General features: G+C 33.0%; 6 protein-coding genes and 2 long non-coding RNA genes across 12 annotated transcripts; 6 read left to right on the top strand and 2 right to left on the bottom strand.

The window, feature by feature from the left end:
* The first annotated feature begins 3,504 nt into the window (after positions 1 to 3,504).
* LOC146931311 (putative disease resistance RPP13-like protein 3) lies at positions 3,505 to 6,740 on the top strand. Its single transcript, XM_085702792.1, has one exon. The coding sequence runs from the start codon at positions 3,677 to 3,679 to the stop codon at positions 6,485 to 6,487; it is 2,811 nt and encodes a 936-aa protein (XP_085558918.1). The 5' UTR covers positions 3,505 to 3,676; the 3' UTR covers positions 6,488 to 6,740.
* Positions 6,741 to 8,071: 1,331 nt separating this feature from the next.
* LOC146931310 (uncharacterized) lies at positions 8,072 to 10,555 on the top strand. Its single transcript, XM_085702790.1, has one exon. It carries the CDS (start codon positions 8,437 to 8,439, stop codon positions 10,396 to 10,398), a length of 1,962 nt encoding a protein of 653 aa, XP_085558916.1. The 5' UTR covers positions 8,072 to 8,436; the 3' UTR covers positions 10,399 to 10,555.
* Positions 10,556 to 14,517: 3,962 nt separating this feature from the next.
* On the top strand, positions 14,518 to 15,666 carry LOC146931309 (uncharacterized). Its single transcript, XR_015008368.1, has 2 exons — positions 14,518 to 14,805; positions 15,207 to 15,666. It is a non-coding gene; the product is annotated as an uncharacterized LOC146931309 (long non-coding RNA).
* A 6,492-nt stretch (positions 15,667 to 22,158) lies between these two features.
* On the top strand, positions 22,159 to 25,816 carry LOC146931308 (V-type proton ATPase subunit E2-like). Of its 2 annotated transcripts, none has more exons than XM_085702789.1 (7): positions 22,159 to 22,315; positions 22,407 to 22,538; positions 22,811 to 22,911; positions 23,072 to 23,228; positions 24,293 to 24,495; positions 25,308 to 25,407; positions 25,524 to 25,816. In XM_085702789.1, exons 2-7 carry the CDS (start codon positions 22,437 to 22,439, stop codon positions 25,545 to 25,547), a joined length of 687 nt encoding a protein of 228 aa, XP_085558915.1. In that variant the 5' UTR covers positions 22,159 to 22,315; positions 22,407 to 22,436; the 3' UTR covers positions 25,548 to 25,816. The 2 variants fall into 2 exon arrangements, with proteins under 2 accessions (XP_085558915.1, XP_085558914.1); XM_085702788.1 differs by having other exon boundaries at positions 22,168 to 22,311.
* A 4,136-nt stretch (positions 25,817 to 29,952) lies between these two features.
* On the bottom strand, positions 29,953 to 36,063 carry LOC146931306 (uncharacterized). Its single transcript, XR_015006635.1, has 3 exons — positions 35,835 to 36,063; positions 35,674 to 35,720; positions 29,953 to 30,370 (listed from the first exon to the last, which is right to left on the bottom strand). It is a non-coding gene; the product is annotated as an uncharacterized LOC146931306 (long non-coding RNA).
* On the top strand, positions 31,666 to 32,852 carry GRP2B (glycine-rich protein 2B). Its single transcript, XM_085702794.1, has one exon. It carries the CDS (start codon positions 32,068 to 32,070, stop codon positions 32,677 to 32,679), a length of 612 nt encoding a protein of 203 aa, XP_085558920.1. The 5' UTR covers positions 31,666 to 32,067; the 3' UTR covers positions 32,680 to 32,852.
* Positions 36,064 to 41,458: 5,395 nt separating the features above from the next.
* Positions 41,459 to 45,793, bottom strand: LOC146931305 (auxin transporter-like protein 5). Its single transcript, XM_085702778.1, has 8 exons — positions 45,429 to 45,793; positions 45,109 to 45,294; positions 44,814 to 44,926; positions 44,382 to 44,565; positions 44,150 to 44,247; positions 42,864 to 43,071; positions 42,501 to 42,758; positions 41,459 to 42,012 (listed from the first exon to the last, which is right to left on the bottom strand). The coding sequence occupies exons 1-8, from the start codon at positions 45,591 to 45,593 to the stop codon at positions 41,752 to 41,754; spliced, it is 1,473 nt and encodes a 490-aa protein (XP_085558904.1). The 5' UTR covers positions 45,594 to 45,793; the 3' UTR covers positions 41,459 to 41,751.
* Positions 45,794 to 56,964: 11,171 nt separating this feature from the next.
* LOC146931304 (Pathogenesis-related thaumatin superfamily protein) lies at positions 56,965 to 61,004 on the top strand. Of its 4 annotated transcripts, XM_085702786.1 has the most exons (6): positions 56,965 to 57,220; positions 57,317 to 57,658; positions 58,184 to 58,538; positions 59,997 to 60,100; positions 60,209 to 60,251; positions 60,664 to 61,004. In XM_085702786.1, exons 1-5 carry the CDS (start codon positions 57,157 to 57,159, stop codon positions 60,217 to 60,219), a joined length of 876 nt encoding a protein of 291 aa, XP_085558912.1. In that variant the 5' UTR covers positions 56,965 to 57,156; the 3' UTR covers positions 60,220 to 60,251; positions 60,664 to 61,004. The 4 variants fall into 4 exon arrangements, with proteins under 4 accessions (XP_085558912.1, XP_085558910.1, XP_085558911.1 ...); XM_085702784.1 differs by having other exon boundaries at positions 59,997 to 60,251; XM_085702785.1 differs by lacking the exon at positions 60,209 to 60,251 and having other exon boundaries at positions 60,664 to 60,885.
* The last annotated feature ends 11,085 nt before the right edge of the window (positions 61,005 to 72,089 follow it).

Raw genomic sequence — 72,089 nt, 5'->3', positions numbered from 1 at the left:
AAGCTGAAGATCAACTGGATTTGCAAAACATTCAAAGATTGAAGGATCTACATTGCAAAAGCTGTCTATTGGTCTCGAAAACACAGCAGAAAATCAGTGGAACATTGCAACGGCCATTTCAAAGGTGTTTGAAGGCATGTGCTTGCAATTTGGACGAAAGCGTTGACATTGTACTATTGTACGAATTGTACAGCCACGTTCTCCACTACTCTGTTTTGTGTCCACGCTTCAAGACAAGAAAACAGCTCCAGAATACGGTCTCGCCTGCATATATATTCCTTTGGATAAGGAATGGATTTCAAATTGGTTCTTCATAGGACAACAACCAAATCAGGCAAAAGATCATTGGTGAAAGATCAAGCTTCAACAACGACTCTTTGGTGTGCTGGCAATTTCACAACGTCTCTTTCACACCTCTATATAAAGGAGTGAAGACCTAGAAATTTGGTAATGCAAGAACGCTAAACGAAAGACTCATAACATTTTTACAAGTGTCAAATCTCTGCTGAAATTGTTCTGCATTCACTTAGAATTTCTGTGTCTAAAAGTCATATCTTAGAAATTCATAAGTCCATTGAGTCTGTATCTGATTTGTATTGAGAGCACCTCTGATTGTATATCAAGTGTTCAACCTTAAACAATTTTCTGTGTAATTTTGTTTAGTTATGAAGTCTCTTGCAGTTGTGCTTGAGCAGGAAGTCTCTTGATTGTGTTCTTGAGCAAAGGAAGTCTCTAGCTTGTGTGCTTGAGCAAAGGAAGTCTCTTGCTTGTGTGCTTGAGCATTTGTAATCAGATATTACTCATAGTGAAATCTCCTTGGAAGTGCAAGGGGGACTGGACTACTTCCGGATTGTGGAAGGAACCAGTATAATTGCTTTGTGTCGTTCTTCTTCTCTCTCTCTCTGTTTTATTCCGCTGCATTTAGATTCTGATTATCACTTCAGAAGCTGTCTCACTTAGCTTCTGATCAGTGTGTTCAGTTTTTAGGAGAAACGAAGAATTTTTTAAAAACACAATTCAACCCCCCTTCTTGTGTTTTTCTCACCTTCATACTTGAGTTCCTTATTATATGGCAGCCTCAATCTTCTGCTGCAAATAGGTGGATACTTTGGGGTTCAGATCACCAAAGAAATTCCTAAGTATGCATATTAGGTGGATGAAGATTTCATGTTATGGTTCACACAGGATCATCCTTTTTTTAGGGCCTCACTCTAAAGCGCTCATGTAAATAAGGTAGGGGACAATTTCATGATTTTAATATGCAAGCCTTAATTAGTAATTGAGCCGGATTCATTATAAGATAATTATGTCCCCCCTTATAGATATTGTGGCTTACTTGCATCAAATCATTGTCTCTGTATTATGCATATTTGTATCATGTTAATTAGGAAAAACATTTTTCTTCATTAAGTAGCGTGTGCTTTTTTCTTGGTGAGTTGATATTATCCAAAGATGATATATATTTTTCTGCAAGACTCTTCATTAGTCAGTGCTTCTCTAAAGGGAGTGGTGATAGATTGCAGATTTTTTTAACGGATTTTATAGACTTGGATTTTGTTGATGCATGTGTTGGACTCACCCATGCAAGGCTTGAGGGTATAGCCTCTAGAAATTGTTCTCTTTCTCAAATTGTTGTTTTGAATTTCTATTTCTATTTGTTTTTGTTTTTAAGTGATGGAGTATATATATGAGCAACAGTTTGTGATTTGGTGTCATATTTATGCTTATTTATCCTTGCCTGCATGCATTAGTTGGAAATAGAAGATACTATAAAGCAGGCAATTGAACATCTTTGCATGCATTTTGAGAGATCAAGAATAAAAGATCAATTAAATATTCAATAACAAAACTAGCCACACTATTTATGCGTAGAAGAAAGCAACATAAAATCTTAGTAGACTAGATATCTATCGAGAACCTCATTTTGTAGTGAACAATACCACATTACAGAAAAATTTATGATAAGTAAGTTTTGTATACCTATGAAATCAGGGTAAAAAATTAATGAATACAATATATTCAACTGTAAATTTTTCACACCACTTATTTTTGTTGTTTCGCAAGTTCCCTCCGCGGGATGTTTTCTTGTTTGAGGCCCTATCAAAATTTTCCGGGTCAGAATTTGAACCTTGTTCCTCATGTTGTAAAAGACTAGCCCTAATTTTGGTTGGTTTTTTCTAATATAATTTTAAAGTAATAACAAACTAACTATTGTTCTAAATGTTCAAAGGAGTTCCAAATTGATAATGTAAATATATATCCAAATCCAGTAGAGACAACTATAAATCTAATGTGATGCTGCAAAACTCCGGTCTCCAGCCCAAACGCATATGAAGTCAGTTTCATTTCAGTTTATATTTGGAATCCCCTCACATTAGTTCTTCTGGTTGAATCCATATCTATGATGACATCAGATAAAAAAATTGCTTCCATCAAACGGATTTAATTAGACTTGATGGATGCAGGGGGCAGAGCTGTACACGAGGAATCGAATATTCTGATTCATCTGATAGACATTAATTCAAAATTGTCCAAAACCAAAACTGAGTTACACTTAAGTTGTAATTATCAACTCTTCCAGAAACAAGGCATTAACACACTAGTTCCATGAATAAGGCTTTGCTAGGGGTTTGAAATTTATCTCATGAAATAAAAGTTTATATCAATATTCAAAAGTAGTTATAAATTTCTTCAAAAAAAAAAAAAAGTAGTTATAAATATAATTTAATTTGTATGCACTTAATTGAGGAGGGGGGAATATTTGAGAGAAGAATAATCTCTATTACTTGAGAGAATGTTTCTGCTTATTACTTGCTCTTTTATAGGCTTCAAGGAAGAGATTTATATACATTAAAAGACAATTGTACAGACTTCTAGAGAGAGTACTACACAATTCTCCCAACTATTAGCATTTTCCTAACTTATATACTAACTTATACACCTTTTTAGAACTTTCTTTGTACTAACTACATATATTAGCTAATTGGGTCTAACACTTGATTAGTCCACCGAACCAATCAAGTTTATAATCCATTAGTAATGTAATCTGCGCAATCATCTCAATCTCGTACACTTTAACATGCTGTGTCTCCTTTCATGAGTCTTCTCTGCCTAAACCACTGTTTAATTAATATTTATGAGAAGCATTTGATCATGATTCTACTGAATCAACATATGCCAATTGAAGTGACTGGTTCTGTTCCTGAACATTTAATGCATTTTAGGATTGTCATGTACTTTGCTTTGCAAGGGCTTGTTCTATTTGTTTGGTTTACTTTTGCACTGAATTGTCCTGAAAGTTGAAACTTAGCTTTACTTTTGGACTGCAGTGTCATCATGTCCAAGAAAAACAAAGGAAACTTCACTAATAAAGACAAATTAATTTAAAAACTAAAAAGTATTGACAAGGAAATTAAGTGGATGGTGCAATTGAACTTTATTGTTGTTTTTGTTTCCTAGTAGCCAGAAAACAACATGTCTCGACTTTAACATAAGTCTTTGTGAATTATAGAGGCGCAATTTCCTTCACACTTTCCTTACTATTTCCTGATTTCACAGTATTCTACAAAACACACACTCATAGGATATTAAATAACAACTATGTTTTCCTTAATAAGACATAACAAAATTCTAAGTAACAATCACAAAGAAAAAACATCATTTTCCTCTTACACATATGGCTGATAGCGTGGTAACCTTCCTTTTGGAACATTTATCCCAACTGCTGCAACGCGAAGCTAATTTGCTGTGTGGAGTGGAAGATAGAATCATATCCCTCCGCAACGAGCTCGAAATCATAAATGTCTACCTCAAAACTTCCACTAGAGGCAACAAGAACAACAAAGAAATAGAACAAAAGGTTCTAAGTCAGATCAGAGATGTCGCCCATGTAGCCGAGGATGTCATCGACACATTCATCGCCAATGTTGCCATGTACAAGAAGAGAAACCTGCTGGGAAGAATGCTTCACAGTGTCGACCACGCAAAGTTGCTGCATGACGTAGCAGAGAAAATTGACAAGATCAAAACAACATTCAACGAGATACACGAAAACAAGATCAAGTACTGTGAAGAAAGTATTGATCAATCAACATCTGCAAGAGAAAGGGAAGAGAGGACACAATCACTGCACAGATTAAGAAGAAACGTGGAGGAGCAAAATGTAGTTGGTTTTGTCCATGAATCTGAGGTAGTCATCAATAGACTCATAGTGGATGATTCCTCTTTGCCTCATCTCAACGTCGTTTCAATCATTGGTATGGGTGGATTGGGCAAAACAACTCTTGCAAGAAAGGTCTATAACAGTGAGAAGGTGAAGAAACACTTCAATTGCCGCGCATGGGTTTATGTCTCAAACGAGTGTAGAATCCAAGAATTTTTGCTTGTTCTTCTTCAAAATTTGATGCCAAACCATAATTATGGATGTAGAAGCAGCAGAAACATCAAAAAGAAGGGTAAGAAGAAAGATGTGAATAATTCTCAATGTCAAGACATCTCTAGCTTAAGTGAGGATGAGCTGAAGAAAAAAGTGTGGGAATGCTTGAAGTGGAAAAAGTATCTGCTGGTTCTTGATGACCTGTGGAAAATACAGGATTGGGATGAGCTAAAAGATGCTTTTCCTGATGGAAACAGAGGAAGCAGAATATTGATAACTAGTCGTTTGAAAGAAGTTGCATCTCATACTGTACGAGATCCTCCTTATTGTCTTCAATTTCTCACTGAAGAACACAGTTGGGATCTCTTCTCCAAAAAAGTGTTTAGAGGAGAAGAGTACCCTTGTGATCTTCAACCTCTTGGTAAACAAATCATTAAAAGTTGTGGCGGTTTACCACTCTCCATCGTGGTGCTGGCAGGACTTCTGGCAAACAAGGAAAAGTCATGTAGAGAATGGTCCAAAGTGTTGGGCCATGTCAATTGGTATCTTACTCGAGACGAGACTCAAGTCAAGGATGTAGTACTTAAACTCAGTTTCGACAACTTGCCTTCAAGATTGAAACCATGTTTTCTGTATCTAGGGATATTTCCTGAAGATTCTGAAATACGTGTAAGGCAATTGTTACAACTATGGGTTGCTGAGGGATTTATTCAAGAAACAGGAAGTAGAGATCCAAATGATGTTGCTGAAGACTACTTGTATGAGCTCATTGATCGTAGTTTGATCCAAGTAGCACAACTGAAGGATAGTGGAGGAGTAAAAACATGTCGCATCCATGACATTCTAAGAGATCTCTGCATATTAGAGAGCAAAGAGGACAAGATCTTCCAAATTTGTACAGATGGCAATATTTTAATCCCTACAAAACCTCGCAGATTGTCGGTCCATTCCACCATGTCTCATTATGTTTCTTCAAGCACCAACGATCATTCATGTGTTCGTTCTTTGTTTTGCTCTGACCCGAATTGCTTTGTGTATAACGACGAGTGGAAATGGCTTACCAAAGGCTTCAAATTGGTTCGTGTGTTGGATCTCGAGGGAAAGTGTTGTTTTAAGATTCCTTCAAACTTGGGAAATTTTGTCCACTTGAGGTACTTAAGAATAGACTCGCAATATATTAGAAGTGTTCCGGATTCTATTTGCAACCTTCAAAATCTACAAACATTATACTTAGGACCTTCGATCAAAGTCACCACAATTTCTTTCCCCTGTGGAATAACAAAGCTCAAGCATCTAAGACATTTGTATACTTGTGGTCCTATCAAGCTACGTGGTGATTGTTCGGAATCAAATGGTGATGCTATGTGGAATCTTCAAACCATCTCTTCCATTGTACTCGATAAAAAAACAACATATCTCATAGAGAAAGGAAGTTTCCCCAAACTAAGAAAATTACGCTTGCAAATCTCCTCAAACTTTAAGGGCGATGTGCCCAAAATGTTGCTAAGCCTACAACATTTGAGGCATTTGAATAAGCTAGAAATCTACTTCCAACTGAAAGATTGGCCACACTCCTGCTGGAATATCAATTGTAAGGCCGAGGAAATGTTACAAAGTCTGAAACATTTGAGACATCTAAGTATACTAAAAATTGGGAATGCCCTCGACCTTGATAATTGTGTGGCCATGTTTCCTCCCAACATCACCAAGTTAACATTGTCATGTATTAGTTGCTTGAATGATGACGGGGTAAATGGTATTAGAAATCTTACCAAACTCCAAATTTTGATCTTAACAGGAGACAATATGTTTTCAGATTTTTGGTCTTCAGATTCATTGTTTGATATTAATTGTATTGAAGATGGGTTCCCACAATTGCAGGAGTTTCAGATGGGAAATTTGCCTATTCGAAACTGGAAATTAGCCAATGGTTCGATGTCACGCCTTCAAATCCTTGTTATTCACAACTGTGGTAAGTTGGATAGCTTGCCAAGTGAATTGTGGTCTTTGACTACCTTAAGAAAAGTCTGTGTTCGGAAACCCTCCGATGCAATGGCTGCAATGCTGCAAAATTTGGAAGTTAAGAATGGATGTGAGCTCATTGTAGAATAATTAGAACTACTGCTTGTTTCATTCAAGTTTATAAGTTGTTAGCACAAACTTTCACAATTTTTTATGTGTCTCTCTCGTAGTCAATGGTACAGCAGGTGTTGGTAAACTTTTCTAACAAATTTTTCCATGCATTGGTTTCACAAATGTCCAATTATTCCAAACTCATTGAAAATTCATTCATGTATATTAACATATCCATATTATATTATCATCATCAAAATTTATGCTGAATAAGCAAGAACATGTGACCGTATATTTGTTGTAGTTGAAGTTTCACTTTAACAGAAACCCATTTGATTCATTTCAAATTGGTAAAAATTTCACTATTTCCTATTAAGTGTATGTTTGGATTGAATGTGAGTTTGATGAAATTGGTAAAAAACATAGTCATATAATTCTATTGACTTGCTGTGAACGGTGTATTGGTACGTGCTTATTGGTTCGCAGTAATTCTGTGAATTGGTTTGCACAAATTCCATTATAATTCGTGGAAATCGGCGAATCGATGAACCAATACAAATGTGTAGAGATTGAAGAAAGAGGAAGAAGAGGTTGAGTAGAAGAAAAAAGATAAAAGAAAATCTCTGGTGGAGGCGGCGAATTTTGCAAGAAAACGTTGTGAAGTTTGGAGAAAAAGAATTTCTCTTGCAAAATAACACTTAAAAAAAAAGTTAAAATTAAAAAGTGTTTTCTATAAAAATTTATTGATAGCTTACTATTTTTTTTTTTTTTTACTAATACTCCGTTAACTTTTTTTTTTAAGAAACTTCGTAACTTTTCAAATTCACCATAATTTTTTTTTTATTATTACAAAGAGGTCTTGCAAGGCAACCACAAAATCAATAAATTAATAACAATTTTCTTGTATACTATATTAATAACCTTTAGTGCACATTATTTTAGAAATTGTTCCAATTTATTTCTCAAAAAGTTGAAACTTAATTTTTCTCAATAAATATTTGCTATTTGTGGAAACCTTAACATATGTCTTTAGGGTATACTCCCTTCCAATCACGTTTATAAGGAAAAAATAATTGTTTAGATCTTTAAATAACTAATGTATGTAGTCTATGTTAGCATGACCCGTAACCTTTTACTGTCCATTTTTTGTGTCATATGTTACATGATCCCACTTATTTTACAATTTTTATGCATTGTCTCTCTACTCAACTCCTTAATTTCACCTAGTCATCAACATCTTTTAATTCCTAATAAACTTATTTTTCCCCTAAAAGAAAATTCCTAAATTTATATTATTCATTCCCCCTTATCTATCAAATTATAATGTTGCTCCCACTCTTATATTTTTATCCGTTAACAAAAGGAGAATTTATCCATTCGATTGACACCAATCAAAATTATTGTCTTTCACTAAAAAAGATGAATGATATTTAAATAATAAAGATGAATGATATTTTTTTTTCTTTTATTAAAGTAACCCTCAAGCTTTTAGTTTTAAATAATAAAAATGAATGATATTTTTGTCCAAATAAAAATATGCATTATATTTGTTTATTTGTCTTTTTAATCTTCAATCAAAGAAATAATTAAAAACTATATCCATGATACGCGAGTCTCCTCCGAAGGTACGTGCGTGAATTGCTTTCACCAACGTTTTTGGACCAACCAATTCTACCTCCTCTATACATAACCAAAACAACTCTATGACTCATTTTTTTCAACACAAAACTTGGAGAAAATTCCGTTACACCATTCCCTCATAATTTCCTTTCACTCTCCCCCGCCGCCGCCGCCACCACCACCCTGCTCCTCACCACCACCATCACCACCACTCCCATGTAGAATGCATACACATTCCCACCACCGCCCACAGCCAGAACCTCCTTGGCCCCACATACAACAAAACATTTACACATTACATTGCTTCCCTCAATACTAAAAGTTTGCATAACAAAAAACAACAACAATAACAACGTATCACCGCCACCATGTCGAGCATCGTGAAGGAGATCCTGGCTCGGCCGATACAAATGGCGGACCAGGTATCTAAATCAGCGGACGAGGCACAAAATTTCAAACAAGAATGTCTAGAATTAAAAACCAAAACAGAAAAACTCGCGGGTCTTCTCCGACAAGCCGCAAGGAATAGCAATGACCTATATGAACGTCCCACAAGACGAATCATCGATGACACAGAACAAGTCCTTGACAAAGCCCTTGGATTAGTCATGAAATGTCGTGTCAACGGCATAAAACGTCTCTTCACCATCATCCCCGCCACAGCCTTTCGCAAAACCTCAATGCAGTTAGAAAATTCCCTTGGAGATGTTCAATGGTTGTTAAGAGTCTCGGCTTCTGCAGAAGAACGCGATGATGAATATCTTGGTCTTCCTCCTATAGCAGCTAATGAACCAATTCTGTGTCTCATTTGGGAACAAGTTGCAATTTTGCTTTCTGGTTGTTCAATAGAAGAACGTTCTGATGCTGCAGCTTCATTGGTTTCATTGGCACGTGACAATGATCGTTACGGAAAACTAATTCTAGAAGAAGGTGGTGTTCCACCTCTTCTTAAACTTCTTAAAGAAGGAAGACTTGATGGACAAGAAAACGCTGCAAGAGCAATTGGATTACTTGGTAGAGATCCAGAAAGTGTTGAACATATTGTGAATTGTGGTGTTTGTTCGGTTTTTGCGAAAGTACTCAAAGATGGTCACATGAAGGTTCAAATAGTTGTTGCTTGGGCTATTTCAGAACTTGCAGCACATCATCCAAAATGTCAAGATCATTTTGCTCAGAATAATGCTATTCGTTTGCTTGTTAGTCATCTTGCTTTTGAAACCATTCAAGAACATAGCAAGTATTCTATTACCAACAAACAAAACATGTCCTCCTTACATTCTCTTGTTATGGCTAGCAACACCAACACCAATGTCCCTAACAGAAGTGATAATAGCAAAGGTGCTCATGAAGATTATAAGCTTGTTGCTCACCCAGGTACTAATCAAACATCTAACCAAATGCATAATGTCATCTCTAACACAATAGCCATAAAGGGAAATAATAGTAAGGATTCTAAAGAAGATAATGCCAACGATGTTGTAAAGCATAACATCAACATCAACAGCCACAGCCACAATAACCACAATGTATCTATAGCGGGGACGAGTATCAAAGGGAGAGAATTTGAAGATCCTGAAACAAAGGCACAAATGAAAGCAATGGCAGCTAGAGCTTTATGGCAATTGTGTAGAAGAAATGTTACTATTTGTCATACAATAACAGAATCAAGAGCTCTTTTGTGTTTCGCGGTTTTGTTGGAAAAGGGTACTGATGATGTGCAACATTATTCAGCAATGGCTTTGATGGAAATAACATCTGTGGCAGCAGAACATGCAGAATTGAGACGTTCTGCTTTCAAACCAACTGCCCCTGCTGCAAAAGCTGTGGTGGAACAGTTTCTCAAAGTTGTCGAAAAAGGTGACTCCGAGGATTTGCTCATACCTTGTGTTAAAGCTATTGGTAACTTAGCAAGGACTTTTAGAGCAACTGAAACAAGATTCATTGCACCATTGGTGAAGTTGCTTGACGAAACAGAACCGGTGATTTCTACGGAAGCAGCAAAAGCTCTCATCAAATTTGCTGAGACTGATAACTATCTACATGAGACTCATTGCAATGCTATTATAGAAGCAGGTGGTGCTAAGCATCTCATTCAACTAGTTTACTTTGGGGAACAAATGGTGCAAATTCCTTCGTTGCTTCTTTTGTGTTTCGTTGCGCTACATGTTCCTAAAAATGAGACTCTTGGACAAGAGGAGGTTTTAATAGTACTTGAGTGGTGCACAAAGCAAACACATATAATGGCAGAAAAAAAAATTGAAGCAATTTTGCCAGAAGCCAAAAGTAGGTTGGAACTTTATCAATCAAGAGGTACCAGAGGATTCCATTGATTTAATATATATTGGGGGGGAAATCCATAGCACCCCTTTTTTTTCTTTTATGGGGGGTTTTGTACTTTTATTTTTTTTACAGTGTTGCATGAGTGTAGTTTGTATAGATTAAGCATAACATACTGAATCAACAAATGTTTTACTTGTTACATTCCAACGTTTTTTCCAAAGGAATTTTACTGTCTTTTTGTATTATAATGTTTGCTTGTATGCCTAGAGTGAAACAGTACCAGTCTTTGCTGGTGTTAAAAAAAAAAAAAAAATTAACTTACATGTTAGAATCAAATTAATCAAATCGTAGAATAAAAACATAGAAGTAAACGTAGTGATGTTAATGTGGGAATTATTATATCAGCACCAAACCCATCTTCCCATGTTAGAATTCATAGCATTTTTGGCTAAGCAGCCTAATCAAATTATCTTGTAATGCTTTATTATTGCAATCAATAAATGATACAAGTTGGCCTTCCTCCATAAAAACTTTGCTGCTTCTATATTTCACAAATACTTTCGAGGTGCGACATTTGTTTGCAAGCACTATGGACTATGGTATACTATAGGCAGCGTATGTCTACCGAGAAGACTCATTCTTATACCCTATTAGTGGAGTTGAGGTCATCTCCATTCCTAGATAAATACCCAAGTCATTAGTAAGACCAATGTTATCTAGGTGTGACTATGCTTCACCAATGAATTTACAACCACTCTCTCTCTCTTTTATCTTGGATAAGTGAGAAGTAAACTTACCGCTTGGAAAGCTAACGTTCTGTCTTTGCTGGGAGAGCTACGCTAGCTCAAGCTTCATTGATCAACATGTTGGGTCATGAGGGGAGTCAGGGGGACCATCCACATCCAGGCCAGAGCAACCGCACAAGTGAGAGAGACGCCACACTCTTACGCAAAACCTTAAGGCAATGAGTTTACGGGTCCTCTCACTTAAGTTTACGGGTCCTCTCACTTATAAAGTGTTCAACCTCCACTTTTCTATTCGATGTTGGACATATAACTCACACTTGCACACAACAATCTCCCCTTCAAGTGTGAGTCCATCAAAATTCATCATGCTCACCCCTCAAGCGGAAGCTCTTTCATCCACATACACGTATACTTGTACCGCCGTTGCCGCACTCAACGGAACCCGCCGCCTGAACACCCTTGGTCAGGAGGACTTTCGACACAAGGAGCCGGTTGAACCCTTCGTTAAACCACGACTCTGATACTCTTTCATCCACATACACGTATACTTGTACCGCCGTTGCCGCACTCAACGGAACCCGCCGCACTCAACGGAACCCGCTGCCTGAACACCCTTGGTCAGGAGGACTTTCGACACAAGGAGCCGGTTGAGCCGCACTCAACGGAACCCGCCGCCTGAACACCCTTGGTCAGGAGGACTTTCGACACAAGGAGCCGGTTGAACCCTTCGTTAAACCACGACTCTGATACTCTTTCATCCACATACACGTATACTTGTACCGCCGTTGCCGCACTCAACGGAACCCGCCGCCTGAACACCCTTGGTCAGGAGGACTTTCGACACAAGGAGCCGGTTGAGCCGCACTCAACGGAACCCGCCGCCTGAACACCCTTGGTCAGGAGGACTTTCGACACAAGGAGCCGGTTGAACCCTTCGTTAAACCACGACTCTGATACCACTTGGGTCATGAGGGGAGCCAGGGGGACCGTCCACATCCAGGCCAGAGCAACCGCACAAGTGAGAGAGACGCCACACTCTTACCCAAAACCTTAAGGCAATGAGTTTATGGGTCCTCTCACTTATAAAGTGTTCAACCTCCACTTTTCTATCCGATGTGGGACATATAACTCACACTTGCACACAACACAACATTCCAGTGTATGTTTTCCAATCTTCCTTGATTCATGTTTCAATGTGTGATGAAGCATAAAAAGTTTATCGTGATTTCATTTGGGGATCCAATGCTTATAAGCATAAATGTCATTTGATTTCTTAGAAAAAGTTGTGTACGTGTCTTGAAGGATAATGACGGGCTTCATTTTAAGAACCTTCATATGCTTAAAAAGGCTCATATGATGAAGCTTGCGTAAAGTGTTCTTGATCCGGTTGGACTGAGGAATATGGTTTGTTGGGGACATCTACTGTGTAGAGAGCTTTACGTCGTCCTCCGCGAGTCCTTCTTTACAGAGGGGTGGTGTATTTGCATGTGCTTCGATGCTTAAGTAGGGTTCAAGAGATAATGTGGCTAAAATGTGGGTAAGGTGGAGTCTCTTCGATCCATATGCAATCTAAATTATAAAGAGCGCATTTAGCTAAATAATGAGCAACCTTAGCTTCGCGCGCTAACAATTTTAATTACGAAAACAAACATTAAAAATAATACAATATTCAATAAGAGAGCTGACATAAGTGGGAGATTGTTGATGAGCATTACGTCAAGACAACATAGAAGCATCTGATTCTGATATAAGATTTAGAAAAGACATGTCTTTTCTAAATCGTTTCGCATAGCTAAAGCTTCTCCAACTTCTGAAACTTTTAATGAAAAGATTTGTCAGCAACTAGCATCAACGACAACACCTTCATTATCTCTCACCATACATATACATTAAACTTATAAAACCACTAAAAGGAGAAAAGGAGGTGTTCAATTAACACTACAAATTAAATTAGAGTTTTGTATATAAAATTAAGTTTAGATTATTTTTAATTTATTAAATTATTCCTTTTCTATACGGTCTAAATGAAGTTTTCTTAATATCTTCTATCGGAGAGAAAAAAATAGTTCGTCTCTCCGGACGACCCGCTTTAACCTCTCAAAAAACGTAGTTTTCTTATCTTTTTTTGAGAAAAAAATCTTATGCAGTAGATTACATTTTTATTTCCTTTTATTAAATTTTTATTTCCTTTTATTAAAATTTGTTATATTCACTATCAGTTTCTTTTTTTAGAGAAATTTCCTTTTATTAAAATTTGTTATATTCACTATTAGTTTCCTTTTTTAGGGAATATTCACTATTAGTTTCATTACCATCTACCCCCAAAACAAAAAAGTTTCATTGCCATCTTTATCTCATATCACTGGATTTTATAAACTTTTTAGAATGATTTTTTCAGATACTTCTTTTTTTGGCAGTGGTCTATGTTTGAACCCCGGACCTTGTATATTTTATGCATTGTCCTAACCAACTGAGCTAAGCTCACGAGGACTTTTCAGATACATCTTAATTATACTATAGCCTCACTGGCTCGCTCAAATATTACTAATATTTTATAATACATACAGATAAATAAATTGAATTAAGTTCCTCAAAAAAATAAATTGAATTAAGTTTTTTATACGTTCAATTGTTTTTATATTTTATTTTATAAGAAAAAACTTAATACATTTTATTTAAAATAAAAGTAGAGATATAAGATGAAATTTGAATGAAAATACGACGAAAACTAGCATGACATGGAGTTATCCTAGCTAAACTATGATCAACTTCATTGGTTTGTCACTTAATAAACATACCATCAGAGGTTGCTAAATCAGAATAAAGTAAGCGCTAACAATTATTAATAATTGACGCAAAATCCAAGACATCAAGTGTACGACCATAGATATTGTCTACCAACACCTTTGAGTCCATCTCAAAATCTACATTGTTCGGGTGAAGGTCACGTACCCACTGAAGAGCAGACAACAATCCAAGCGCCTCTCCCAAATCGACATACGATGATGGCAATTCCATTTTAACCAACACAAAATGACCCTCATCATTCCGAATACACATACCAAGGTCGACTTTGTTTAACGCATGAGAGAAAGAGGCATCCACATTATATTTATAGTCTGTCCACTCTACTTGCCAGACAACCGTCTCAGGGTGATGAGTATGATTAAGGACAAGGGACTCGATGAGTTGGGCATTGACCTAACCATTAAAAAGAGTGTCCGTCCCTTTGAAAATCATCGAAACATAGTCAATGGTGTATGTATGGTTATTTGTTTACCAAAGATTTAGATATATTTCAATTACCGACGTTGAATTTAGGTATATCATATACAAAAGGATAAACCAAAAAAATAAGAAGATAAATATTTTTCCTTTAAAATCCTTCAAAAAAAAATTCCTTAATAAAAAGGATTATGTATCTATATTTAGTCACATGAAAATAGATAAATTTGTTACAGTGTCATCGTGGTTCAGTCACAAAGAAGATAGTGCCATAGTAGTAGTTATCCATAAGGCTAAGAGAGCAATATATACGGATGAATAGGTCTCAATGCTAAACGGATAATTAGAAAAATAAGGAATCCTAGTTTTACTGAAATCCTTAACAAATTGGATTATCATAAACGTTCAGATATAACCTAAGTGAGTGACTGTTCTTCTCTCCACTCTACTCGCTAACCAATTCTCTTCATTCTCAAAATTACTCAGGTGAACCATTTAGGTCTCTTTCTTCCATTCCTTCTTCTCTACGTATGTTACAATGGCAAATTGGGGTTGTGTATCTTTCACAATTATCATGCTACTCATTCCTGTGTCATTGTTGCCGCAAGGCTCGCATGCATTTATTTATTTGATTTGTATATTGGCTTTGATCTTCTTGTTAATATGTGTACAGTTCTTTAGAGAATATGGAAAAATGGATAATAGTTTTGTGGATACGGTCCAAATACTACAGTTACATGAAAGGGGAGAATTTCTTGAATCTCTTGCACAAAATAATAATGCATTGTCTATGAGGGAAAATAGAAATAATGCATGGTTTATGAGGGAAAGGGGACATTACATAATAGATTTACAGCAGATCAATATGTCTTTTGGCACGATTGCAGAGATTGCTAGGTGTGCAATAAGAGCGTTGCCGCCGGTTAAAAGTTTTGATGGTGAGAAAAACACAGATTGTCCTATTTGCATGGATGAATTCACAAAAGGCGAGCTGATTCAATCTTTTGGAGTGTGTGGCCATGAATTTCATACTGCGTGTCTCAACTCGTGGTTACTTGGAGGAAAAACTACTTGTCCGGTTTGTCGCCATGATTTGTTGTCTAACTGTTAGGCATGTAAAAGTTAAGATCTCATTTTCTGTCCTTTTTTAATGTTTAAATAGATCTGTACATAGCGAACAGCTGAAAGATTAGTTTTAAACATGTCTTTTGGTTTGTGTTTTGTTGTTTATTTTCTATTTGATTAATGAAATCCCTCTGTCGAGAATTTTCTTTTAAGATTTATTGTTGTACATATTCTGATAGACCTAACTTGCATGGTCTTATGGACTTTCACGTTTCAACTTTACTCCATATTTATTTATCGGTATAATATTATATTTTATGTATGTATAGTAGTTTTACGATGAATTGATAAACGAAAATAGTATTAAGATGAAAAATCTATTTAACACGTATACCTGATTCTTGTAGAAATATTGAACAAGTTCGATTTTAAACCTAAATGTATGTATGAAATGAGATGAATGCGATTATCAATAAGTCTCTAGAGAATGCTCTCCTTGAGATTTATTGTTGTACATAATCTGATAGACTAACTTGCATGGACTTTTACATTTCAATTTCACTCCATATTTATTTATCAGTACAATATTATACTTTGTGTATGTATTGTAGTATTATGATGAATTGATTCAAACAATGAAAAATTCGTTTAACACATTCTACCTCCGTCCGTGTAGTTATAAGACTTTTGAGATTTTTTTTTTGTCCAATTTTTTTTCCTTTTCAAGTAGCCTAGTGGCTAGATTCACACAGTGTGGAGAAGTGGGGAATCCGGAGTTCGAACCCCGACCCCTGCACAAATTATCCCTGGTAGCTACCAACTGAGCTATGTTTACAGGACTTTATATCCAATTTTATAAGACTCTTTTGTTATTTCCAACTATATTAATTATTTGTTTACCTACATACACATATTTATTATATCTTTTTCTCGAATCAGTAATAAATAAATAGTAGGTCGAAAACATAAACTTACCCTCTCTATTAAAACAATAGTGATTACAAATAACTTTCTTAATTCCTGTAATTTTAGCAAAAGAGTCTTATATATAAGGACAGAGGTAGTATATTTAATCCTCGTAGTAACCAAAAAAAAAATCTAATCCTTGTAGAAAATATAGAACATTATGAATCAATTTTAAATCTAAATGTATCTATGAAATGAAATGAATGTGATTGATCCATAAGTCTCTTTAATTCATGTATCCTTATTTATTAATTTTGTTAAGTCTGCAGCAACTTAACCTAATTTTTTTCCCGCTTATTTTGTTTGCTGTATTAGGTTAGCTCTAATTTAACCTAACAAATTCCATCTAAAAACTGCATCGCACCAATTTCATTCATATCCGCTTGCCTTTTTTTTTTGTTATCCTCTTGCCTTTTTTTTGACAATATTTTGTACACAATACTAGAAAAATTCATCGCACTAATTTCATGCCTTTTTTTTACAATATTTTGTACACTCTTTTTTTAACCAATTTCATGTCTATCATGTTGCCTTTTTTTTTTGACAATATTTTCTACACTTATTCTTATTTATTAATTTTGTTAAGTCTGCAGCAACTTAAAATAATTTTTTCCCAAAACATATTTGTCAAAAATATTCTCAAAACTCATGAATTAAGCTCATGAACCATATTGCGTAAAAAAAAACTATGAACCATATTTGTTTTAAACTATTAATCAATTTGTGATTGCGTAGTTTATATTTCTCTCAATTTGAAATTATTCAGTTTTTTATAAGTGTGATTGTTGCTGCCTATTCATAATATTTGAAATTGCCTCTTTAGATTTATTGTGTGAAATATTATTGATTTTATGATTGTATTTGCTTTTGGTGTATGTGAAAAGATATACATGGATTAAAACCCCGAGCTTAAGGTTGTTGCGAGATTAAAGCCTATAAAGTTAGGACAGAATCATATATGCATGAAATCAAAGCCTGTGAGTTAGCAGCATAGAAAAACAAGTTATTTTAGGCATTTTTGGATTGTCTTATTTTCGAACTTATGAAAATAGGTAATGCAGGTAAAAAGATTTTTTGTTAATTCATAAGTACTCACTAACAAAAATTGAATCTTCATAAGTTACGTTGCATTTTTTCATAAACTACCTCTACACAAAAAAAGTGTGCCATCACTTTGAATTGAAGACTCTATTTCTAGACTTTAGCCCATGGGTCTTATCGTTTGTGATTGACACCAATATAACTAATATTACATATTCCTTTTTATTTTGGTCAAATAGTCTCATGACTTTCTAGCCACTAGACTGTTTGGCTAATATATATCACTTATTGATGTCTTTTAAAGTCGATAGGACCAGTGCGTCGCACGGGTAAAAAGTCTAGTTCTTATTTATTAATTTTGTTAAGTCTGCAGTAACTAAACCTAATATTTTCCCTCCTAATACTAAACCTAATTTTTTTAGGTTTTGTTATTTTTAGGTTTTGTTACATCCCTCAAATATATCCTTATTTATTAATTTTGCTAAGTCTGCAGCAACTAAACCTAATATTTTCCCTCCTACTAATAACCCTAATTTTTTTATGTTTTGTTATTTTTACATTTTGTTACATCCCTCAAATATTTTAACATGCAACAAATTTTACTACTAGGAAGGGATTTACAATTTATGCAAATTTGTTTCTGTCATATCTAATTGTTTTGGATTTTTTCGTTCTTCTATTCTTATATAGTTTATGTATAAGTTATTCAACTTACCATCAATCTAATTTATTCGGGCATAATTATGTTAGTTGTTTTGGGAGTTAAACATATTACTGTAACAAGCAGTGGTAGGATGATTTATAGTAGGATAGTTGACGTATGATAATTTACAAGGAAAATTATCATTAAAACTAAGTGCACAATATAAATGACATAAATATAGAATCATGACAGATATTTTAAACTTACATACAGAACTGATAGGAATCAGAATACATTTGCTTTGTTTCAGTAATTTATAATTTGTGTGGTGTTTTTGCCAAAATCTCTTTCGTTAAAAAATTATGGATTGCTGCTCAATGTCGCTAAAAATATTTTGAATCAATTGCACAATCTGCTTTTATAGTTCTATTTAAAATTATGACATTAAAATTATAAGTTGGGATTGTACTATAAAATTTTGTTTTTGTCTACTACATTTGTAATGTCCTTAAAATATTATTTCCTAAAAATATTATTAACAGATGACAATGAGGACTGTATTAACACCACTTCAAATGTAGTGTATAAGGAGATTTTCTAAAATGTGTGAACAACCATTGTATGTTCTTAATTCTTTTATTATCTATGTAATGGATCATATCACAATATATTAGCTTCTCCATTTTTTATGACCCGGGCGGTAGCACGGGTAAAAGCTCCAGTGAAGTAAATAAGCCAATTAAGTTGTTTATGTATTTTAACCTGATTTGCGCCTGCTAAAGGCATACGGAAACTTGTTGCTAGATGTTAATATGTTAATGTGATCAAGGTTTTTTCTACATTACTTTTTGGTGAATCGGGGATAATTATTTACCCCTATAAAAAATGTTTTTCTTCATCTTTGTTTTTATAATCAGTTATCATTTTCATCTTAAAAATATCAAACTTCTACATCTCTTTTATTTAACATGTGATCCATTTACCGGAGAAACAATACTCAAACTACTGCATGCAATACCGAATCTATAGTATTAGTTTAATAGACTCGGGAGGGTTTAACGTCATGAGAACTTTTGTAACGACTATAATGTTTCGATGGATAATCATGAAAACTGATATAATAACGAAAACTTAACCAAGAAATCAGAGTTTTTCTAATTACCCCCTGTTTAATCCCGGTTACACCCCAAAAGGAAAAAATTACCCTTTCATAAAATTTAATTTTCAAAAACCCTCTTCCTTCTTTCTTGGTTACACCCGAAAACCCCTCTTCAGTTTAAGTAGGTCATGTAAATTGAGTTTAAGTGTACATACTTAAACTCAGTTTAAGTATGTCATGTAAACTCAGTTTAAGTAGGTCATGTGAACTGAGTTTAAGTGTACATCTAAAAATTCACCATTGTTCAATGATTCTACGTAATCTCAGTTTAAGTATGTACATGTAAACTTAGTTTAAGTAGGTCATGTAAACTGAGTTTAAGTGTACATACTTAAACTCAGTTTAAGTAGATCATGTAAACTCAGTTTAAGTAAGTTATGTAAACTAAGTTTACATGAACCTACTTAAATTGAATTTAAGATAACCTCAACAATGTAAAATTGAAACCGTAGTACAGTGCAGTTGAACAAGAAGAAGAAAATTGAAACTAGCATTATTGAAAAAGAATAAGAAATTCACTTAATTATATGCAATCGAGTATGAATCAAAGATGTTTTTATTCACTCTTTAATTTTCCATAGAGATTGATTGAACATTAGGATTGTTTGATCGTTTGTGGGTGAAAGAAAGTGGAATTTTAGAGTGACAATGAATGAAATCAAGATTTTAAGAAAATTTATATAAAAAGGTAATTTTGATATTATAAAAAACTTTTAATAATCAACACACTAGTACACTTTCTAGTCTTTTTGTTCATCACCGACTTTCTTTGACAATATCACCAAACACGGGCATAAGTAACAATTCATGCATTCTCGTACTTGAAATTACGACTAGCTCCAACTCTTATTATTATTATTTCAAGATTCAACAATATAGGATAGTGATCAATGCAGGTGTTACTAAATTTTTCAATTGTTCATTTGGAAACACATCATGCCACCCGTCTTTCACAAGCGCCCGATCTGAAAGTTCTTCAATTGCTCAGGAAGTGTCAATACTCATAAACCACGTGTATTGGTAACCAATCATGGGAAAATTTGTTAATACAAAATTGGACATTGCTTGGCAAAACCCATTAATTAACCACTCTTCTCGTTCAACTCCTCCACTCATTTCATAATCAAATACAATATCATTGAAATCACCACTAATACACCAATAAAAATATCATTGAAATCACCACTAATACACCGAGATATTGACACATCTCTCTCGAGACTTTGGATAAAGTTCCAAGAGTCTTTATGTCGTCCCTCTTCCAAGAAGCCCTAATAACCCATGAATTTCAATGAGCCTTTATGTGGATCATCAATACAGACATTGGTATAATTAGACGAGTAGTTGAGAATAGAATAGTTGAAAGAGTTTCTCCAAAATAGAGTTATACCACCACTTCTTTCATTACCACTAATTGCCAGACAACTATCAAAACCCAACACATAACAAAAATCTTCAGTTTTATTAGCATGGACAAGAGTCTCATTTAGAAATAAGGCACCCGCCTTATAATAACAGACTATGTATTCTAATTTTGGAACTACACTCAGGTTCTCCAAACCTCGGCAGTTCTAACTTATCAAACTTGTTGTTACGGCAGACCTAAAATATTTCATTGATCTATAGCAGACCCTTCAAAATCTCATCCTAACAAATCAGTGACAACATCATATTAGAGAGCAAGACTTGAAACCAATATACCAAAATTACCAAATCACCAAATTGGCATGTAACAACACATGAAAGATATATAGGTAGGGTGATCATTAGGATCTCGTTGCAATTGCGAAGTAAGACCCAACAATAACACATATGATAGAGGAACATAATCAAGAGATATCTATATCAAAATTAACATAAAATTCAATCAAACAGTGTCGGAGCCAGGATTATTATAAAGCCTGGGCAAAAAAAATTGCAACACATTTAAAAAAAATTATAGGCGTTTACATAAAAAATTGCAAGCAAATAATCAAAAATTTAAAGAAATTGCTCAATTTATAGGGGTTTATATAAGAAATTCAGGGAGATTTACATAAGAAATTGTTAAAAAATTGGGCCGATGCCCGGGCAAGTGTCCGAGCTCGTCGAGCCTTAGAACTGCCACTGCAATCAAATGTCCAGAGAAGAATAAGCACCTTACCAAAAGAATACGACACACTCAGATAATTTTGGACAGGGTGGCAAAACTAAACCTTATGAGAACAACTTTCCGATATAATTTTGTAAAGCTTACATTGGTTTGTAAAGTGACATATAATAAAACAGATTTTTTTTTTCTTCCAAAAGTGACATATAAAGTATGAAAGAAGTATTCTCCCAACCACCAATTAAATAAAAAAAAATGCGATGTGGAAACTTTTGTAGTCTTTTATTTTATTTTTTTTAAGAAAGAAATCTATGTTTTTTGTGGACTTAAAAAAAATAAAAAATAAAGCTTTAGTTAATATGCAAAAAAAATTGCATTGTCAAACAATCATAATTGTTTGATTTTTTTTAGAAGAATCATAATTGTTTGATTGTCGAGCATATTTTACTTCGATTGTATTTACTTTAAAAGTCATAAAAGTAATGGTTTTTTATTGATTAACAAAGTAATTTTTTTCAAGGAAGGTGTGTCTTATTTTCGGGTTAGAGTTAGAATAATTGTAATAAGTACTAGCACGTATACAGACACCTTATAAAAACACGTTCAATTTAAGCGTTGAAGATTTGATTGCAAGTTAGAGAAAAATTAATAGAAAAAAAAAACGTATAAATACAGTGTCAAATATGAACTTAAATAAATTATTTGTAATTCATTTCTTTTGTCCTTGATTTGCTTGTTCAATATTCCTAGAATAGGATATATTTGTTCAAGATCCAATCTCTCAACAGGCCGTAACTAATGCACAAATGATGTATGCATGGTTGTTGACTAAACAAGTGGATGAAGGCTAATAATTATCTCTATATTTCATTATTTTCTCATTTAAATTTACCATTTTTGTTAATTATTACACAACACATATATCAATTTGAAACATAGTATCGCACATAAGTTAGTTGTGCCATTGTCTTAGAATCAAAATAGTAACACTTTTGTTGCAAGTAGCAAGTTTCGAGAAGGAAATTGATCGTAGGTGAAAATATACTGGTTTTTCTTTTTGTCTTTACATGTTTGAGAAATTGATAATAAAATGGATAATGGGTTGTGTTTACATGTTTTCCTAGGTTCTTTGAAAATCCAAGAGGAAAGAAAAGATGAAGGATGCAGATGTCTCAAAGCAAATTCAGCAGATGATTAGGTTCATCCGCCAAGAAGCTGAGGAGAAAGCTAATGAAATATCTGTTGCCGCAGAGGAAGTATGTTTAATTGATAAGTTTTTTCTCATGAAAAATAATTAGACAAGTTAGGTCTTGGTCGAAAGCTCACATCGGCAACAAGATTCAAATTCAGGTTCTTATGGGATCTGAGTTGAATCTTTATCAATCCGACCAGCATTGATTTTTAATTGACAACTTACAAACCTATCGTCATTAATGTTATGTTTTGTAAAATGTTTAATAATTTGAATATCAATGGATTGGTGATTTCTTTATCTTGTTGAATTTTCAATTGTCGTGATTCACTTTAGGAATTCAATATTGAGAAACTACAATTACTTGAAGCTGAAAAAAGGAAGATCAGACAAGAGTACGAGCGAAAGGCCAAACAGATTGATGTTCGTCGAAAAATGTGAGTGAATTAGTACTTCTTTTTTATTTTATTTTCAAAAGACTAATTAGTAAAAATTTTAAAGATTAAACTTGCTATAGAAACATTAGAAATTACTACAATTTATTTCAATTAAAAATTAGGAAACCTTTGACGAAACTTTGTTTGTTTGCATGAGTAGTGAATACTCGATGCAGCTGAATGCATCTCGTATAAAGGTACTCCAAGCACAGGATGAGGTGGTGAGTTCTATGAAAGATGATGCTAAAAAGGCACTTCTACACATCTCAAATGATGAGCAAGTATACAAGAAACTCATCAAAGAAATAATTGTTCAGGTATTTGCGTCATTTTTTTAGACAATGATATCATTTATACATCCAAATTTTATCATTTTCATTAAACACAAATTGCCAACAACAATATAAAAAACACAGTTTTTAATACTTTTTTTTTGAACAAGCAGTTTTTAATACTTAGTTAGGGTTAAGTAATTTGTGGAATTGTGTGAATCTTTGACACCTTGTCTGATCGTCACCTTCATTTCTCCTAATTTTTTATAGGGTCTTGCTAACCAGTATCCTCAGAGCATTGGTTAAGGATTCTACAAATAAAAATTTTATTTTGGAAATATATGATGTTACTTTTAACCAAGTAATGATTACATAACTTTTTTATGAAAACTTACTTATTTTGGATGTTTAACGTCCAATACCCTTTGGACATTGGTTAGCATTCACTTTTTTATAAGGTCAATACTTAATTTTAAATAGAACAAAAATAAAATTATTGAATAAATTAGTTGTGTCACTTGCCTCCGATGTAGTATACATAGATCCTTGCATTCTTGGAATGTCCTAATAGTGTGGGGTTTTTGAAAGGTATTTATGGTAATGGGTTCAAATCTTGAGTTTGACCAATTTAAAACTGAGTTGAACAAAACATCGTGCCCATGTGTAGTCTGTCTTGCCACTAGAGCATTGTAATTCGTTTGTATAATTATTAGCATTGTTATCCATATGTATAATTTTTAATTTTCAATTTATATAATTGTTCGATTTTTGCCTTATATTATAAATAGAAATATTTTCGGGTCCCAAAAATGTTGATTCCATGTGCCATAGCCCGGCCTCAATGGTTATGGGTTGACGCTGATTGTCAAGTGACCTCTCAAAGCTTCACATAATTGTTTTTGTTTTTTAAAATGAGTTTATTAATTGTTTTTGGGTGGTTTTTGGGTGTAAACTCATTATTAATAAACTCATTTTAATTATGTGAAGAAGTTTATTAAGAACGTTTTCGCTCCACAGATGGTCCGGGTGGTTTTTGGGTGTAAAAAATTATTTTCCAATTGTTAATAATGCTAGCTGAGACATGGTTAATTTATTGCATGTGTTTGTAGGGTTTACTACGCCTGAGGGAACCATCTGTGCTACTACGATGTAGAGAGGGTGATCGTAAGCTTGTTGAATCGTTGCTAGAGGATGTCAAAAAAGAATACTCAGAGAAAGCAAATGTGCAACCCCCTAAGATTGCCCTTGATGATCGTGTTTATCTCCCACCTCAACCAAAAAATGACGATGTGGATACGCATGAACCTTTTTGGTATATCCTTCTATTTATCTTTGATTAAATTACCATGAACCCTTTGTACTTTCTAATTGTTTGATTTGTCTAAGTTTGTGTTAAGTTTTATTTAAACCCTTTGTACTTTCTATTGCTTTTTTTATTAGAATCAGATACTTCCATACATCTTAATCGAACAATTATAAATTTAGTCTCTAAATCTAAACTATCATTATGTTCAATTTAGTGGATAAACTATAGAAATATACCAAGTAGTCCTTAACCTATACAAAATCCATCAATTTCAGTCTCTACTATTAAGAAGTAAGGGACTAAATTGACAGATTTTAATTTTAATATACTTTAGGGACTAAATTGGTGAAATTTACATAGCTTAGGGGCTGGTTGGTTTATTTATATAGTTTTTTTTTTTTGGTAGACGTTTATTTATATAGTTTAAGGACGGGTTTATTTCATCTTAATTACTCTTTTTCCGTCCATTATGACATTTTATATTATGACGAAAATTGACAAGTTCTAAAACAATAGATTATTCATTTCCTTGTTTATCATGCCAATTTGTTGTAAAAGTTTACTTATCTTATCACCTTATTTTCAATAAAAAAAAATGGGATAGATGTATTAGACTAACACAAAAATTTAAGCTTTGATTAAGTTACAAGCTTTGTATGCGTACTTATTCTTTTGTATGAAAACACCTTCAATGCTACTAGAAAATACTATAAAATTAACGACAAAAATTAGGTGACATACAAAATAAATCTCTCTCTAATTCATGATTAATAAATGATGTACTTTGTGTGTATGCTTATTTATTTATTTCAATGTAGTTCTGGAGGAGTAGTATTGGCCTCAGAGGATGGAAAGATAGTGTTGGAAAATACTCTTGACGCGCGACTTGATGTCATTTTTCGACAAAAGTTGCCCGAGGCATGTTCATTACCTTACACTCATTACATTGATTTCAATCAGAATCTTAAGTATTACCTTAATTGTTAGTGAAAAGGTTAATTATTATTGATTAAAACTTATTTTTGCACTTGCAGATACGAAAGCGTCTGCTAGCTTAAAGTTGAACATGACGGTGCAATCTGAATTCTATATTGCCACATCTTGTGGAACTTGATCACAGCAAATGACACTCATTTTAACTTTATCTTTCATTTTGTTATAAGGTTATGTGTTGCATGTCTCCAATGTTTTGTATTGTTTTCAAAATTAGATGAGATACATAATAATTATTAAAAATAAATTGCATTTTATGTTTGATCTCAACAAAGAATAAGTTCAACTATATTTCAATTTTGGCATAATTTCAATCTTAGGTATACCTTTCAAATGAGTTTGTTTTATTAACTCTATTCTTGAAACTATTATGATAACATGTGTGATCCATATGAGTTATGGGATACTACTGTGTGCAGGTTTGTAACTAATAAGAAACTAGATTCAGATTTGCATGTTGCGCGGGCGAACATATAATTTTAAAACTTTCATTAAAATTTATAATATTATGCATAAAATATGACATTAATGTAGTTAGTCTACAAATCATTTTTTTTTTATTAGAAAATACGAATTTCGGATGACTTTTGTATCATCGGTGTGTCGAACAATTATTTCAAAGAAGTTACAAACATATTTTCATATTCACTTTTTGGATAAGGTAAGAAAGTTAGAGTTGGTTGTCCATAAATGACCTCAAATGATGTGGACTGAATTGTAGAGTGAAAGCTTGTACTCCCTCCGTCCTTCGATGACCTCAAAGATGCTTGAATTACACTCTCATCTCCTCTTATGTTAAAATATACACTCCCTTCCATTGAAAATTAAAATATATACTCCTCTCCCCTATAAGATCCTTGAATTACAACCCCCTCTCTTAATAAATAAATATGAACTACACTTTAATTTATTTTAACATAAATACATATTTTTATGATATATACTAATTTTGAACCACCATTTAAGAAAAATAAATTCATTTCTTTATAATTTAAATGTCAATGATAATTAAATTTAAATATTTTGCTATTAATTTTATAATTTAGAACATAAAATCAACTTTAAGATAACCATAATTTATTGTCTTTATTAATTTTTCACATATTTAAATTTTATTTTGGGTTGTTTCATATTTTATAATAGGGGTTAAAACTATATGTTAATGGAATTTTGAATAAAAAATAAAAAAAATATGTATTCAAATTTTGATTATATTAAAATAGACCCGCAATACTATTTTTTTCCGAAGTGTGTTAGATTATTATTATTTTGCTAGATTATTAGAAATAAAAAAAAATATAATGAGGGAGTAAAGTATAGATTTTAACATAAGAGGGGAGAGGAATGTAATTCATGTTTCTCTTAGGGGAGGGGAGTGAAATATTTTCTTAAAAATATTCATCGAGACGAATCCAACAACATCTTACATGATACTCCATCCGTCTCACAATAATTGTCGCTTTACCTTTTTTTTTCTCAAAATAATTGTCACTTTAGAATACCAATGCAGCATTTATTATTTTTTTCCATTAATATACCCTTATTTATTGAATTTCATCCAACTTAACTACTCCACTAACTACAATTAATAAGGGTGTTTTAGTAAATGACACTAATTTTACTATCAAAATCAACCCAAGTAATCATTTCCTTAATAAACGTGCACAAACCTTAAACAACTATAATTTAGAGACGGAGGGAGTATTATTTATCTTTGTGAATTAATAGAAAAATATGGTCAAAGTATGTCAAGTTAATAATGTATATTGTCAACTAGGTCATCTATTAAGGGACGGAGGGAGTATTATACTACGTGTGTAGTTTTTCGAGCACATAAGTTTTCAAGCCTTTGTTAGCAGTTTTAGTTTGTCTAATGTATTGGTGGCGGTAAGTTTTGATGACGGGTGCCCTTTGAAGAGTGAAGAATTCAGTCCAAAATTGGCTCAAAATAATAGGGTTTCTATCACTTGTGATGGAACCTGACATACCATGCAACTTGAACATGTTGTATAAAAAAAATTGTGCGACATTGAGGGCAGTATAAGGTAGGGGTGGACAAACGGTCAGTTTCGGTCGGAATCGGCCGAAAAATCGACATCCGAAGCAAACCACGGTTGAAAAAACACAGCCCACCTCCACCCGTTGGTGTCTGTGATTACTTCGGGTGATGGATTGAACGGGTCTCGGTTTATATGGGTGGGTTCTAATAGTTCTTAATCAATAAAAAATCTAAGAACATGAAAGGGTAGAAAAATCCAGAAACGAAAAAACCCGTAAATATGACAACAACACTCTTCAAATTCATTTGCCTCTTTTTTGAATGTTCCCATTTTGTAAAAGATGCATATATGATGTAGAGAAGACCAAATCTAAGGCATAGAAGAATATAAATTATGCAAAGGAGATCAATCTAAATATATCTTGCTTGGTTGAAAGCATTTTTATATTAGATCACTAGTGAAGATGAGAGGTTGAGATATACAAGATGAAGAAGAATAGTAGCATCCATTGAGTTTTCAGAGAGATGAAAAATTGAGTGAGAATATATGAAAGTTCAAGTAGTAGTCCTCAGGTTTTTGAAACTAGGAACTAGGAAAGAAAAGAGGCTAAAATTAATTTAATTAGTATTAAAATACACATAAAGAAAGTGGTCACGTGGGTTTGTCTCGAAAAGAAAGAGAAAAGGCTGATTGGACCATAGGAAAAGCAGTCTCACCATTAATAGTATTGTGTATTACTATTATCTATCGGTCAGATTCGAGTTCCGTTGGATTGAAAATCCAAGTCCGTAACCGAACACTGTCATCCATTGTAAACTGACAGAAACAACTCGACTACCGTTCACCCAGAAATGACCCGTCTGAATCACTTTTATATCTATCGGTTAATGCTGATTCGGGCGAGTATCGGTTTTTTGTCCAACCCTAGTATAAGGATGGGACAAAAGCAAAAAATAAGCGATAACAGATATTAACCGGCTACCTCTAGAAGAGGAAAGATCTTCAATAAAGTCCATGATTATTTACATTGGAATTAGAGAAGGGTTTGGTAATGGTTGCAATGGACCCAAGGAGGCAACCATATCAGTTTTGAAGATCTGACAAACCTTATAATTAGGAATATATTGTTGTATATATTTCACGAGAAATTCTTGGTTGGTAACAGCACATTGCCATTTGGTCACAGCCAATCAACATGTGACACTTATCCAAGGCCTTATTTTTAATATAAAAAAAAAGAGAAATAGCTGATTAAATTTGAAACTCATCGGCGCATATCTTCTCCTTCCTCTCTTTCTTTCTTCCTTCTTTCTGTTCAACCTACCGCTCACCGTCCGCCACCACTTGCTTCGGTGCCGCCGTCCAATTTTCTGCCATTGCCGCCATCATAAAGTAAGAAAACCCGACCCGAAAAGTGAGATTCGAATAATTTGCAACGAATCACAGGAAGAACACAACCAAATTGAGCAACAATCATTGTGATGTTTAAGATTATATTAAGGGGAAAACTTTACAGATTAAGGAAAAAATTGTATAGGATGATGATGAATTTTCATGATTTGTTCCTCATACAGAACAATAAAGTTGTCATTAAACCATGATTTTTTTTTTAAGAATCACTCAGTATACCCATTTTTTTAATTATTCTTTTTTCTTCTTCTTTTTCCAAATTCATTTTTTTCCGTTGGTTGTGTAATAATTATAAACGACGGCGGACGGTGGTGGTGGGTTGAACTGAGGTTGGAGTAAGAGAAAGAGAGGAAGGTGAAGAAAACACGGTGGATGTCATCTCTCTCTTTTCTGTTGTTTTTTTCCTTCTTATTTCACAGATCTCAATTTCTCTCTCTTCTATCTTTAGATGTGTATGAGGTGTCACATGTTGATTGTCTGTGACCAAATGGCAATGGGTTGGTCCTGTGACCAACCAAGAATTTCTCATATTTCACCATACCTTTTCAATAGAACATCGATTTCACCATAGTAGTTGTATTATCATTTCAGAAGTGACCACCGACAGTAGATAGGGAGATTTAGCCATGTAAAGGCCATGTCAAATTGATCCACATAGTTTTGGATTTTACCCACGAGTTTGGTTTGTTGTAGGGAAAACAAAAGGTATTCATATTTATGTCAAAAATGACCAGTCCCATTTGTTAGGTGTTGAGCCTAGGCTGGGTAAATGTCCAATTTGCAGCACATGTAATTTTAACGTCATTGGGAAGAAAAGGGTCTCAAAGTGAATCAAGGTTAAGAGAACCATGATGGTGGTAGTGTGTCATCAGGAAGGTGGAACTGATATCCCCTATAGAGACAGATTCCAACAATTATGTTGTCGAATTTGGGAAATTCAAACCTGGAAATACAAGTATCATGAGTTATGTTGTTGTTCCCCGATATGAGTTGACCATGCAATATATAGATACTAACTCATTTGCCATTTAAACTACCGGTCCATTGAATCTAGACAACGTAAAAGCATAACGATCATCCTTCATTTTTTTTTTTTCAAATAAAAAATTAAACACTATACAGAAGTAGACATAGTTGCATGACAAGGTGATACCAATTGTAACACAAAGATCTTTAGACATTAGGGAGACACCATTAATACCCTGCTTCTAGACCATAAATCCCAAAATTGGGATTAAGGTTTTTTTTATCTAAAGGGAAAAATGTGGAGATAGCAGGAAGGGATATATTTTGAATAATCGAAGTGTGTATTATTTCTCCAGTTTTTGGTACTAGTTAAGACAGCTTGCCACATTGATTCATCTAGTCATTATCCAATCATTACAGCTCATCGCTTCTAGAATCATCATCCAATCATTACACCTCATCGCTTCTAGAATCATTATCCAATCATTACAGCTCATCACTTCTAGAATACCCTAGATAAAATGGAGAATTCCTTAAAAAAATTATAAAAATAATTGTTTAATTAAGAATAATGTGAATAACTCAAAATATTTTATTATTTGGTAATAATAAGAGCAAATAATCATCCACAAGTCCTAACCAAACTGATAAAATGTCAAAATTGTTAGGTCGAACATCATGATCGAGTTTAGACCTCGACTTCTTCAATTTTATGTGTGAATATCCAATGACTATTTGTAATTTTTTTGAATTAACCTTGACTTAGAATGCCAAAATGTCGAAATAGTAATTATGTGAATTTACCTCAACTCAAAATGTCGAAATATTGATTAACCTCGACTCCTTCACTTATGTGTGAATGTGAGTTTCTAGCAACAAAGTACAAATGATTTGGCGTTTGTAATTCACATAATTACTCAGTAAAAACACCCAAAAAAAAAAAAAAGCTCAGTCAATCTGTTCTGGCCCGAGCTGAGACCCAACCCAACATATGTTGTCAGAGGCTCTTTGTACAATGCCCATAAGAAACATGGTATGGGCGTCACGCATGACCACATGGGAATAACGACCTCTGGAGGCAATATGAACCCTTAAGTCTGGATTCGAGGCCATCCTATCTTGATCTGTTGACAGTTGTTTAAGGACTACAACTGTCCAAGTAAAGGTTCGAAGACCAAAATCGTAAACGTACTCTAAATACTAACTCATAGACTCTGGGTCATGTACATTCACTTTTACCCTAAAAATACCTATTATTGCATGACACTTACTGACTTGATCGTCGATGTTTGGCCTAATACACCACCCACATTCGTCCTGCTAAGAAGCTTGTTGCTGACGAGATAACGCTCACCGAAGCCATTCAACATCAACAACCCATAATCTCAAGTCCGACAAGATCATCATCTAGAACGACAAGTTAAATACATTGACATGCAGACTTAACTCGTTTTTTCTTCCTAAACATTTAGTGTATTGTTGTTTAAGCTTCTTAAATTGCTCTCACACATCCAAAATTACCTTCAATACTTAAACGACAGTTAACTGCACTTTACTCTTTAACATTTAGTTCATTAATGAACGATAATCAACTACCGTTAAAGATATCAAAATAATTTTCTTATGCATTAGAGGAATCTTAAAAGATAAAGAGCAATTTTCAAACACCTACTCCACAAGACATGACATTATGAAGGATAACCCACACCGTAACCGTACGGTGGGATGGAGAGATAGATATTTTTCTAGAAAAGTGAGAATCAACAGACGTAATAAATTTTTTTAATTTTCAAAATAGTTCAAAGGGAAAAGGAAGCATCATTGACCACTCCACTATCAGTGATAGTAGCAGGCTCACACAATCCAACGATCCACATTCAATACGTTGAACAAAACCAGCACCCCCAACCACAAGATCCGTTTCAGAATTCAAATCGGATTAGAACCATAATAAACCCGGGCCCACAAAATAAATAAAAAAAGCCCATTAAACTATTGAGTTTATCCAGAAACAATTTTAAACAGGAAAAAAATCTTCACAAATAAACCACAACCGTTGGATCTATCTCAATCGTAGGGTAAAAATAACGAGTAGTGGTTATATAAGAGAAGCTTCACTCTTCACCAGAGAGTGTGTTTTTTTAGGGTTAAAGCGCAGCTTTGAATTGAAAAGAGGGTTTTAGGGTTTGTGTGAAAAATTCAATTCATCATGAGTGGGTCAAAATTAACTGGGAAGGTGAAATGGTTCAATGATCAGAAGGGGTTTGGATTCATCACCCCTGATGATGGAAGTGAGGAGTTGTTTGTTCACCAATCTCAGATCCAAACCGATGGATTCCGCTCTCTTGCTGAAGGTGAATCTGTTGAGTATCAGATTGAGTCTGATAACGATGGAAGATCGAAGGCTGTTAGTGTGACTGGACCTGATGGTGCTTCTGTTCAAGGATCGAGACGCGGAGGCGGTGGCGGTGGAGGTGGTTATGAACGTGGTGGTGGTGGTTACGGTGGTGGCGGTTATGGTGGTGGAGGTGGTGGTTATGGTGGAAGAGGAGGTGGTGGCTATGGTGGAGATGGAGGTGGTTATGGAGGAGGTGGTGGTTATGGTGGTGGTGGAAGAGGTGGGGGCCGTGGAGGAGGCGGTGGTGGATGTTACAACTGTGGTGAATCTGGCCACATGGCAAGGGAGTGTACCAGCGGTGGAGGTGGTGGCGGTGGAAGGTATGGAGGTGGTGGTGGTGGAGGCAGTGGCGGTGGAAGCTGCTACAGCTGTGGTGAATCTGGTCATTTTGCAAGAGATTGTCCAACAGGCAGCGCTCGTTGAAGATCTGAGTAAAGTGGTGGTGGTTTAGATGTTTCCGGAGTCGCTGTTTTGGTTTTGATATTATCTTTTATATTTTGCAATAGTTTTTTAGGGTTTTTATGCTGCTGGATCTGTCTCTATTGTGCGAACTCTTGGTTGGTTTTTATAATGAATGAAATGTGGGGTTATTTTAATTTTGTTCGTTTGCTTCTATTTAGTCATGAAATTATATCTCTATACATAATCTGCTCATAGCCTCAGCAAATTTTGTTACGGTTGATTTGCCATTTGATTTATTTGTTGTTGTGATGGTGTAAGGTGCCATTTGGTGATAAATTTCATTGCAGGTACTCATAGAATGAATCAACTCATTGCTTACTGTGATGCTTAATTCATTAAGCTGATTGAGTTTTTTATGCTTAATTTTAACATCAATATAAGTAGTTTGTTCGATGGTCTTGTGGAAAGGCCAACAAATTATATTTCCTTGTGTTTTGATGCCTTTGTTGATTTTTAAACTGTTTATGCATGATCTAAGCCACGTTATAGACAATTCACTGTGTGATTTGTGATCCAAGTTTGAAAGAGTATCATGATAAACGATTGCATGTTTCGTTTGTTAATCTTCAAAAGTCTAGTGTGATTAGATGTTTGTTTTAATTTGAAATTTGAGAAGTTAATGGTTCTGCTTGGATTGGTTTTTTAGATATCATTCATTAACTTTGTAAAGCTATTTTATGAAACAATAGCTTATGGATTTATTTATGTAAAAGCTTTTGTTTAGTTCAGTAAGCTATTTTTCATAAGCTAAAAAAATAAGTCATTCCAAACGAGTCTTAATTGTGGATTTGAGGACTGTGTTAGGATCAAGCCTCAAGGTTACAATTATATTAAAAAGATCCTTGGTTGTAAAATAGTCGTAGCTGGTTTAATTAATATTTTAGGGAAGGTTGTTGAGACTACTAATGATTTGGACAGTTCTTGACCCAAATTGGATATGAAGATTGTACTAGTGTGGAAACTGAAACTTGTTGATAGAAACTGAAAATCTTCCAGAATGACATGATAAATGTCAGGGAATTCTCAGCAACAAATTATCAAGCTACTCCACATGAACATGAAGTACCGCTTTTTCTTTTTGTTTGCTTACATCACTCTTTTTTGCAGAAAAATTATACTCCAACTCGGTTCTATTTTTAACCAAATATCCTCTTGCTACTTTACCCATAGCTATTGACATAGGAAAAGGAAATTGGTTACGTTGGAATATACTGCAGTGTTGAAATGAAACACTTCTAAATCTAAAATCTGTTTCTTCCTATCAATTTTAGACTTGTGCATCTATCGAGTACTTTAGCCTAGAGGGTACAGCTATATTAAATTGTTACTATATTTTCATACTTTAGTTGTCTTTTTTATGCAAGTAAACCAAAGTATTAAAATCTTTGAAAAAACAAAAACAGATAATGAAAACATTTCAGCAAATCAACAAGTTAAAAACAACCATGAGTGATTGATTGAATTATTTAACAATAGAATATCCGGTTTTGAAGAAATCTACAAGTAATAAACTAAAATACAACTATTAACACATAAAAAATAATCAACATTATAGGCAACAAAAATCCCAAATCTTGTATGTCAACAAATGATCAAACCCACAAATAATCAACTACAATTCCAATGTATGTGCATTACCGTCACCCCTTATGTGAAGAGAACTTCAATTTGTAATCCCCAATTTGAAGTAATTTGACTGAACTTTAATTTGTATTTATATTCTGCATTGTAGGTTTATGTGAAGAACTTAAATTTGAAATAATTGTTTTTCATCTCAATAAAAAATGCTAAAATCATAACCCCCAAATTAAAATCCATAAATTGCGAAATCCTTAAATTAAAATCCCTATGCACATTTGCGTGACAGAGTTCCTGAAGATTTGCGCACATGGCAGAGTTCTTGCAATTTTGTGTGCAAGATAGAGAGATTGTGCAGATCTGTTAGTTTGACATAGAGATCTTGTGAAATTGAGCACACAACAAAGAGATCTTGCAAATTTATGTGTGCGGAGAGATCCTACCGGTCTAATCCCAAAATTGAGAGATACTGCAAATATGCGCGCATGATAGAGAGATCATGTAGACCTGGTGGTGCAATAGAGAGGTTCTACATATTGTGCCTGGGAGAAGAAGCCAAAATGTGTAACATGCAACTCAGAGAGAGGCAAAAAGCGCATACGAGAGAGAAGTCAAAATATGATGGTGCCAAGGAGGCTCTGGCTGGTGATAATTGTGGAGATGAGAGCTTATACTAGGAAACTAGAAGGAAAAAAAAAGTGAGTGAATCTTAGATGAGAGTGAGATTCTTTTGAATTGGGGTGTGCAGACTTTTTCGATAGTTAAAATGCAAATGAATATAGGATAGTATGTGTAATTTTGAAATTAAATCCTCCAGTTGTGAAACAAAAGTCAACAACTTTATGTTCTTTCTTCAAGCTATTTTCTTGCACTTTCAAATGTGATTTAAAAAATGCGAATGCAAGAGATTTATATACATGGGCATGTACTGACAGATGAATCAATAACTTTAGTTACAAGACATAAAGAGCAACAACTTAGCACTGACATATGCTGCGTAAATTGCCAAAAATTTCACAAGGTTAACTTGATAGTAAGATCTTTGCTATTTGCAATTGCAACGATATACAACATACAGTTTGCCACTTTTATTCATGGCAGAAGAATTTTTTTCAATGCAAAACAGCTTGATTAGGTGTGACAGTCCGGTTAATCACCACTCTCCCGATATCGTGGAATTTTTCCTGCCACACCAGATCGAGTAATTGTCTAAGATAAATGATACCGACAACATCAAGGAGCAAACATTTATATTTTTGGAACTAAAATATGGACTAATATTATCAGTGGTGACAATTGCAGATATAAACATGCATGAAGAATAAAAATACAAGCCCAAAAATGTACTAGAGATGTGAATTTGGCTCGGAGAATTACCATAGAAGAGGAGAGTTTTTCCAACTAGTTGGGCAGAGATCCTGACTCTTGAGAATAAGAAAAAAATAAACAAAACAGGACTATTAATGATTGTAGACTATATTAGAAATGGTTCGGAATGAGCAAAGTGGAAAAGAATGAAACAGGGAAAAGAAGCTTACCAGCACTTCTATAGCAGAAATTTGCACTAAATCAGATAACAGAACAGAGTAGGCACAACAGTACTTGAGGTAGGTTTCCCATTTTCGTGTTTCTTTGGATTTGCTCACTCAATTTCAAGCATTGACTTCAAAATTTAAAAGCAGAACAAATCTCGAGAGAAAAAAAGATACAGTAAGTGGGTAAAGGAAATGATTTATAATAGGATTGGATGGTGGAGAAAGAAAAGAACACAGGAGTGTCGTCATGTAGAGGACATAGGAATAATAATCTCCATGGTGTCGACATTGTTTCATCACCTCTATATCCCACGTTACTCGTCTCTACCAATTACCATAATAATCAATTTATAAGTAACACGTTTATTTATTTCATACAAACTGAAATGTTGTATTTACGGCACTTGCTTATACGGTTTTTAATTTAAATTACATTTTGAATTTGAAAACTCCTACTCGAGTCGCATGTGGGTCATACTAGATTTTAAGAAAATTTTGGGCTTCAATTTTGAAACCAAACTTCAAAGAATATCTTTTTCCACGCCACTCATCTCTCATGCGCTCTCCGATTTTTAATTTTACCTTGTTTCGATTATATAATGTGAATTATTTTTGTATTATTTTAGATTTTATAATCTTAATCATGTAAAAACTCAAAAAAAAACACCTACTAGAGGATACAAAAGACTATGTTGGCCATCATACTATCCCAACAAATACAACAAAACATGAAGAATAAAAATGGAAAATAAGAATGCAAAAGAGAAGATGAGTTGGAATGAAAAACTGCAAAGAATGAAACACTATTTCCTTCCTCTGTTTTCTTGTACTACAAATTTAGGTTTAGTTGTCAAACATGATTGTAATACAGAACGTGATATTAATGTAAATGTATTATAAAATTGTGCTTAATTAATAAATTATGCCTGGACCGCCATATGTTTTTAAAACACTTGAGCCTTATAATATAAATTGATAAAATCATTTTTATTTTAATGTATCTAAACATAATTTAATTTACATTATACTCAGTTTTAACCCCTAAAAAAATTAAACTCACTTTTAATAAAAATTAATTATTTCAAAATCATTGCTACTTTTAAACCAAATATACATTAGCTTAGAAGGCTATTATTTTTCCCACTATACGTGTTTCTCATGCACTTTATTTTTTTTTCTTCAAAATACCATTAGCTCGGTTCTGAAATCCGAACCATGTTTCAAATTGTATAATCCGAAAATTACAGAACATCATTGACATATAATATTAAGAACACATAGTTGAAAATGACCAAACCTAAAAGATACAAAAATATAAAAAGTCAAAAATGAATTGAATTCTCATTTTATTAATAGGTTGTACATTTCATTTTACATTTACATTGATATTGAAGCTTATGACACAAAATTATTAAACATTTAATGTCAAATCTACTGTGCAATAAGACTGATGAGAAGGAGGTAGTGTTAATGTTTGTTTTATGTCCAGGGGGAATGAGATTTTGATGATGAACCTCACGCAAACAAATGGTGCTAATTTACAAAATGACTATGATCTTTGACCATTCATATAATTCCTAAAATATTAGAGTAACCTTGTTGTATGAAAGTCCAACGGTTGAAGCACATTGTAGAAGAAAAAGGAAGAAAAAAATGTGAGATGAAATGAGAATTTGTGAAGGCTTTGTGGTTTTTTTTTTTTTTTTGGTCAAGTAGCCTAGTGACAGAATTCACATTTTTCAAGGTGAATAAGTGGGGTGTCTGGAATTCTAACCCCGACCTCTGCATATAACAATGCATGTGTCTGCCAACTGTGTTAAGCTCACGGGGACGGATTTGTGGGTATTTATAGGGGAAGATTGATAGAAAAGAACTTCCTATTTTGTAGAAGTAAGAATGTGACCATTCATACTTGAAGGGCTTTCTATTTTGACCGAAGTCACGTGGGCCTTTTTTAGAAAGTTTTTTATTGGGTTGTTTTACATTTGTTTCGTTGCATTGGTAGGAAAATTCTTTTTCCACCCTATTCTTTTCTTATGCATTTTATTTGGATTATAAAATTTGAAATATTTAACGTATTTTGAAGGGTTTTGTTAGGTATTTAAGCTTTTCGGATTATAAAATTTGAAATTCATATAGCGCGTGAGAAATTAATAAGATAAGAAAAGAAAGTGTCAAATTTTATCGTTTGCAAACTCATCTTGTCAATTGTCAATCTTTTTTAGAGTTAAACAAGTTTTTGGCCCTCTCTAAAAATCCTAAATTTTGTTTTTAGTTATAATTTTTTTTAATAAGTTTTAGTTTCTCAAATGTTTTCCGTCATGAGTTTTTGTCTCTGTTAATTTTTAAGTAAACTCATTTGCATGTAAATTTTTGTGGAAACTAAAAATTAACATTTTATTATATATCTATATTTTTCCTTAATTTAATTATGTACAATATAAAAGTGTTATTTTACCTTTTATAAGTGTCATAACTTATTTTACAATTTTTTTTAGAGACCAAGTTGTTTAGTGCAATCTGATTTAATACATATTCAATTATTTTATAAAGTTTAAATTATACAAACGAGTCATGTTATTACAAACGATTGTCAAACCTTGAAACCTTGTTGAGTTGGGCCGGTTTTCATAATATAAAATCCCTTTTATTTTTATATGTTGAGGTTTACTGTTAATTAAATAACATATATAGAGACATGTATGGATGAGGAAGGTTAGAAACACTTTCTTTTTAATACGCACTCTAACACTCATTTTTTATTGAGTGAATTTTATGTGAGTCCCATATTTTGAAAATGAGTTCAACATTAAGTGGTGGAATCAACATAAATTTTAAAAAATATTGAAAAAGAATGTTACTAACATTCTTCTAGAATAAAATATATATATATATATATATAGACACACACGATTCTAGAATAAATTATATAAACTTTAAGTATGTTTAGACCTCCCTCAAAAAAAAATGTTAGATCTCATATCGTATTTTGCTTTTGGCTTCAAAATATGTTGGACCTTGAGAATGAGCATATTCCAAGGTTCTAAGCATATCATCAGATCAATTCAAGTGAGTTGGAATTGATTCAACTTGAAACTAAGAATTGTAATTTTTTTTTTGAAGCGGCATATATATTAAACCACACTCACAACGGACGTGCAAGTCGACAGGAAAAAATAAATAATAGGCACAATAAATATGCTATGACCACTACTCTAGAGAGAAGAAAGCAACAAAGAACCCCAAAAAGAGAAAGAAAACAAAAACACAAACAATAAACACCTATGATAACACACAACTCCCAATGACCAAGTTAACACAATAGACAATATCTTGCGTTCCAACACCATTCATAAAATAAACAAGAAAAAATATTTAATCTATTCAAACTCCATTGTCAAGACAATACATTAATCTCCTTGACCATGTCCTCCATCACCTTGTTACTATTATTGAAGATAGTATCATTTCTAGAATTCCAAATGACCGAGTTGCATGCCAAGTCAACCACCAACCCTTTCTAAGAATTGTAGTTTTTTATTTTAGAATTGATTTTTACAAACAATTTATAATTCAACTTATTTATATGAATGAATTCAAACATGAATCACTTTAATCTCAACTCACTTTTAATCCGAATCAATTTTACATAATCAATTTACTCAAAATCAATTATTTTCAACTAAGAATCAAACATACATTTAGTAACATATATCTATGTACTAAATCCATTAGGTAGTGATGACATTTTTTATTTTATTTTAATAGTCACCTTTACAGAAAAATCAAATTCATTGCAACTCCAAGGATATAGAGGAATGTAGTTGAGAATTACTAAAAGATAGCCAGATTGAAATTTGCTTAGTGTAGAACAATGACGTATAATTTATGTTCAATCAATGTTCCGAGTTCCAAGAAGAATGCCTCAGTTGTCTTACTCAATTCAATATCAAAAAATAGACAAAGTTTACACTTTTGTTTATTGGAAGAACACAAGTAAAGTTGACGTTGATGAATGAATAAAATTGTGTTAATCAAAAACCGTTCTGTAGTTTAAGCTATGACGAACATGTCCCCCAAAGTTGATAGCATAGCATTCTTTTCTTCACTTTAAGGGGAAAAAATTGAAAGCAAGTTAAACCAAATAAAGGAGAACTGAAAAAGTGTAGTAAAGTCTGAAATCTTTGTACTATATGGATGTAATTATTTGTTCTTTTCCTTTTAACTATGTTCCTTTCTTTCCCATTTTGCATGCCTGTTATGTAAAATAACAGTATAAGGTCTCAGAATTCGAATGAAAGGTCTGTCCAATATTTTAGATAGATCATAGATTGCATTGTCACTATTTATTCTTTTACCCTTTTGAGGGAGTGAGTTAATAATTAGATTCCCCACCCAACTCTTCATATGTGTGTGTTGTGTCAATTACTACTACAGTTTTTTACCTTTACCACAGCCTTATTATTTTTTGGCAATGTTATTTGATTTGGTTTTCTGATGCTATTTGAATCAATGAAAAAGTCTGGGAAAATATGCTGTAAAGAAAGAGATGCTCTCTGGACCTATAATTCCCTATATTCTTGTAGATGAATGTTATACCTTTATTTCATCTCTAATCATTTTCAAGCCAGCACATTTTTGTTGTATACAAGAAAAAAGTTGATGAGTTTAGTTTAGTTTTGTGTCTTGCTTTTCCGAGGACATGGAAAACTAGAATATCTTTTGCTTTTATCATCACTTCAATTTTGGAAACTTTTTGTTCTGGCTAAATTAGGATTCTATTTTGAATAACTACACTTTAATTTTGTGTTATGATTTATAGAAACCTTCATACGTTTCTGTGAAGTTCAGAATATCTTGTTCATATTCTTGTTCTCATTCAACCAATAATTACTTCAGCAGAGAGTAATGGATTATAGTAAGAATAGGTGTATGAAATTGATGTGTTACTACATAACTGGAAAATATAAACCTTTCATATCAAAATAATTTAAATGATTGAATCATCAACAACCTTTCAAATCAAATGTCTGTCATTATATTAATTCTACTGAATCTGAATCAGTCTAAATACAAGAACACTTAAATTAGTGATAATACAAGAGCTATATTGGAGCATCATGGGATATCATGATCCAAGTGTCTGTCCTTTCTTACATTCTGATAGAGGGTAGAATTTGTTGTCTCTAAACTATTGCTTCAGTCTACTTAACAGATTTTATTTTTCACATTAGAAATTTGGTTTCCACGCGTGGGAATCTGCATATGTCGCATTCCAAATGCAATCTGAATTTTCACTTATAACCCAATTAAGTAGTATATGTTTTGATTGACGATGAGGTTGACAGAATCACATAAAACTACCATAATTTTGGCGTAAATTACATTTTATATCTTGAACAATACACGATGTTGTTATCGTGATTTTGCCATATTCACGGCCAATTTTAACATTTGTTAAGAGTTGCATAATTTGGTCAACCATTCTTTGATCAACCCATGTTTCAAATTTGATTCTACGGATGTGGAACCAAACATCGGCTAAAATGCTTCATTTGAGCAAGATAGCAAGTCACTAGTAAGATAACAAAATAGCAAATATTTTAACTAGTAAACAAACTGTGCAATTCCATGAACATTTTTTTTGTTTTTATTTTTCAATATTCTTGTGAAACTAACCATGACAAAAAACTCAACTACCTTAAAGCTATAAATAGAAAGAAATTGAAGAAGGATTAATACATATGGCTTATAATAAATTTATGACACAACCAATACATAACAAATGCAGGATGCGACTGATCAAGTACTTTCCCTAATTTATCATTCTCCATATAACAAGTAGAACACATGCACCTCATCATCCATTAATCGATTCGTCGAAGCCTCATCAAGATCGTACAATACAATGCTCGATATATCAGTGGTGGTGGTGATGCGGCGAAGGTGCAGTGGCATTCATCTGGTGAGGTGGCATGGTTGGAACAGAAGGTGTTGGTGGAGGACATTGGTAACATTTTGTGAAGAGTCCAAATGTATCAATCTGGTGTACAAAATTCACCATACTGGCCCACCCACCAAATCCAAATCCCACAATTAGGACCCACACCACTATAAGTACGTTGATCACAAATGTTCCTACCCATCTTCCAACAAACTTGGGAGGTTGTTCCACAGCATTCTGCATCACACCATATACCAGTTCAATTCAATAATAAAAATAAAATGTGTACTACTTATGATAATAAATGAAATAAACTACTACTATGATATTAATAATGCAGAAATTAATGTGGTAAGTAAAAAGTGTAAAAAGGATCGGATTTTTGTGGAGAAAGTTTCGGGTCTGGTCTGGTCTGGTCTGCTAGACGGTGACAATACGCTAACACAGTTTTCGTTTCCATATACCTATTCTTTCTGTTGGCAAATTACTTTACTTAGAATAATAAATGGAATAAATTCTAACACTGCATGCTACTAGTATATGCTACTGCTCAGTCAAACTATTGGAAAAGGAAAAATATATTGCTATACTCACACGAAATAATTAATGTCAGGAGAATTTTTCATTAGAAAAATATACTATAGTTGTAAAAATTATGTAAGTATGCGTGACAATAATATGTAACAAAATTAAGTATACATATTTTTGTACATGTAATATTATACCTGTCGAGCAGAGGATGATTTAAAGGTGAAGATGTGAGCAAGGGCTGGGATGATGTAAACGGTGAAACTGACAAGGAGAGATCCAACGGTGGAATTGATGGGTCCAAAGAAAGGGAATATAATAGCCAAGAACCAAATTGGAATAACCACTGGCAATCTCACCAATGCACGTTTGCATAAACTTTTGCACTCATGCATCCCTACTGTTTTCTCCCACACAAAGTATAATGGTGTGCATGCAAACCCAAATGTTATAAACTGCAATTCATAATTTCCAATTAACATGTTAATCAATTTGTGTTACATAACATAATAGAATTATATTTATATTATATGAATGTGTTGCTAGCTAGGGCTAGGTACCTGATGAATGAGCATTAAAATAACAGCCATGTCACGGAAGGGTGATTTTGGAAGAAGAGCAAAAGCATTGGAGTGATTAAGAAGCATGTCACCAAATGCCCAATAAACTGCTGTAGCCGATGGAATTGTCAGTGTCAGCACATATAGGGTAGCCATTAAATATATGGCCTTGAACTTTTGTGGCTTCCACATCGCATGCATTATTTCCCTGTACCAACCAATACATTTATCATCATCTCATTATTAATTTATTTTCTTCATTTGGACAATAACTCTTATACAACCATGTATGTTGCCTTAAAATCCAAAAAAGACAATAACTCTTGTGAAGTGAAGTGAAGTGAAGAACCAAGGGTTCGAACTTGCACCTTAATATATCAAATGTCTCTCTATTGTAACCTTTTACTCTCTGAGTCGGGATTAACAGACTATGATAAATTACTTTTGTTTGTATAACTAATTTTTAACCAAGTGACCTTAGGTCCAAGAGCTACTTTTCTATTTACTATAGGTTACTTTAATTTGTACGAAAATTATTTTAATTTTAATCTTTTATTAATAAAGCAATATCTAGAACAAAGAAGATGATGAAAATACCATTTTTGGGGTCTAAAATTATAGCAAAATAGAATGTCAATATTTTGGCTCAAAGTTTGCTTTTTAACGAGATGTAGCATTATTCACTGTAAAAAGCTGGATGCCTGAATCTATGAGGGTCTTCTTCATAATAAAAAGCATAAAAGCATGATAGAACCATTTCAAAGAAAGAACCTTGGCTTTCTAGCTAAATGCTAAAAGAAAACTCATGGAGTTTAAGGAAAAAGGGACACTTTTTGCCTCCCACGCCTACCAAGGGTATTTTGGGGTTAAAAAGTTTTTATTTTCAATTAGTAACCTATTTTTAAGTTTTGGATATTATATACATAAGGAAAAATGTACTGTAACGTGTGATTAGATATATTCATGTTCCGATTATGTCTAAAGAGGTTAAGGACTTAAGGTTGAGTCAATATACATCTATGTTCAGATTATGTCTAGAGAAGTTAAGGTTGAGTCACAATCAAAATGACTTTAAGCCCCAATTGTTGCATGGTTATTTCGCTTTCCACTATGGTATTGTACTACTTTAACTAATTAATTAAGCTCTACCAACTAGTACTGAATTTATTTATAATGATACGTCCAAAGGCAAGTAAAATACCATGAGGGGTGAAAATAAAAAACACATGGGGTGTATGTGTTAAAACGTAAAGGACACGAATATAAAATATCTGATATTGTCTTACACAGTAACGGCATGTCCCCCGAATGTGTAGAGAATGTTTGTGGCCCCTGTAAAATATAGAATTATTTTATTTGGACCCGAATGCTTCACTCCTTCCACCTATACACCACAACAACATATAAACCAAAATTAATTAATTAATATTGGCAATGATACTCTTGAAATATTGTAAATACTAAATAGTTAAGATTCTGATAATTATTTATTAGGTATGAATTAAATTAATTAATTACCTGACCGTGAAGAACAGCTGCAATTGTAAGATACCAAGCAGTGTAAGTGGTCATAACAAGACCCAAAAAGGACCATATTCTATAGTTGTGAAATGAAGGAATAAAAACAGTGGTGGCACAACAAGCTCCGAAAATGTAAGTCCAAGTCCTCTTGTCAAGATTATCATTTATGTAATATATGTTGCTGGAAGTAGACAAAATTAATTAATTAGAACAATGTTCAAATTCATGCACACCCCAATAAATATTGGTGTTGCAGGTGGTAGTTTATTCATTATAAGAGATGCATGTGACGTTGCTTATTTTAATTTAGATAAAAAATTGTAAGTAGTAAAACAGAGAATTGTTTTATTGATCTAGCTAGCTACAAGTAGTAAATAATGAAGAATCAAGAAAGAGTTAAAGAAAGAGGTCAGAGTAGGTGGTAGATACCTTGCACAAGCTATAAGTTGGATAACAGATCCAAACAAAAGAAATGTGCAATTAAATCCCAAGCCCACGTTTCTCCAGTGTTTCCCTAGGAGTCCATCAAGAACCTCAAACCACTGCATATAATTAATCATAATTAATTTGTCCAACCCTCTATAAGATGATAAAGTCTATGTTTGGTATCACGGTAAATGTACTAGAATTACTCCGAGTCGTCTTGATTCTGACATACTCACCGTGATACCGAACACACATAACAATTAAATTTAATGGAGTTGGTTAGGGAGATAAGTATTACCTGAATAACATGGCTTCTGAAATTAACTTTTTCTCTTTCTTTTCTTGTTCTGTATTCAACATAGAGTATGCTAATGAGGTAAGCAGTCCAGCTACCAAGTATACCATAGAAGAGTTGAAAAAGTATGCCAGAAAGCATTCCCAGCTGGGAAAATGAGTATGGTAACGTAAGCAGAACTTGAGCCACCTGAGTCACATATCATATAATGTAACATAATAATAATATTATTAAACCTCATAAATGAAAAACCATATAACAATATATAAATATAATAACTGTATATATAACAAAACATTAATGATGATTGATGAGAAACTAACCTGGTTGGAAGCACAGCTAAACCAAGCATCATAAGCAGAACCACCATGCCATAAGAAGTTTGATAACTTGGACTTTATGTCCTGTGGTGGTTTTCCTTCACTTTCCATTTCTACATAGTTCCCAACTATTACCGTTTCAGCAACTTTATCATTTGCCATTTCCATTCTCTACTAGAAATATATATCTGTAATATCACTTCAACTTGCTTTCCACTCTCTAATAAGGTCTTAACTCTTGTTTCCTTGTGGTTTCACTCTATCTTTATATGGTAACTTGTTCTTATTCTCTTTTGTGGTAGGGGACTAGTTTCACACTCTCGATATAAGTAACTTGTTTTTGTAAGGAAGAGAGGCTTGAGATTGGTAAAAGGAGTATTGGAGTGGAGGTATATATATACTAGACAGAACACAAAAGTGGTTCTCGAAGGCTGGTATGAAAGGTATTGTAGAGAACGGTTTCGGGAAACGAGTAGCTTAAATTAAAATCACTTTTTCAATAAATAAATAAAACAAAACAAACAACTCTCTAGAGGTGCTTTGACGATATCCCCTTGGTTTTGGAGTCCCTTTTTGTAATTACAATTTTTGGAATTTACCTTAGACTCTTGTTATATTTTAAATTGAATGTGTGTTTGGTGTTATGATAGATCATCGTGATTCTGACATACTCATTGATACCAAAGATATGTTAAATGAATAGAGCATAATGAAAGAGTTTTCCTGAACGTGTATTTTATGATGAAATAGAATGATCTTTATTCCACCAAACATAAGAGAAAAAAGGAATTCAATGGATGAGATATCACAATTAATAAAAGGATCTTGTTAAGAGTTCCTTCAATACCTTAAATACACTTGCTAAAAAAATGAATTAAATACACAACTTTTCATAAAAACTTATTTCACCTGGTCTTTATTATAAGATAAATTTCACTTTTTAAATTGATTTGATAAATGATGCATTTATCTTCTAATATAGATATGATTTGGTTGGACCAAGGAGGACGGTTGAACTACTTGGATCTGCCACCTGTTGGGGTTGATCCGCCAATTTGTCAGTCGTTGGCCTGACTGACTCTTTTGAGCTGCAGTGAGGAGATGAATTTGTTGGTGTTGATCGTCAGCCCCCAGTGAGACAGAGGGGGGTTGTGCACCTACACGTGCTCCAATGTCCAAGTCAATGTAGGGTTCAACAGGAGAGGTCGCAAGTTGTGGGTAAGAAATGTCATACTTGACCTAAGGCTAAGGCCTGGGTATATATAGGGGCTAAGTAGTGCTTAACTGGCAAACCTTTATCCTGACAATTTTACATGTTGGTACGGACGTGGGTAACCCTCGATCCAGGGGAACTTCCTTCAGCCTGTGTGAGCGTGGTCAACCCCCGAACATCGTGTGTAACCCTCTACCCGCACTGTTCAATTTGCAATGTTCTCTGTATATTGCTGCATTTGCCATTTTGTGACTACTATTTAATTGGTCTGTAGGATCAGATAAATATCAATGGACATTGCAAGCATAGTTATTATTAATCAATTTTTCTTTAATTGCTTGCACCAATGTTCAATGTTCACCTCAAGACGTAACTATTTGACCCTTCAATTTGAATAGTTTTAATGCATTTGCCAAAGTTGAATCTAGCATGCTTGCTTAGTTGATAATTTTACATTTCCACAACTTTGTCTTAATATGAAAAATCTTATGGCACATATTTCACCCTTTAATTATTGGAATGTGGAAAACAGAAGGGATAGATAACACGGCACATCAAAGTAAGTTCTTTTATGAGAACAAGGTAAACATAGGAGAAAATAAAAAGTATATGAAAAATGAAATTAAGTGTATGAAATAATAACATAGTAGACCACATGATTGCAGCCAAACGGGCGTGGTCGCTTTGCAAGTCGAAGAAAAGCTGCTTTTATCACATGGCCAACTCTTTCTACACTCGAGAATCCCTTCCACCATGCTCATACCCCAATTTAAACTCCTTACTTCACATGCCTTTTTTTTTACTTGCATTTCCATATGTAGATATAATAATATAGTAGTTATATAATTGTATAGAGGATTAAATTAAACTATACTAGGACAAATAAATAGCAAAACATTGGTAGAAATGTTAGATCATGTGCCCCTACCCAGCTGCATCTATAAATAGTTAATATTTATCAGATTTTCATTGGTACACTAATATTCTCCAATGTCTCCTTGAAAGAAAAATATATTAATATATGTTCTATGTATGTTATTTTAATCCTGTAGATTCTCTTGGTTTTTTACTCCTCCAAATTTAACTTCTACCACAATTTTATTATTCTTTTGTTAGCTCAAATAAAACAAACAAATAAAGCCAACATTTTTCAGTTGTGTCATATATTTATTGAGCAAATTTGAGCCATTGAAAGTTAGGAATACATCACATTTTTCATAGGTGGGTAAAATGGTTCATTTTTTTCACCCCTCGTTTTCAATGTCTTGAAAAATTAATCTGACAGTGGTCCAAAGTTTTACTAGCTTTCATTTTTGTCTTCTTTAAAATTTAAATGAGTGGGCTAAAGAGCCAACTGATTATTCTCCTTCCTTTCATGATGATAAACCATGATGAGTTTGTCTTTTTTATGAATTAAGATAAGAAAATCATTTACCTAGTAGTGGTTCTACTTATCATACATAAGTTGGGGGAAATATATTCCCTCTTGTAACAACCGACTAACGCACTTATATATTTGAGCCGTATGATCTTAAATCAATGACCAATATTGTTTAAAATTTTAAATTAATTTATTAATTGTGTGATATGAATCGTCTAATCATTTCCTCAAAAAAAAAAATGAATCGTCTAATCATAAATGAGTGGCATAGATTTATCTAATGTAATCATCCAAGTCCATAACTTAGGGAATTTTGTATAACAAAAAATAAAGAGAACCATGACTTAGGGTCCAAAAAGCATATTGTTTTTTTGGGCAGTAAAACATTCAATTATTCATGAAGAATGTTGGAGACGCCCACATTCCACTTCTTGTGTTGTCACAATTTCAAGCATATGGGACCAGAAACATTCTCTGTGACCTATGTCTCCTTGACCACACCTCCATTTATTGGAGCATACATTCTAGTTTGTTTCAAATATAGTCTTAGCATCATAAGCATCCTTGTCCTCCATTCATATAAGCTCTTGATGATGGATTAGTATTACTGGAGTAGGGGAGTGTCCTTGTTATGTTTCCAATGTTGGATCAACCAAGATTAATATTGACCACTATTGTCAGATGAATTGGTTTGTTAACGTGGGTATCTACATAATTAGCAATTTCAGTATGTTGTGCACGTTTTGAAACAATTTCGAAGCAAAATGATGTTTATAGTAATTCTATTTTCTGATTCAATAATGAGTACTCTTTTCCAATAACATGAGTTTTATATTTTGTTGTGTACATTTTGCTTCATGTTTACGATTGAGTTTCATGCGTCATATATGACGAATTGTGGTGCCAAATACTAGTGACTTTTTGAATAATTTTTGTTACAAATTGTTTTTGTACTAATTACATTCCTAAATTAAGGTAGGGGACCATGAATGAAAAGTTACATTGTTCAATCTCAATTTATATGTCTTGAAACAGAAACAAGATTTCAAGATTTAATTGTTTGCTTTGTATTTGTCGGAACCAAAAACAACTAACAATATCTATTATGCCTGCTAAAGTTATGAAACTGATAGAGATTTTTGGAAGTCAAACCTATAAATAGCAATGATTTTTCAACATTCTTGCTCAATTTGGTTAAAGGGTGGAAAGAACTATGTTGATGCCAACCATTCAATTTACTTATATTAGTGCAGAATGTGATCATAACATAATCATCTATAAAATCCACTCCAAATTAATTTTAAGCATGTAGTTTAAGCAAGAACTATAAAATTGTAATGAAATCTTGAAACTATATTTAATCTCTCTTATATTTTTAAGCATGAGAAAAATTGACAAGGATGAAGGATTGCTTACTTTATCTTTTGTTCTATACATGATCATGCACTACAAATGATTAAAACTCTTGACACAGGTCAATACTCATACTTTTTGCCATCCATAATTCCATATCTCCTTTCTTGCTGTGTTAATTCTTGTGGGTCTCCTTCTTTCTATATTGACATTAGCACTTTTGGCTTTTTGGTAGGCATGCTATGGAATGGGATAGCAACTATGCATTGACTTAAAATTCAATTTCATAAGGTGGGTCCTTAGTAATAGCATTACACAAAAACACCATTAGTGTTTGACTAATTCTTCATACAATGGTAGTCAACCCTAATCCGGCTCTGATAACTATGTTAAATGGGCTAAGATCTTGCTCTCAGAAGTTAGCTCAAACGACGAAAAGTGTCGAGACACGTATACATCCAATAGTTTGGAAACCTCGACAATGTAGGACTCAAATAGAACTTCAATAAAATGCATGTCTATGTTTACACTTTGCAAATGCATGATAATTGTACGAAGAAATTTATACACAAACACCATCATGCCATCATATCTTTATTGCCTCAATGCTGGGACCTCCCTTGTGTCCAAAAGAATCCTATCATAAAACAATAACTTTTGCTTCACTTTAGTGCCTTCTTTTGCACTGTGAAGAAGATCGAATAAATATTCTGGTATATTTGCCAACTACTTTGTCTTTGATAATTGATAGATTTTGCAATTTAATTGAATGTACAGCCAAAGGCATAGTCCTTTGATATTATTTCATAATTGATGATGTGCTGTTTATGGCTGAAGGAAAATAGTATTCATATTAAAAAGCATATTGAACTAACGACATGAAAACAAAAGATCTTCATAGTTCAGATCACATTAGTATAAGACTATAACGCTGTTGATACAATAGTTTTGAGTTAATACAATGGAAGTGGCCCCTAGCTGATTCCCATAAATACGTATGTTTGCTGCAGGCTTTGCTTTTATATTATTATATCTATTATTTTCAATAGATTGAGAAGGAAATAGTGAAAATAAAACTTAGTTTATTTTTTAAAAAGAACTTGGTTATTTTTACTTCTTTTAGAAAGAAAAAAACATTAATTAATTATGTCGTGAATTTGGACCCTTTGTCAAAATCAACAAGAACAAAGATGTGGATCAAGTATCTAATGCAACCAACAACCGGATAGATATAACAACAATATTCAGATATGATCTAGCATCGTATATGTGAAATAAATTCACAATCAAAGCAAGAACAAAAAATAAAGTAGATGAACAAACACACCAAAATTTGGTTACCGAATTTGGCTCAGTAATGACCTATGTCTGGGTGCGAAAATATATATCCGATCCATTATCAAACCTTCAACCATTTTCAAATGAGATTACTGTTTAATACAATTGATCAAGTCAAACCCCCACTTGAACCTTGATCTTGAATCGACTTCCACTTGCCTCAAATGACCCTTGCTAGTCCTACAAGCTTGATCTTTGCCTCTTGAAACCTCATAACGCCTCCTACGGCTTCTTGAAGATTTTTTGCCCAACTACCTAAGACTTTATAAACAGCTTCAAAAGTTTTACCATAACCTTTTCAGCCAACAAAGTGATAATGTTCGTCATCCTAAGATATTTTTGCCTACCCTTACATTTTGGGGTAATCCCATAAGTTGTACCACACCTTCTTCAACCCCTGGAATATCTTCCTTCTTCTTGAAGATTTTCTTACTCTCACTTAGAGCATAACACACAAGATATCCATAGTCATACCGCTTTGGTACAACTATAAGTTGTCTTCTTCTAGTCCCACCAGCAAGTTTTAAAGTAATAGTTGTAGAATGGTTAAGTGAATATTTAATCAAAATGGAATAGTGTCCGACAACTCTTTGGTAAACCAAAGAACACAAGAAGTACATACTAATTAACTAGGAAATCCAAGATTCAAATATTTGAAACTAACTACACCTATTAACATTTGTCTATAGAAAAATAAGGGCATTATTCAAATTGCAGCATCAATGCGACATTTGGCTATTGATCATGGTTATCCTAATATTAATGAAATGGTTTTGAATCTTTGGTTATCCTATCATTCAAACTTAAAATACAATGTCTAAATCATGATAGGCGTTATACTGCATGCATACAGTATGAAAATTGGTCAAGTTCTTCAATACAAAGGTATAACTCAATATACCATGCAATAAAAAATTTAATGATTTCTTTTTCCACAAGATTTCAATGGTTTCAATCAAATGAATCTCACGTTGTTACAGGTAGGCCTAAAAAATGCTCTAGTACACTTAAACCCCATTACTTTTTAAAATCTCAACTTATTGTGAGATTTTTACCAAACTAACCTAGTTATGAGATTTATATACCAAACTATCCTAGTTTAACTACACCAGTTTTTTATGCTCAGAGTACTCCAAATCATTTGGTGCACTCTTATTAGGGGAGGACAAGGAGTGCTCCATTTGAAATGAGGCACTCCTACTGTGTACCTTTTTTTTTCATTTTTTAAATTTCTTTAATGTTTTAATAATTAAAAGATAAATTAAAAATTAAAGTAAAAACACTACTAATAGTCATGAAAAATATCACAACCTAAATAATAAATAACAATGATTGATAAATAAAACGAAATAAAATACAATACTATAGAAATCAACTGATGTGGATTAGCATTTGGACAATTTTTACAATAATGACCGGTAGGCAACACAATCTATATTTGCTTGACACTTTTTCTACCGCGTCCATTTATGTCCTAATGCGAACGGTATTTGGACGTCCCTTTTCTACTCTTTGCATTGTCAAAATTTGGCAGATTTTATGCCCTTGATGTGGGAGTGCGCCAAATGATTTGGAGTACTCTAATGAGTACTAAAAATTGTTGTAGTTTAGTAAAAAAAATGAAAACTCAAACTAGGGTGGTTTGATATATAAATCTCAAAACTAGGTTAATTTGGTAAAAAAATTACTTGTTGCGTCTATAATAGCATGCTGATTCTGTGGGATTAACCCATTTTTCTACCCCTACTACACAGAGTGAGGCTGATTTTCTTAATACAAATCATTTGCAACCTACATTACTGGATAATTTCAAGCATAATTACGATGGTATATTGAAAAATCCTTTAAATACTGCTTCTTGTGGAGGTGCGCCTCGGCGTAGCAATGGAATGGTCGTGTTGAGTGGTTTCTAAAATATTGGATGACCCAAGATCCATTATATGATGCAAAATGCAAGAAAAAGATTGTGCAAGGTGTTGGGCCAGGCGCAATCCTGGGAGCTAGGCGCCCCTCTTGGCATCGTTTTTCTTGTGTAGATGTGTGTTTATCATTTTGTTGGGTTCTATTAATGGTTGTGTCTCTTCATGTATTTTTAAGCAGAAGTCGTATGATCTCTTCATATATTTGATTAAAACGTGAAACTACAATTACTATCGTTGGAATCAAGAACATGAGGTAAAAGAAGCGTTAAAAAAGATGAGTAATGACAAGGTAGTTGGACCATACAACATACATATTGAAGTGTGGAAAAATGTAGAAGATAGATGTTTTGGGTGGTTCACCAAGCTTTTCAATGAGATTATGAGGTCAAAGTAAATGTTGGATGAAGTGGAGAAGAAGCACTTTAGTGTAGAACAAGGGTGATATACAAAATTGCGATTATAGGTGGATTAAACGTATGAGTCATACCATGAGGTTATAGGAAAGAGTGATTGAACGGAGACTGAGGAAAGAAACTCAAGTAGGTGTGATGAAGCGGTACCGAATTGATCAAAAGGGCTTGCACTTAGTTTTCAATGATTTGGAGAAGACATATGATAGAGTGCCTAGAGAGATTTTGTGGGAAGCCTTGGAGAAGAAAGATGTTGGGAGGCCTATATTCAAGTTATCAAGGATATGTATGATGGGGTCATGACTAGTGTGAGGACAAAAGATGGAGACACAAAATATTTTCCCCTAACAATAGGATTGCACCATGGTTCAATACTAAGCTCGTATCTTTTCACATTAGTTTTGGATGTATTTACGGAACACGTCCTAAAACGAGCACCAAGATGTGTGTTCTTTGCATATGATATAGTCTTATTTGGAGAGTCGAAGGAAGAATTAAATAGGAGGTTGGAGACTTGGAGACAAGCCATAGAAATATAAGGGTTTTGCTTGAGTAGAAGCAAGACATAGTATGTGGAATGTAATTTTGGCCATAGGCGAAGCATTTCTAGCATGGAGGTGAAAGTTGAAGATCATATCATACCACAAGCTACATGGTTTAAATATCTTGGGTCTATACTACAAAATGACAGAGAAATAGAAGAAGATGCAAACCATCGAATATAAGTTGGGTGTGGTTGAAATGGAAGAGTGTCTCAGGTATTTTATGTGATACGAGAGTACCGTTTAAGTTGAAGGGATAATTTTATCGGACACTAATAAGACCAGCGATGTTATATGGGATAGGGTGTTGGGCAGAAATGAGGATGTTGTGTTGGATGTGTGGTAAAACTAAATGAGATAGAATTAAAAATGGCGATATTAGAGAGAGACTTAGGTAAAGGTAATCAAGACACAATCATGTTTGGGCAGATCCACCAAATGGCTTGGTGTGGTTATAGCCAAGCCAAATTTTCTAAAAAAATAAAAAAGGATGTCTATAAGAATGAAATGTTAAAAGATGTTTGCGGCTTATTTTATTACAGGCTCAAATAAAACTATTAAAATTGTTATTTTATATTAAATAATACGTAATCTTTAATTTCATTCGATAATTTTTTTTAACATTATTATTTCAACCACACCAAAAAAAAATTCTTGATCCGCTCCAACCATCATGTCATCTTTCTTGCCTCCAAAATATCCTATCATAAGAGGATAATTTTTGACATGGTCATCTCAAGGGGGCTGCCACTAAAGCAAGTGTTTTATGCCCCTCAATTTTCCAAGCTTCTGAATCTTTTTCACTTTAAATATATTTTTGTATGTCAAATTCTTTAAACATCTTCGTCTCTATCTCGGTTAGTAGTGAAATTTGAGTTGTAGAGTTGTAGCTACTTTATTGGTTATACATATGTTAAATTCTTTTTTCTTAAGATTCTTATGAATATGATGTTTGTTGGAAATATATTAAGACAAGTTGTGTACAACCAAAATATGTAAAAGTAAAAAAGTAATTTATATTTATGTTAGAATTCAATATTATATTTGGTTGTTTCAAGGTTTAAGAATAAGTAAATAATGTCTATATTAAATATTATTTTCAACATATATTATTAATGGTTTAATTGCATGTTTGGTCTCTTATGTTTATTTTAGGTTTCAAGTTGGTCCCTTACGTTTTAAAAGTTTCAGGTTGGTCTCTTATGTTTTAAAGGTTTCAAGTTGGTTCAAAACATTATTCATATTAGAATAAGTTAGTCCTTCATCACTTGACCGTTTAAAGATTCGGGTTGAAAATATGGATGATGAAATTTACCTTATTTAGAAAATAAGTTTTAAAACTTTTTTTTTTGTTTTATTAAACCCAATATCATGTAGCGGAAGGGACAAACTTATTCCAAGGTGAGTAATGTTTTGGACCAACTTGAAACCTTTAAAACATAAGGGACCAACATGAAACCTAAAATAAACATAAGGTACCAAACATGCAATTAAGTCTATTATTAATTAAAGAAGAATGTTAAACAGTGCCCTCAGGGTATTGGTTAAGCAACCAAAACAAGTAAATTTTTATAAAAAATGATTAATTATTACTTAATCAAAAGTCAAAACTTATATTTTTAAGACAAATTTTCTATTTATATAGTTTCCTTAACCATTGCCCTGAGGGCACTGGTTAGCAAGACCCTTAATTAAACTAAGTTTTTGTTTCAAAAAGTTCTTGCACTTATGGGGTTGAGTCTAACGGAAAGAGTTGGACTCTCACAACTATGAATCAATATTCAAATATTGACTTTGAACGATACCCTTATTTAGCGTACGCGATACCTCAAATAAAAATACACATTTAGTGTTCTTAATTTTTATTTTTTCGTGTCAACACACTTAAAAGGGCTAAATTTAAAGTTCTCTTTAGGCCTACAAATACATTGGGTCGCCGTGATTTTCGCTTCACCTTAGTTCCTCCTTTTACTCTTGAAGAACGGTTAGTTCAACCTGATCTTATGTTTTCATGTCAACACACTTAAAAGAGCTTAATTTAAAGTTCACTTTTGACCTACAAATGCATTAGGTCGGGTCTGATTTTTGTTTCACTGTAGTTCCTTCTTTTACCCTTAAATCTCTTAAATATGCAAAGAAAATAATTTTATCTAAGTCAAAAATATCTTTTAAATTAAAGGGTTAAATATGTTTTTGGTCCCTATAAATATGTTAACTTTTCGTTTTAGTCCCTCTAAAATTTTCCTTCAACTTTTAGTCCCTATAAAATTTTCAATCACTACTTTTGGTCCCTATTTTTAATTAAATTTTTGTATTTTTTAATGAAATTGTGCAGAAATGTATAAAATATTCTGAAAAAATTCCTAAAAAAAATTAGAATTTTTTAACAAAACACAAATTAAATATGAATTTTTAACCTTAAAACATATAAAAATTCATATTAAATTCATGTTTTGTTAAAAAATTCTAAATTTTTTTTTGGAGTGATTCTTATAATATTTTGAATTTTTCTGGAAAATTTTATTAAATAATATGAATTCTACATATGAGTTTACTTTAAAAGAGGGACCAAAAGTGAAGATTGAAAATTTTATAGGGACTAAAAGTTGAAGGAAAATTTTAGAGGGACTAAAACGAAAAGTTGACATATTTATAGGGACCAAAAATATATTTAACCATAAATTAAATAATATTAATTTGTTTGTCGTATTCATCTTAGGGTTAATTATGTTTCTAGTCCCTATAAAATAGCGACCTTGTAAGTTTAGTCCTTACTTAATTTTAATAGCATTTTTAGTCCCTAATTTTGTTTTTTTGCCCTGAGTATTAGTCCCTACTCAATTCAAATTTGTTTAATTTATGCTTAAACTCTTAAATTTTTGAACAATTTTTGCAGACATGTTTAGAACATTACTAAAAGTTCCTCCGCAAAAAATTATCGCAAAATTTGATTTCTACATCCAGATTTTATTACTTTTTATCTTTAACTTTTGTCGTTTTAAAAAATTCATATTTAATTCATTTCATGTCTGAAAATTCTAAATTTTAGTAAACGAACCTTTCATAGTGTTCTAATCTTGTCTCAAAAAAATCGTTCAAAAATTTAAGAGTTTAAGGATAATTAATCAAACTTTGTTTTAGCAGGGACTAAAATTATAAGTAAATTTTTTTTATAGGGACTAAAAATGCTATTAAAATTAAGTAAGGACTAAACTTACAAGGTCGCTATTTTATAGGGACTAGAAACATAATTAACCCTTCATCTTATAATGTCATCAATTAAAATACTAATTTAGTCCATTTGAAAGGGGAAAAAAAAAACAAGGTAAGAAAAGGAAAGTAGATGATTTATTGGAGCAATAGAAGCAACACTGTGAGTCAGCTAGAAGTAGAACACAAAGAAACAAACAAAGAAGCAAAAGAAGCAGCCATTAAAGAAAAGCAAATGAAAAGAAGAAGAAGCTAACACACACCACTCATTCATCTTCAAACACAAAGTGAAGTAATTTGGTGTTTTGTGTATCAATCTTTCTTCAAAGTTTTGTTCTTTGATTATATATCTCATCCTCTACATGATGGGTCGATTTCTTCTCTTTCTCATTTTTCTCAGCTTCCTTGCATTATCTTTCCTCTCAGGTAAACAATCTTCGTAAACTCTCAATTTTCAAAAATTGCACTTTAGTCTCTAAATTTTAACTTCACTTTGCTATTTGGTCCTTGAATTATGTTCAGAGGTACAAACAACGTCATTCAAGATTGTAAACAAGTGCCGTTACACAATATGGCCAGGATTACTCTCCGGCGCCACTTCACCGCCGCTACCCACCACCGGATTCACCCTCAAAAGTGGAAATTCAAGGACTATACAAATCCCGAAAGCTTGGTCGGGTCGAATATGGGCACGAACTCTCTGCGGTCAAGACTCTGAGGGAAAGTTTTCATGTATCACCGCAGACTGTGGCTCCGGCAAAGTAGCCTGCGCCGGTGGTGGTGCCAAACCTCCGGCAACATTAGCGGAGTTCACCTTGAACGGAGCTGATGGGTTGGACTTCTATGACGTGAGTTTGGTTGACGGTAAGTGTGTTCGGTGTCTAACACATGTCAGTATCATTGAATTGTATCTATATAAGCACGGATTAGGCATGTCTGGTGTCATATACTTGTGGTGTCCGACACCAACACACCAACACGAGATTACATTGAATTATTTTATTTTCTCAAAATATTGTTATTATTGGTATAAAGGTTTCACCTTTCTTCAAATTTGATGAAATAGTCAAGTTATTGTTCATTAGCTATATAATCATCTTTCTTTGAGTATTACTTACACTAGTCAAATGAACTATAGCAAGACTTTGCTATCAAGTTAAGTAAGGTTAGATAACTCATTACCCATTGGTCAACAAACTGCATTACTAGGATTCCCAACATAAGCTTCATCAGAGTTACATTTGATTCAATTGGAAACTGGAGGGTTCTATCTATAGGGCTTCTATGATGATATGGGGTTTTGGCATCCAGGTCGTGTTCGGTCAGTGTCTAAGTATGTTTCTATATAATTATTATATTGTTGTCCTAAAATTTCTTTGTGCTTGATAGGTTATAATATTCCGATGCTGATTGTGGCGAAAGGAGGGACGAGAGGTGGCTGCAGCGCTACTGGTTGTCTTGTGGATCTTAATGGTGGTTGTCCGGTGGATTTGAAGGTGGCGCGTGGGAATGGGAGTGGCAGTGGTGTTGCGTGTAGAAGCGCGTGTGAGGCTTTTGGGGATCCTCGCTATTGTTGTAGTGAGGAGTATTCTACGCCTGACACGTGTGGTCCTTCTATTTACTCGCTGTTTTTTAAACATGCTTGCCCACGCTCTTATAGCTACGCGTATGATGATAAGACCAGTACTTACACATGTGCTTCCGCTAACTATTTGATCGTGTTTTGCCCCTTGCCTTATACAAGGTACAAACTCTCTTGACTCTTTCATCATTAGCTTCATAACCATTTTTTTAGCTTTTGATTATGCATGAGTTGTTTTGTTAGAGTAAGGGCACCTATGTATTTTAATTAGAGACTATGATTGCTATGGAAGCTCAAGCCAGTTGTATGATGGGCCAAATCCACTTTTGTTTAATGTTTATTTAACTGCACATGTTTTGTGGACTGGAATTAAGAGTTGAGATATTCTTCATTTCACAGAAAACTCAAAAGAAATAGAGTTTCATTATAACATAGTTTTATGTTTATAAAGTCATATAAATATTTAATGTATGTCACATATTTTCAAAATGTATTTCTATATGAATATGAATATATCTATAGTGATAGGAAAAAAACGGAGAAGATATCTACTCGAATTAAAGGGGTATTGGTTGATTTGGGCGATAGGGGACTGGGAGCATTTTTTGGTGTTACTACTATTGTGTATATATGCTCCAATGAAATGAATGGTTACCATATGCTAATAATTGGATTATTTCTATCAACATGGCGAGGCACAAGTGGTAGATAGTTGAGTCCCTTAACCATTTGGTCCAAAGTTCGATTATTGACTGGTGTTATGGAAAAACATTTGTTGGGAGTTGGGAGAGGTCTTTGCAAGAGGATGCCTTTGATTTAGCAACAAAAAAGAGTCAGATAACGTAGGAAAAGAAGATTAGTTTTGTACGACCATTGACCGAACACCGACTACAGAAAAACCATTTTCTACCTTGAATTATGAAAAATAGTTGATTATTTGCATTCTAAGCAATGAAATCCCCAGCCACAGCCTCACAGGTCCAAATTACACGGGCTTACATCATACTTTTGTGAATACCCCTCCCCCGGTTGTATCTTCTCCGCAATTTTATATTAGTCATGGGAAAAATATGGTCAGACCTAAATAGGTAAAATGGCCAAATGCAGATTACCAGATTAATATGCCTATATTTTAATGTTATGTTAGGGATCCCACATTGAATAAATAAAAGTGTTTAATATGGTATCTAAGCCATGAGGCTCTTCCACGTAGTGGACTAGTCTCTGGAGCTGTTAGTAGCCTCTTTCTCAAATTCAATTTTATTGTCTAATCTCTCAAACATAAAAAATAAATATGAAATAAACTTGAAATATTTATTCATGTTCTGCACACGTATCCACATATATAAAATATGCTTAAAAAATATGCATGCCTTAAATCGTCTTTTATATGTGAGCTTTCTTCCAATAAGTTTCCAAACTTGCTTTTCCTTGTGGTGTTTGGATTTTCCTTGTTGTTTTTTCTTGTAATGGCAAACATCCCTCACTCAAATCACATGAGACAATTTTTTGGGGACATTTACATCTTTATTAGGTGAATATTTTGTGTACTTATTTTGAGTAGTTATTATAATTTATAGCATTAATTTATGCATGTATCTTCTGTGGCCTTTTGAGCAGCCAAAAAGTGTTGGGAGCAAGGAAAGATGGAGCACCACTTCCTCTTGTAAACAAAACTATGATGTACTTGTCAAAACAACATTCTGGCGGTTCTTCATCGAAAGGTCTGATCCAAACGCAGATTATAGCTTGTGTTACCTCTATTGCTGTGGCGTTTTTCCTGTCATGCCCTTTTAACACTGTTTATGGCTCACTTTGTATGGACACTTCAGGCAGAAAGTAACACAAGGACTAGCCAGTTCTTAATGTAACCTTGTAAGCTTTGTGTTGTGTTCATTCTTGCTAGTTGACAGTGGATAAAACTTAGGTCATGTTGCTTAGATCTGGTTAGCCATGTCTCCCATTATAAATAGGGCTAACATGTGTTTAATTGACGGTGAGTTTTACGGAAGTGCCACCGTACACTTTGGAACTTGAACAAAATCACAGTGCCAACTATGATTCCGTCAAACTCACTGATTCCAAACACGTGCCCTGTTTTGTAAAACTTAGCCACCAACTACTTTCACCAACTTTTATGGGTGTATCTTTTAAAAATTTGTTGAGTAGTACTTCTCATCTTTTTAGTGAAGAACATGACCAACATGAATTAAGCAACTTGATCAAGTTTTATCTCTTGACAATGTAATATTAAATGGCTGCTGGGCTGATTATACTCATTATGCAGGACTTGAAGGATATCATATAGGAAACACACTGTAAATATTGTCTCTTAGTTACATCTTTTTAACCATCAATGGTTGAACTTTTTATAATTTATAGACAGAGGGATTATAACTTTGTAAGTAGTTTTTTAGTCTACATTTTGCTAGTTATGAGAACCTCGGTATATTTGTTACATATTGATTATATTATTTTTGAGGGATTTGTTACATATTGATGGTTACAAGAATGCATACATGTGTTTTATGGAGTAATTCTTCGTGCACAGGTTTTGTATTCAACATGTTCAACTGTATATTACGCACACGATTAAATTTATAGGAAAAAGCTTTGATGATTACATTATTTTTGTAGCATTTTTATTTGTTTTGGTTCCCTTGTATAGCAAATATTGTTATTATCCACAACTTATCGCAAATATGTTATAACATAAACTGGTAACTTAGAGAGAGAAAAAATCACCATTTACACAAGAGATTTGTTTGACCTCCATCAAATTGTCGCTTGGATAGCAATTGAACTAATATTCTCTACCTTCGTTGATTCTAATGTAATATATTGAAGGGCTAATTAAGTTTTTAGATATTCACAGTTTTGTTTTTAGTCCCTATAAAATAAAATCACACTTTTTAGTCCCTGTAACATTTTCCTTAAGCATTTTAGGGACCAAAACTATTGATGGAAATTTTTTATAGGGACTAAAAGTGCTGATGGAAAAATTTATAGGGACTAAAAATGCTGATGGAAAATTTTATATGGACTAAAAAATGTGATTTTATTTTCTAGGGACTAAAAACAAAACTGTAAGTATTTAGAGGGACTAAAAACTTAATTAACCCTATATTGAAATAGTAAAGCAAGGAAATAGTAGGCAAGGAAATACTGCTAACAGCAGCAGGTAGTCCAGGATCCTCAGGTTATTTCCAATTAAACCTGCTTCGGACAATCATACTTAAAATGAAGATGCAAAGTGACATCAAGCAAGAAATAAGGGAATTTTGGTGGTGTTAGAACTTGGAACATATAGCTTCAGTTTCTTCTAAATGTCAATTGTTGAATAAAGTAAGATTGTTAGATTTTCAAGTGTTGGTGAATAGTCCCAAATCAACGGAAACTTGTAAAACTTAAGAAAAATTGCATATACGATCCTTTCAAGTATTTTTTTTTCCGCATTATTTAACTGCAATGCAATTTTGCCTACTAAAAATTGGGATCTATAGATTTGAAATTATTAACACTTCATAAATACAAAGTTTCCTTAAAATAAAATACAAAGTTGTGCATATGTGGTACGAACAAGATCTCCCTATAATATTTGAGGATTTCTTTCCCCACACTTCTTTCCCCACACTTCTTTCCCCAATCATTCAAGTATTCAACAGAGAATAGTATTTTAAGATCTCTAACTTTCACCTTTAAGGTAGAACTACTATACCTTATGCTGAAATTATGTTGCATGTAATATGTCTTACTTTTACTTATGCGGAAGTCATGCATACACTTCTAAGGCTTGTCTTCAAGTCGTCAACCTCCCATTCAATCCCTTCATCGACTCTCCAAGTATGACTATATCATATGCAAAAATAAACAAACAATTTGGCTAGCTCTTGATGTGTTTTGTAAGAAATAATAATAACAAAATATAATTGTTTGATTTGGATTTTGAGGCGATCGAATTTTAATGAAGTAAAAGCAACATTTCAACCAAAAAGGTTGTAGTGTGTGTTTGGTTGTGCGGTGATGAGAATTGATTTTGATAAAATTGATTTTGTAAAATTGATTTTGTTTAAAATTGAGTTGAATTTAAAGTGATTTATGTTTGGATACCTTCAAAACAGAAGTGATTTTTATGAAAACTAGTGTTTGGATATTTTGTATTAGAATTGCTTTTGAGTGTGTGAAATACTAAAATGGGTTTTAACATGTGTGTGAAAAGGAGAGTTAACAGTATGTAAAAGAATTAAATTAAAGGGCAAAAAAGAGAAATTCATTGAAACCAAACTCACGGTGAGAGATTTGATTCCAAGAAGCTATGAAATGGAGCTTCATCCAAAATTGATTCTCAAAAGCAAAAAGTATGCTAATAGCAAAAAGGTGAAGATAACCAAACACAATAAAATTGATTTTGAAAAAATAAACTCACGTTTGGGCCATCTCACCGGGAAACCAAACACTGACGTAGTTGATTGGTTTAATTTGATTTGATTTTGTTACATTGTGTTAAGTGTGAGTTAAAGCGTATGAGATTAGATGTTGAACAATATACAAATAAGAGAACTCATATACATGAAGTCTTTTGAATTTTTGGTGAAATTGTGGTGTCTAACTATTTGTTTTGTTGCCCTTCGTCCAATGTGTTGATCTTTCATTAATAGTATAAAAGAAATTAATTAAATAATCAACAAAAGTAATAAACCGTTAATATTAGGGAAAATTATAAAGACCTCCCTTAAAGTTTGCTAAAATGTCACTCATACCCCCTCTAATTTTTAACATAACACAAACCTCCCCTACTTTATATTTTGGGTGACAAACACCACCCTTCCAATCTAACACCGTCAGTCGTCCGTTAAAATGTCACATACCTCATTTCCAACATCATAGCACATGAATTTGAGTAAAGCCATTGTTCTACATTTCTGAGCTTTATTCTTTAACATAATATGAGATAAAGGAATAAACAATGATTTGTCATGAGAAATAATTCGGATCAAAATTTTAACTTTGAAAAAAATTGATAATTATCTTCTTTAAAAAAAGTGACAATTATCTAAGAATAAAATCTAATTTATTTATCTAATTGTAATGTGAGAAAACTAATGTTTTGCATAGTTATAGAAAACCTTCTTGTGAATAAGTGACACGGTCACAGCAGAAGAAGTGGTTTAACCATAAATTACCGAAACAATTACGCCGAAACCATAAGATTGCAAGGAAAGATGGAATAGTGACTGAATAAAATAATAGTAATGGATGAATCGATAGAAACCACACATCAATATAGAGATAACTAGACAATGAGAAAGGAAGAATGACGAGAATCCGTGAACACGAACATAACAGGTTTCGTGTGGTTTCTCTGGAAATTATTCTAAAAAGAAATTAAAGAATATGCAACGGCAGTTTAGTAGATTTAACGCCAGGGGAGGTTGCTGATGTTTATAAAAATAGAGGGGGTGTTAGTTGCATTTAGATAAACCTTAGGGGAGGTTTTTATAATTTTCCCTTAATATTATAATATAGAAAGTAACATTAATATTTTATTGATATCGTAAATCGACTTATAATTTAAAACAATTTTTTAATTTATGAATGAATTCTATTTTATTTTTTGGCTAAAATATGGTTTTAGTCCCTGCAAATATGCCTCGTTTTGGTTTTAGTCCCTGGTAAAAAAAAAATTGTTTTTGGTCCCTGCAAAATTTTTTGTTTTTGAAAATAGTCCCTGACTCCATTTTTGTGATGATTTGCATACGTGGCACATGATGAGTGAACCCATTTTGTAGTTTTTGGTCCCTGCAAAATATTTTGTTTTTTAAAAAGGTCCCTGCAAAATTTTTTGTTTTTGACAATAGTCCCTCCAGGGACTATTTTCAAAAACAAAAAATTTTGCAGGGACCAAAAACAAAAAAAAAATTTACTAGGAACCAAAACGAGGCATATTTGCATGGACTAAAACTATATTTTAGCCTTATTTTTTTGGTTGAATATGGATGTGGTCTTCTATACGAATATGATGTGATTCTTGTGTCAAAACCCAAAAAGAACCACTTTTAGGTTGGACCAAAAGTCAAATGAGGGATTGAGAAATCCACCATCACCAATTTTATTTTATTTTTACATTTTCGATTTTAATAGGTTTGAAAGTCAAAAATTTCAGGTTACGATGGTGTCACTATGCGCCATAGAAAGAAGAGATGTGATGGAATCCAATGCTTTCTCATAGTAGTACTGGTGCTACTGGGCTATGGCTGCCTTTGCTACTACTCTGGCATGTTAGGAAAAATTTATTTTCTTTTGTTTTTTTTTTACATTATTTTTACTTTATACTCTAATTTATTTTTAAGCCCACTGTATTTTTACATTCAAGACTTTGATTAATTTAATTTTTTACTTAAATTTATTTTTGAAGGAACTTTTGACTTAAATGTGCTTACGGTACTTCTATTTTTGTTGATTTACAATTTAGACCCCTCATTTCTAAATTTAAAATTATAGTCTCATAACCTTTAAAATTTTAGAAATTTTTTCCACCATTTAATATTAAGTTTCATTTTATTTGATAACATGACAAGTTGTTTTTTGAAGGAAACATGACAAGTTATTAACTATTGTGGAAGTACACTTTTCAGTTGATGTATCAAATTTATGCGTAAAAAATTATTAGATTTAGGTCTTAATTTTGTTTTTGTAGTTCTGATTAAGAGAGATACAACTAAGATTGGATTTAACGGGTTCAGTTAGTCTCCAACAATATGATAAACCAATAATTTAATCATTATTGAAAAATATATATATTTAATGTTTGACAACACCTTAAATAAAATTATATTAAATGAAAAGAACTTATGAAAATACCAAAAAGAAAAAGAGTGAGGCAATTTTTAAGAAATTATCTTATCGTTTTAGGTTTTCCGTTGTTGTAAAATTATAAGGAATAAAATGAGTAAATTCCAATGGAAGTGAAAATAAATGTTAATTTCATAATAAATTGGTAACTATAATTTCACATTTATGTAACTCAATATATTTTACTATGGGGAATGGATCCTCTCCAGTGACTGGAGGGTCCAGTGAAATCTCAGCCTTTAAATCAAAATAAATTCTTGAAAATTTAAATGTTAAAAACTTGAAATTATGAGAGATAATAAATTTAATGGTGTAGATTCCCACACTGCAGAAAACAGGAGAAAAATACATTGGAGGAAATCCCCTCCCGTTAAATATGATCCAAGTGTTTAAAACATGAGAAACGATATTATCATATCGGTTATTGGATTTTGAGTTTTGTGCCTAAGCAATGTTATTGATAATGTTGGGAACTAAAAGGACATTATTTTCATTAAATAGAAAATGTTTCTAACAAAAGTACATTATACTATTTTTAGTGTTTTTTTTTTTTTGAAGAAACTATTTTTAGTGTTATTAAGAACTAAAAGTACATAATTTTTGTTAAAAATAAATATGCTTAACAATTATTAAAATTTAAATGTTACTCCCTCCGTTTCACAATACATGTCCATTTTAAGAAAATTGCAGTAACCAAGGACAAGCTAGTTTGACACAAAAGTTTCTATTATACCCTTGTCTTTGATTTCCTCCATTTTACATTTATTTACCCCATCTCATAATTACTCCTAATACCAATACCAAAATTAATTAAAGTCAATCAAATGGCAATACCAACACCGGCAATACCAATACCATTTTGGAGTACTAGTAAATCACATTATTTTTGCTGCGGTTATATATTGAAAATAGCATGCCAATACAAATTTTTTTCAACTTCTCTTAGCATGCTTCGGTTATCAATCAAATTTTTTTAAATCAAAATTTTTCAACTTCTCTTATCAAATTGCCGTTATTGTATGCTGTCGAAAGAGTCTTCAACTCTTTCATTTTGCAAATCTTCAACTTCACATACTTTCCTTTGTTTTCCATTTTTTTTAGTTTTAATTATAAATTTGCCATTTTTATAAGCAAATTAGAGAGTCCAATTAATTATAGTTAGTTACGATGGATTAGAGAGCACTAGTCATGGGAAAATAATTTCTTGGGAGAGTGCATGAGTAAATCCACTTAAAATTGGGTCAACATTTATTAGTAGAAAATAATTATTGTGGAGAAAATCTGAAATCCAATTAATTGGTAGACAAGGGTAAAATAGACAAAATGTATCTTTAAACTATCAAATGGACATGTATTTTGAAACAAAAAATTTCTCTAAAATAGACATGTATTTTGAAACGGAGGGAGTATTATATTTGTGTTTCATAATGTTTAACATTGAAACTCACATAATAAATATGGAAAACATCCCCTCAAGAAAAAAATGGAGAAGATGAGTATTTTAGGCTTGAATTTATGCACTAACATATCAAATGTGTCTGGAGCTTTTACCATCTCAATTGCATTTTAAAAAATGTAACTATTATTTTATGAGGATGAATAATATACTCCCTTTATCTCACCGTAAGCATCTCATGATGGAGAGTTTCAACCTCCACATCACCAGAAAATCCCTTTAGAGGTCGCGACCCTTCAGGGTTCCTTAATATCTGGCATCGCCGTGTTTATCTGGTTTCACATCAGAGATATGTGCTTCGTTTCTTTTGTTTCATGATCAAGAGTTCGTGGTTTTTGTCCTACTCAATGGTTACTTCCCATATGTGGGTTATGCTGCAACGACTTATGGTATTTCTGAAAATTGTTCAGGACATGCTTAGTCTGTGATTCATCGTTCACCATGATATACGTTTTTGAGGTCATTCGTCACAATATTTGTTTCATTTAAAACAGGTTATGTTGGTTGATTTTGCCTCCGTGAACACTGTCTCTATTTCCTTTATGCTCAACTCTGTTTGGGTTTGACGTCGGACTAAAAGAAGGACATGCAAATTGTCTTGATAGTTGGCTTGAAAGGGAAGTTAAAGCTTTCTGTAGTTGGGGTTTAGATGCAGAAGCTATGGGTGACCGTGGACATGATTCCATGTTGGCGGTTAGGTTCTTTCGTCTTTTTGAAAATCATAGTTTGGGCTTTACAGTTCACACATCGCATTTCTTTTGTAATTTGGTTTCGGTTCCGTAAGTGTGTGGTTGCTTTGTTTTCACTAAGATTTGTGCTCTTTACCTTTAGGTTGTTTTGAACTACCCTTTAGGGTTTGTTTTTATCACCGGTTAAGGGTTTAGGTCCACCCAGTTCTTTGTACTCTTTATTTTATTTTATTCTACTTAGGATGTCGTAGATCTATATACACCCTATTTGCCGAAAAAAAAATCTCATTTAAATTATCTGCGGTTCTCAAGAAAATAACAAGTTGTTTTGATTTCAATGATAAAATAATTTTTATTTATAAGAATATCCTTATTAATTTTAGTTGCATAATAGTTAGGTGGATCGAGTAATAATAAATAACAGTCTACTGAGGAAAGTAAATACTCGCCCAATCCCTTATTATAAGTCATTTTGTTTAATTTCATGTGTACTAAGAAGAGTTGATAATTAACATGTATAGTTTGTATATGCATTTTACTAAACTGTCATTTGTTTGTATGTGTATTTAATTGAGTTTTCATATTCCAATGTAAGTCACTAGTAGTATTAATTAGATACGACTCCCTCCGTTTCAAAATGAGTGTCACTTTAGCCAAAAAAAATTGTTTCAAAATGAATGTAGCTTTACATTTCCAATACAACTTTAATTTTTTTCTTCCAACTTTACCCTTTCAAACTTTTCTCTCACACAATTTTCAATGCAACTTTAAGTTTGTCTTTTTCTAATAAAGTAAGGACAGTTTAGTAAAAGCGTTATATCCAATGATTATTTCATTCCATTTCTTAATCTGTGTGTCAAAGCCTAAAGCGACACTCATTTTGAAACGGAGGGAGTAAAACATTAAAGATTAAATTTAATGCACGTATTTCAATACATTATTTTTACATTTGACTTCTAAACTTGTGCCTTAAGCACAAGTTAACATTTCCCATAGAATAATTATTGTTAGATTCCTGAAAAAGTTAAAATGCAACCTTCAGACATATACGCACACTGATTCATGGATGGAGTGTGGATTTTTTTCAAACTCTACACCTTGTATTTTTAGAAATGTGGAACTATTAAGGGTTAATAGGCCTTTACCTTCTGTAATATAGGGCACTTTCGATTTTTCCCCCTACAAAAAAAATTTTGGATTCGGTTCTTGTAGAAAAAAATTGTTTTAGAATACCTCTAATATCAGCTGACTGTGCATTTTCGCTGATGTGGCACGCTGAGTCACCTTTCTCTGATGACGCACTTGCCTATTTGCTCCATTTATTTTGAAGTCCACAATTCCCCCATTATAAAACACAGGCACTTGCCAGTTTTCTGCATTTTTATTTATTAAAAATAAGCTAAATTGCACTTTTCGCCCCCTAAGTTTCAAAATGTTGCGATTTTGTTCCCTTATTAATAAAAATAACAATTTTGGCCCCCTTCGTCCTAAAATTGTTGAGAAGACATCATGTGTCCCCAAAACAAGGGCTATAATCGCAACTATTTGAGAAGATAAGGGGTCAAAGGATCATATTTCCCTTATGTCAGGGGTCAAAAGATCATATTTCCCTAAACATGGAGGTCACTTTTGCCATTTTTTTAATAGAGGACCAAAATCGCAACATTTTGAAACTTAGGGGGCAAAAAGTGCAGTTTAACCTTAAAAATACAAATTAAATTTGTCCCTTAACAATTCTAAAGTGACAATTAATTTAAGATAGTAAAATATTACAAATGCGACACTTATAATGAGACAGAGAGAATTTTAATTTTGTCTTATATTTTGTCAAGAAAAGAATAGAAAACTTGCATCATTTATCATTCTTAATACTCTTTTGGTATTGCAATTTGATAAAATCACGACAAGTTACCGTAATTATAATTTTACAAGCGTTAAGACGAGCACTAATGTGTCCATCTTTTTTGGTGTTCTATTATGTTTAATTGTATGATATATCTATTTATCAAACATGATTGTAATTTTTTTTTTTTTGGAATGTAACACAATCATATACAAATTTAAACTTATACTCTTCATACTTTACTGGGATTTTGTCCAATTATAATGGGATTTATTTCATATTTTTAATTGAAGATTTAAATAATATGTACCTTGAAGATAAAGTATGCAATTAACGAATGGTAAATTTGGAATAGTTAAAAAATTAGTTTAAAAGGTTGTATCTGTTATGAAAATAAGTAAATAGTTATAGCAATAGAGAGAAGGAGAAGAAGAGAGAATAGGGAGAAGTATTCTCATTTTATTGATATCCTGCTGAATGTTACAAATGAACTCTATTTATAAGGAAATAGAGTAGCTTATGAACTAAGCCCAATAACCTAGTAGTATGGCCCATTAACCCATTTGCTATTTGGACATCCACTATTAATATTTATAACACTCCCCCTTGGATGTCCATTGAGGATATGCCTCATTAAAACCTTACTAGAGAAAAACCCAGTGGGAAAAATATATCTAGTGAAGGAAAAAGAGTACAATATCCCTTTTGTGTGTGATAATCTGCCTCATTAAAAACCTTACCAGGAAAACCCAATGGGATAAATCCATGGTTAAGGAAAAAAGAGTGCAGAACACATTTATATCTCCCTCTCATAAAGACAACTGTATATGAGACGAAGAAAGTCAAATAATCTTTTATACTACTTAAAATCTTCACTTGGAAATGATTCTATAAAATGATATCTTCATGCTCTTCTCCAAATTAGCTGCTTGAGGAGTTTCTTCATATTGATTTGTTGCAAGAGCCCCTTTAAGAAATCCACAAGTTTCTTGTATTCGTAAAATCATCATCCTTAATAAAAGAGTATTCTTCACTTTCTTGATTATGTTGTTTCTTTAAGATACAAAACATATGCTTGACTTTGTTCCGATATCTGTATTTACAAATATTGACAAAAACAAAATACCACAATATATATATAATTAACAAAATACATTAATGTCCTCGTTTGAACTAAGATATGGTACTTCAGGACCAATTCAAGTTCTTTATCATTTTCTTGAGGACATGATCTATACTAACATCAAGTGACATCACAATCATTCTAGTATACAATCAACTAGATTTGTCCATATCCAATACAAGTGCTATATAAGTTTCTTGATGCACAAAATCTCATAATAAATATGCCAATCCAAACAAACTTTGCGCATACAATATATTTAATTTCAAATATTTCTATCATTTATAGATGTTAGAATCTCTTCAGGAGTTGAATAATATTTATACCATCATCATTAAAATGATTGTAACAAATTAATTTTCATATATTTAGGATGGACATATGATGTCATTTCTTCAATGTCTCATGAAAATTAGCTCCTTCATGGAGTTTCATATAATCATCAATTTCAAGTGAGCCATACAAATACATTGTAACATATCTTTCATAAAAATTGAGCCTTTAATGTGCTACTAAACTTAACCAAACAATAAAAGTTCTTAAATTCACTTCAGGTGATTATGTCTCTTGAAAATAAAATGTGGACATTTACCATTCACTTTCGGTGAATATATCAAACTTTATATGTATGTATTTTATCAATATAATTCTCTTTCGCGCGAAAAATCATATATATCTAATTAATTTCACATCTTCAAGTGTGCGGACTACAAGTCCAAAAAGTTCAGCTTTACAAAGCGAGTTTGATTTCACTAGAATTCTCTTTCCATCTACATATATTTCCTTTTTCTATAATCTTTTATAAATTTTAATTCATGATCCTCATTATCACTAATCACATATAGCGCTATATTATACGCAAAAACATCATCAACGTTGACTTTCATTTTGGTTCCATCTCCTTTCATTCATGACATAATTTATCGAGATCTCTTTCTTTTCATAAATTTCAGGTACCTGGTCAGTTCTTCTGGAACTTAAAATTCAATTTTGTCAAACGACTCTTTTAGAGTTTTCACATCCTCATTTGGGTTATCTTTCTTTTTAGCTCCTTTTCTTGTTCGAGGACTTTTATATTTGGAACCGATTGGTGTACCACGATTCATGCATGGTTGATGCTCATTTGCAATATTATATTACCCGATTGGTCTATTTTGCTTGGAGCATTAGCAGCTGCTATTTTAATTTCTTAACTTTGCAAATGAGTTATATCTTGAGGATCAAGAAGAGACAATAATATTTCTTTTCAAATAATTTATTTGAACTTCAGGTTCACATTTTTCAGCTGCTTATTCTCTCCCCCTAATATTGGAAAAACTAATTCATCAATTAATAATCAGCCTACTGGGCTGTAAACAAGTTGGCTCAATATAATTTATAATAGATGAAGATTCATATCAATACATTTTCCCAATATTCTTTCAAGATCTATCTAACTGCATTATATTGGAGCAATTGTGCTATACACAACACATCCAAAAATTTACTTAGATGAGAAATTAATAAGTTGTTGACCTAAAATAAATTATAAATTAAGGGGAGGGCTTACATGTAGCAACTTGTTGGCTTGATGCAAAACAATATCTTAACATACAAGAATACATTTTCCCAAAGTAGAATTTAGAAGTTATGCTCTCATAAGTATCATTCATACAATTAACTTTAGACGTCTAAAGAATGGATCTTCAAGTCCATTTTTACGAGCATATGCTAGCAGTTATTCAATATCAATTTCAATTGACAACTGATA

The sequence above is a fragment of the Medicago sativa genome, chromosome 4, assembly GCF_051527215.1.
Source record: "Medicago sativa cultivar Bolivia chromosome 4, Bolivia_mono, whole genome shotgun sequence".
Classification (NCBI taxonomy): Eukaryota; Viridiplantae; Streptophyta; class Magnoliopsida; order Fabales; family Fabaceae; genus Medicago; species Medicago sativa.
This window is presented reverse-complemented; position numbering and strand designations above follow the sequence as displayed.

Coding starts and splice junctions, on each gene's coding strand:
- LOC146931308 (XM_085702789.1), top strand. CDS start 22,437: ATGAAGGATGCAGATGTCTCAAAGCAAATTCAGCAGATGATTAGGTTC. Junction 22,539..22,810: donor TATCTGTTGCCGCAGAGGAA/GTATGTTTAATT, acceptor GATTCACTTTAG/GAATTCAATATTGAGAAACT. Junction 22,912..23,071: donor ATTGATGTTCGTCGAAAAAT/GTGAGTGAATTA, acceptor TTGCATGAGTAG/TGAATACTCGATGCAGCTGA.
- GRP2B (XM_085702794.1), top strand. CDS start 32,068: ATGAGTGGGTCAAAATTAACTGGGAAGGTGAAATGGTTCAATGATCAG.
- LOC146931305 (XM_085702778.1), bottom strand. CDS start 45,593: ATGGAAATGGCAAATGATAAAGTTGCTGAAACGGTAATAGTTGGGAAC. Junction 45,295..45,428: donor TTAGCTGTGCTTCCAACCAG/GTTAGTTTCTCA, acceptor TATGTGACTCAG/GTGGCTCAAGTTCTGCTTAC. Junction 43,072..44,149: donor GGGGGACATGCCGTTACTGT/GTAAGACAATAT, acceptor TGGTTGGTACAG/GGAAATAATGCATGCGATGT.
- LOC146931310 (XM_085702790.1), top strand. CDS start 8,437: ATGTCGAGCATCGTGAAGGAGATCCTGGCTCGGCCGATACAAATGGCG.
- LOC146931304 (XM_085702784.1), top strand. CDS start 57,157: ATGATGGGTCGATTTCTTCTCTTTCTCATTTTTCTCAGCTTCCTTGCA. Junction 57,221..57,316: donor TGCATTATCTTTCCTCTCAG/GTAAACAATCTT, acceptor AATTATGTTCAG/AGGTACAAACAACGTCATTC. Junction 58,539..59,996: donor TGCCCCTTGCCTTATACAAG/GTACAAACTCTC, acceptor CCTTTTGAGCAG/CCAAAAAGTGTTGGGAGCAA.
- LOC146931311 (XM_085702792.1), top strand. CDS start 3,677: ATGGCTGATAGCGTGGTAACCTTCCTTTTGGAACATTTATCCCAACTG.